This window comes from Bos grunniens, chromosome 7 (assembly GCF_055505025.1).
Source record: "Bos grunniens cultivar Pamir isolate PY7600 chromosome 7, Bosgru_T2T1.0, whole genome shotgun sequence".
NCBI lineage: Eukaryota > Metazoa > Chordata > Mammalia > Artiodactyla > Bovidae > Bos > Bos grunniens.
In genome coordinates, this window is record NC_141171.1 from 58,673,992 (window position 1) to 58,734,939 (window position 60,948).

At 40.8% G+C, this 60,948-nt stretch overlaps 1 long non-coding RNA gene across 5 annotated transcripts; it reads right to left on the reverse strand.

The window, feature by feature from the left end:
• Positions 1–22,326: 22,326 nt before the first annotated feature.
• Positions 22,327–59,596, reverse strand: LOC147369614 (uncharacterized). Of its 5 annotated transcripts, XR_015167645.1 has the most exons (6): positions 59,294–59,596; positions 58,760–58,815; positions 58,121–58,337; positions 54,623–54,789; positions 33,163–33,246; positions 22,327–23,305 (listed from the first exon to the last, which is right to left on the reverse strand). It is a non-coding gene; the product is annotated as an uncharacterized LOC147369614 (long non-coding RNA). The 5 variants fall into 5 exon arrangements; XR_015167646.1 differs by lacking the exon at positions 58,760–58,815; XR_015167648.1 differs by lacking the exons at positions 22,327–23,305; positions 33,163–33,246 and adding an exon at positions 34,845–35,219.
• Between the last annotated feature and the right edge of the window lie 1,352 nt (positions 59,597–60,948).

Here is a 60,948-nt window from a genome sequence, read left to right on the forward strand (position 1 = left end):
TGGTGTTGGAGAAGACCCTTGAGAAACCTTGGACAGCAAGGAGATCCAACCAGTCCATCCTAAACAAAATCAGTCCTGAATATTCATTGGAAGGATTTCAGCTGAAGCTGAAACTCCAATACTTTGGCCATCTGATGCAAAGAACTGACTCATTTGAAAAGACCCTAATGCTGGGAAAGATTGAAGGTGGGAGGAGAAGGGGATGACAGAGGATGAGATGGTTGGATAACATTACCGACTCAATGGACATGAGCTTGAAAAAACTCCGGGAGTTGGTTTTGGACAGGAAGGCCTGGCATGCTGCAGTCCATGGGGTCGCAAAGAGTCAGACACATCTGAGTGACTGAACTGAACAGCTTAAAGAGACAAAATACACAGCAGAAATTAACACAGTATTAAATCAACTTCAATAAAATTTTTAAAAAAACATAGAATGGGAAAGAATATATATGTATAATTGAGTCAATTTATTGTACAGCATAAATTAACACTGTAAATCAATAAAATTATTTTTTTTAAAAAAGCAAAAAATGCTATATATGAAGTCCAGGTAGTCAGGATGGAAAGGAATTTTGTTTTCAACTTGCAAAAAAGACAATAGAAGAAGGAAATCTACACTGATATCTCTCTGGAAGTCAAGGTGCCAAGACCATCTTACACATAATTGTGGTCAGTGGATATCGGGGAAGCACAGGAAAGATGTGAAAAGAACTGCTCTAGGAGTTAAGTGACCTAATTCTAGTTCCAGACTTGTCCTAAACTTGCCACGTGGCCTTAAATAAGTCAGCTTTCTGCTTCACTCTTAAATTAGCCCCTGTCTAAACTGTGGTGATTTAACAAAAGACAGCAAAGATCTCCTCATCTCTATTATTCTTACGGAATAAGGAGTCTTTTGCTAGTTTTAGAATCCTTGGGGCATCAGGGTTTTGTGATAAGAAGGTGTTACATTTTACAGAGCAACATACAACTTCGGTGAAGACTGCCAGTTGTCAATCAGCTATATAGCCTTCACCTTTTCTCTCCGTAAGAGAGAAATTATCACACTAAATAACCACGATTTTGTGGTCACATTCCTGGAGAATAAAAATGGTGTTGTAAGAGTTTGCTCTTAAATAAAATATTTAACCCAGATATTTGTAGTTTGAATCCATGTATTTAACTTAACCACTCCCTTGTCTGTAAAATGAAATGAATTACCACCATGCCTTAATATTGTCTCTGGCTTAAAGCAGAGGGGGGAAAACCTTTTTGGTCAGCAATACAGGAGAATTAGAGAATGTTTGCCTTATTTAGTCATGGTCTGGCCGAGTCATTCCCATTGACATTGTTTGGAATGAAAACTTTACCAGATGTTCACTTAAATGAGCTAGAGAGATTAATTATCAGTCCTACCACATTATCTTGAAGGGTGGGTATAATCATCTTCAAGGAATTTCCTGAAGCCAGACACAAAGGTTGCTGATTATAATTACAGCTAAAGCTTTATGAAGCACACACAATGTACCCAGCGCCACTCTAAGCACTTCGTGTGTATTAATTCATTGAGTCCCACGGTACTCCCTGGAGGAAGGTACTAACGTTATCCTTTTGCAGAAATGAAATCACTCAGTTAGTAAGCAGTAAAGGCAGGATTTGAATTAGGAACATTGGCCCAAAGGCCTATGCTTTTAAAACTACACTATACCCATTGACCTATACTACACCCTGTTTCTGACCCAAGGTGATGTTAAGACTTGAATGGATTAGGCTTGTTAATAATCTATAATTGGTGAAGAGGAATCTGAACGACTGTGAGTAGGAAAAAATATAATGCCTGACCTGAGGGAAGGAAGAACACTAAATTTTAGAGAAAACATTTATATACCTGGTCAGAATCTCTTAAACAACATATCTACTGTTCATTCATCTTTTAGAATAATTTGAGGAATGCAAGGAGAATATAAGGGGAATTGAAGGTTAGACCTCTAGCTTTTGCCTGCATAAGATATCTGGAATGTTTTGTTGGTATGATCAAAGCCGAGCAGATAATGTTGGTTGATGCTTCTTGGTTAACCTTAAGAAGAAGCAAAAAGCTGTCAGATTTTCCTCATTTCCAATGGAATCCCAACTATTTCTTTGTTCTTGGGGTTTGTTGGAAGTACTGTACTGGTTGACATTGACATTCTTCTGAGCTTAATGTCTGAGAGCTCCCTTATCTTTTGTTAGCATGTACTCTCCAACAATACAAGGATAGCATAACACGTAATCTATCCATTTAGGTTTTGAAATAACAGAGTGGTTTGAAAAGGGTGTTGGTTCTGGATGGGGAGATTTGTAGAGATCTGAGACTGAGAACTTGTAATGTATTTGAACAGCATATACTCATTTCAGATTCAATCCCCTATTTTTCCTCCTAAAGACTGTGTTAAAGATATTTTTATTACAGCATATTTTTTTCTTACTCCTCTCTGTGAAGGTTTTCAATCCATTTGCATGCAACACAAGCTTTCATCTATATAATTAGGATCCCAGAAACTTGCAGCAGTTGGCTGTGACATTCGCATATAACCAATTTTGTCAGTTCAAGCATCATGACATGACATTAAAAACATCGGTAATGGAATAAGAAAGATTGCAAGGGAGGTAGCTTTGACATGAGTTAAATATTGTGCTAATTACAAACAACTAGAGAAATTGAAACTCAGATTAAGACTTTAATTAGCTAAAATATAGCCTATCTTCAGAGTAAAAAAAATCATCTCTATTGTGTCTCCTTCTAAATACAGAATTTCTCCAATAAGAAATAATTTGTCTCCTATCACCTGAAATTTTTTTTCCTTTTAAAGAATGTATTTTTCTACTATTAAAAATTTATACATTATCAATGAAAACAGAGAAAAGTAGAAAGATTACCCAAGGTCTCACTACTTTCACACGTTGATAATACTTCTATTTAGTTATAATTATGCTCAGCATATAAATGCCACATCCTTCATTTTAAAAGCTGAGCATTAAATTGTATTTTTGTGTATAAAACTGTAACTTTTAATGGTTTTCATAGTAATCTTCTGAGTGGATGCTCTATAATTTAACTACATATTCCCAGATTCTTAAATTAACAATGTTTCCAACTTTTCAATTCTAATAAATATTAGCTCAGTATTCATCTTTATGCCTAAACATTTTCCTTTTTTAGGATTATTTCTTTGGATTAGCTTTCCTCAAATGGAATCACTACTCAAAAATGTTGTATTCTAAAGTTTATTGCAGATAAACACACTTTATCAGCTTACACTAACTTCCTGCAATAAATTCACTGACAATACACTGTTAATTGGTTTGTCCAGTTCCAAAGATAAGGTCTGGAAAGCAGAAAACCGCTGTTCCCTGAAAGAATTCTAAATTCTCCTAGTGCTTTAACCAGAGTTTCTGAAATTTCCACATGTGACTTTACCTTCTTGCTTTGGCATGTATTTCTGTCATGAACTTAAGTCTTGGAGTTTATTTACTGGAAAGTTCTGACTTTGATAGTGGGTTCTTTCCACAATGATGAATTTCCTCTTGTGGCTTTAGCTTTCTGCCTCCTCTCAGTGAGGGTGAAAAGTAGATACTGTGATTATTTCCTCACAACTATTCTATGTCTTTTCTGTATAAATCCTTTGGGGGACTGGACCTACTACCAAAGCGGCAGAGGTGGTCCCTGATTGAACATAAGTGACCTTTTTCTTGTCTACCACGCTGTTGAAACCACTCTGGTCATGTCACCATTGACCTCCATTTTGTTAAATCTAATAAGCAATTCTTGACCCTCATCTTGCTGACCTCTCAGCAGCATTTAGCATAGTTAATTACTCCTTCCATTTTGACATACTTTCTTCACTTGGCTTGTAGGATCAAATCAAGTCAGGATCTAATCAAGAAAACAGAAACTATTCTTACTATTTGACAAGAGGGAATTTAATTCAGGGCCTTGATAACATAGGTGACCAAAGAGCTGAAAAGGAGAAAGTGACAAAACCAGAGATGGGCAACAGAAGAAATACAGAACCAACCTTGGCTGGAGGAACAAAGAGTAGAGGAGGAGCTTGCAGGACCCTGGAGAAGGTAGCATCATGGAGGGTTTGTCTGGGAAAAAGCTGGAGCCAGGACACAGGTATGGCCACAACCAGAGACACCACCCCCGAGAAGGAGAGGAAGTCCCTGGTTTCTCCCTTCTCCTTCCCTCCAAGTTTCCATCAGTGCTCTTTATAAACTAATCTCTGCTAGAAACAAACTCCATGATTTGTTTTCCATGATTCCATCAGAATCATGGAAAAGAGGCTTGCAGCGGTCAATTCCACTGCCATACATATTGAAGAAGAAGGGGAGGAGAGATGAACGAGGGTCAGTGGGGCCAAGGCTGCCACCACAGATTGCTTTATCTCCTGCTTTCTGAGTAACTCCTTCTCTGTGTTTCTACTGGTTCCTCTTCTTCTTTCTGCCCTTTTAACAGTGAGGTTCTCCAAAGGTCAGTCCGTGTTCCACTTTCTCTTCTACCTATCCCTGAATGCTTAACAAACTCACTCCCAAATCCTAAATTGTTTGGAACAACAAATACGGTCACCTCTTGTGATTCTGTGGGTTGACTGGGCTCAGCTGGTTTGTGCTCTCTTGAGACCTTTCATGAAGTATGTGGTGAACCCTGTGATGTGTTGATCAGATCCTGCTTCAGAAATGAAGACCTTATTTTCAGGGAAAGCCTCAGTTTATGGGGGGGGGTCACCTTACCCAAGGTCTCACAGCCTTTCTTGAGTAGCCTGTACCCAAGGATTGGTTAATATAGGGACTATAAAGCACCACCCCTTCATCCCAACTTGGGAAAGATACAAGGGATCATCTCATCCTCAGAGCTCCCTAAAGCATCAGTTGAGGTCCTGAGGGAACTGCTTAACAGTTTGATTTCTCACTTTGTCAACCCTGCCTCCCACTCTTCCCTTCTAAACATTCCACAGCATATATCCCCAGGGCACTCCCTAATGGAAATTATCTGTCTCAGAATCTACTTTCTGGGGAACCCAACCTACAACATGGTTGCACTCAGATGGTGCTTGAGCCTGGAGTCATCTAACAGGTTGGCTGGGTCGGACATCTACAATGCCTTACTCACATAGCTGGCACTTGATCCTGATTATCAAATGGGACTATGAACTGGAATACCTAAACATAGCCTTTCCATATGACTTGGGTTTCCTCACTGTGGCCACTGGGTCCCAAGTGAGAACATTCCAAATTAAGTGTTGAATGAGCCTGGGTATATTGTTACTTCCCAGAACATTACTTCTATTGGTCAAAACAAGTCACAAAAATTCAGAGAGGAGTATTAGACTTTCCTCTTGATGTGAGAAACAGTATTCGTGTACAAGGAAGAAAGAAAGAGTAGAGGGTTTCTTTTAAACTGGCCATTACATCTTTTCCTCTAGATCACTCATTTAAAACTCCTCTTGTCATGATCTTTTAGGATTTGAAATAGCTCAACTGGAATTCCAAAACCTCCACTAGCTTTGTTCGTAGTGATGCTTCCTAAGGCCCACTTGACTTCACATTCCAGGATGTCTGGCTCTAGGAGAGTGATCATACTATCTTGATTACCTGGGTCATGAAGATCTGTTTTGTATTGTTCTGTGTATTCTTGCCATCTCTTCTTAATATCTTCTGCTTCTGTTAGGTCCATACCATTTCTGTCCTTTATTGTGCCCATCTTCGCAGGAAATGTTCCTTTGGTGTCTCTAATTTACTTGAAGAAATCTCTAGTCTTTCCCATTCTATTGTTTTCCTCTATTTCTTTGCACTGATCACTGAGGAAGGCTTTCTTATCTCTCCTTGCTATTTTTTGGAACTCTGCATTCAAATGGGTATTACTTTCCTTTTCTCCTTTGTTTTTTGCTTCTCTTCTTTTCACAGCTATTTGTAAGGCCTCCTCAGACAGCCATTTTGCTTTTTTGCATTTCTTTTTCTTGTGGAAGGTCTTGATCCCTGTCTCCTGTACAATGTCATGAACCTCCATCCATAGTTCTTCAGGCACTCTGTCTATCAGATCTAATCCCTTGAATCTATTTCTCACTTCCACTGTATAATCGTAAGGGATTTGATTTAGGTCATACCTGAATGGTCTAGTGGTTTTCCCTACTTTCTACAATTTAAGTCTGAATTTTGCAATAAGGAATTCATGATCTGAACCACACTCAGCTCACAGTCTTGTTTTTGCTGACTGTATAGAGCTTCTCCATCTTTGGCTGCAAAGAATATAATCAATCTGATTTCAGTTTTGACCATCTAGTGATGTCCATGTGTAGAGTCTTCTCTTGTGTTGTTGGAAGAGGGCATTTGCTATGACCAGTGTGTTCTCTTGGTAAAATTCTATTAGCCTTTGCCCTGCTTCATTCTGTATTCCAAGGCCAAATTTGCCTATTAGTCCAGGTGTTTCTTGACTTTCTACTTTTGCATTCCAGTCTCCGATAATGAAAAGAACCTTTCTTGGGTGTTAGTTCTAGAAGGTCTTACAGGTCTTCATAGAACCATTCAACTTCAGCTTCTTCAGCATTACTGGTCAGGGCATAGACTTGAATTACTATGATATTGAATGGTTTGCCTTGTAAATGAACAGAGATCATTCTGTTGTTTTTGAGATTGCATCCAAGTACTGCATTTCAGACTCTTTTGTTGCCTATGATGGGTACTCCATTTCTTCTAAGGGATGAAATGATCCATTTCTACTACTTGCCCACAGTAGTAGATATAATGGTCATCTGAGTTAAATTCACCCATTCCAGTCCATTTTAGTTCGTTGATTCCTAAAATGTCGATGTTCACTCTTGCCATCTCCTGTTTGAAAACTTCCAATTTGCCTTGATTTGTGGACCTAACATTCCAGGTTCCTATGCAATATTGGTCTTTACAGCATTGGACTTTGCTCTATCACCAGTCACATCCATAACTGGGCATTGTTTTTGCTTTGGCTCTGCCTCTTCATTCTTTCTGGAGTTATTTCTCCACTGATCTCCAGTAGCATACTGGGCATCTACCAACCTGGGGAGTTCATCTTTCAGTGTCCTATCTTTTTGCCTTTTCATAGTGTTCATGGAGTGCTCAAGGCAAGAATACTGAAATGATTTGCCATTCCCTTCTCCAGTGGACCACATTTTGTCAGAACTCTCCATTATCACCCATCCATCTTGGGTGGCCCTATGGATGACATGAAACTATGAAACTATGCCATGGCTCATAGTTTCATTGAGTTATACAAGGCTGTGGTCCATATGATCAGATTGGTTAGTTTTCTGTGATTATGGTTTTCAGTCTGTCTGCCCTCTGATGGAGAAGGATTTCAAATCCTAAAAGATGATGCTGTGAAAGTGCTCAATATGCCAGCAAATTTGGAAAACTCAGCAGTGGCCACAGAACTGGAAAAGGTCAGTTTTCATTTCAATTGCAAAGAAAGGAAATACCAAAGAATGCTCAAACTACTGCACAATTGCACTCATGTCACACACTAGTAAAGTAATGCTCAAAATTCTCCAAGCCAGCTTCAACAGTACGTGAATCATGAACTTCCAGATGTTCAAGCTGGATTTAGAAAAGGCAGAAGAACCAGAGGTCAAATTGTCAACATCTGTTGGATCATCAAAAAAGCAAGAGAGTTCCAGAAAAACATCTACTTTTGCTTTATTGACTATGCCAAAGCCTTTGACTGTGGGGATCACAACAAACTCTGGAAAATTGTTAAAGACATGGAAATACCAGACCACTTGACCTGTCTCTTAAGAAATCTGTATGCAGGCCAGGAAGCAACAGTTAGAACTGGACGTGGAACAACAGACTGGTTACAAATCAGGAAAGGAGTACATCAAGGCTGTATACTGTCACCCTGCTTATTTAACTTATATGCAGAGTACATCATGGGAAACGCTGGACTGGAAGAAGCACAAGCACAAGCTGGAGTCAAGATTCCCAGGAGAAATATCAATAACCTCAGAGATGCTGATGACACAACCCTTATGGCAGAAAGTGAAGAAGAATTAAAGAGCCTCTTGATGAAAGTGAAAGAGGAGAGTGAAAATGTTGGCTTTAAACTCAACATTCAGAAAACTAAGATCATGGCATCTGGTCCCATCACTTCATGGCAAGCAGATGGGGAAACAGTGTCAGACTTAATTTTGGGGGGCTTTAAAGTCACTGTAGATGGTGATTGCAGCCATGAAATTAAAAGACCCTTACTCCTTGGAAGAAAAGTTATGACCAACCTAGACAGCTTATTAAAAAGCAGAGACATTACTTTGCCAACAAAGGTCCATCTAGTCAAAGCTATGTTTTTTCAGTAGTCATGTATGGATATGAGAGGTGGACTATGAAGAAAGCTGAGCGCCAAAGAATTGATGCTTTTGAACTGTGGTGTTGGAGAAGACTTTTGAGAGTCCCTTGGACTGCAAGGAGATTCAACTAGTCCATCCTAAATGAAATCAGTCCTGAGTATTCATTAGAAGGACTGATACTGAAGCTGAAACTCCAATACTTTGGCCACCTGATGCGAAGAGCTGACTCATTTGAAAAGACCCTCTGATGCTGTAAAAGATTGAAGGTGGAGGAGAAGGGGACGACAGAGGATGAGATGGTTGGATGACATCACTGACTCAATGGACATACATTTGAGTAGACTCCGGGAGTTAGTGATGGACAGGGAGGCCTGGCGTGCTGCAGTCTATGGAGTCGCAAAGAGTCAGACACGACTGAGTGATTGAACTGAACTGTCATGATCACCATTAATCTCCATAATGCTAAATCTAATGCTGTATTTTCAGTTGTAATCTTACTTGACCTCCCAGCCGGATCTCTCACTTTTTTGACAGGCTCATGACTCCTAAATTTTTAATCCTCTTCAGTCCACTCTTACAATCTATAGATTCCTACAAGCAACTATATGCCAATAAAATGGACAACCTAGAAAAAATAGTCAAATTCTTAAAAAAACTACAATCTCCCAATGCTGAACCAGGAAGAAATAGAAAATATGATCAGACCAATTGCTGCTGCTGCTAAGTCGCTTCAGTTGTTTCCGACTCTGTGCAACTCCATAGACAGCAGCCCACCAGGCTCCGCCGTCCCTGGGATTCTCCACGCAAGAACACTGGAGTGGGTTGCCATTTCTTGGCACTGCAGTGGGTTGCCATTTCTTGGGTTGCCCTTCTCCAATGCATGAAAGTGAAAAGTGAAAGTGAAGTCGCTCAGTAGTGTCCGACTCTTCATGACCCCATGAACTGTAGCCTACCAGGCTCCTCTGTCCATGGGATTTTCCAGGCAAGAGTACTGGAGTGGGTTGCCATTGCCTTCTCCAGATCAAACTAATTACAAGTACTGAAATGGAATCTGTAATTTAAAAATTCCCAGCAAACAAAAGTTCAGGACTAGATGGTTTCACTGGCCAATTCTATCAAACATTTAGAGAAGAGTTAATGCCTATCCTTCTGAAACTATTTCAAAAATTGCAGAAGAAAGAATATTCCCAAACTCATTCAATGAGGGCACCATCACCCTGGTACTAAAACCAGACAAATATACCACACACACACACACATGCACAAAGAAAATTACAGGCCAATATCACTGATGAACATACATGCAACAATCCTCAACAAAATACTAACAATTCGAATTCAGCTATTCATTAAAAGGATTATACACCATGATTAAGTAGGATTTATCCCAGGGATGCAAAATTCTTCAACATATGTATACCAATCAGTGTGATATACCACATCAACAGACTGAAGAATGAAAACAGTATGATCATCTCAGTAGATGTAGAAAAAGATTTTGACAAAATTCAATACCCATTAATGATTTAAAAAAATAAGAAACTCTCCAGAAAGTGGACATAGAGGGAAATGATGTCACATAATCAAGCCCATATATGACAAACCTACAGTTAACATCAAAGTCAATGGCAAAAACTTGAAACTATTTCCTCTAAGATCAGGAACAAGAGAAGGATAGTCACTCCCACCACTCTTACTCAACTTAGCTTTGGAAGCCCTAGCCATGGCAATCAGAGAAGAAAAAGAAATAAAAGGAATCCACTCTTATCTACTCAGTCTATTTTCCTGTATGCCGGGTATGACCCAGACATACCTTCAACAGATTTTCCTTGATTGTCTCAAAATATCCTGATACAAGGAAATGTACTATATTAGCCAAAGAGAGTTATGTCATATAACAAAGCTAATGATATAAAATTGAATACAGAGACTTCCCTGATGGCCTAGTGTCTAAGACTCTGCACTCCCAGTCCAGGGGGCCTGGGTTCAATTCCTGGGTGGGGAACAAGAGCCCATATGCCACAAGTCTCCCATGCCACAGTGAAGACCTAAGATCCTGTGCGCCACAACTAGGACCGGTGCAGCCAAATAAATAAATAAGTAAATATTTAAAGATTAATGTAAGATTTTCATGTTCTTAAAATCCTATTGCCGGTCAGGCCACTAGCAATGATCACCAGCCAATTTCTCTGCAGGTCCTCACACTGCCACCATTTTGTTACTCCGTTTTATCCTCTCTTTAGTATATTCTTTTCATCTCTTCAATCTATATAGTCAAACCCCATATGTGCATTTCTGAGCTTTTTCTCCATTACTTTACTTTTTCAGATTGCTCTAGAAAACTTCTAAAAATTCTTCTTTTGGATGGAGAATTATTTAGTTCTTTTGATCTGATTTCTTGGCCTTTTAGTCTATCTCTTGGGGTCTCTATTTTCCCAGACCAAATGGATAATTATGGTGTTTTGTTAACATTGCAGTCTATTAACCTGATCAAACTCTTAGCCATTGCTTCTTCATACCAGTCTTTCTTTAAGTGGACAAAGGCATGTATTAAGTGACAAGAGCTGCTATAACAAAGAAATCACAAAATGCATAATGGCTCAAATAAAAAAGACGTTAATTTCTTGCCCATATAAAACTCTCAATAGGTGTCTCTTCTTCAGGGTGATACAAATTCTTTCCATTCCATAGCTCTGTTACCTTCAACACATGGCTTCTCAGATTGCTGTCCTTTTTTAGCATCAAGTCAGGAGAAGGAGAAGAGCAAAGAAGATGAGAGCTGGGAGATTTTTATGAGCTAATCACACATAACCACAAGGCAGCCTGGAAAACATTTTCTAGCTGCAGACCCTAAAGAAGAGAATACGATTCTGGAGACTGACTTGCAGTCTCTGCCCCTGGGCAAGATGGAACTCTGTTCTCTTTTGCTATGAATTGGGTCATCTCTCTTATATCAAAATAAGGGAAACAAAAAGTAGCTTAAATGATGGAAGCAGACGCAGTTTCTGTGATTTTGAGATGTTAGGAAACCTGTCCTCTGATTAAACATACAAGAGGAAATGTGGCATGAAATAGGTTTTGAGTGACTTCAGATGCAATGGGACCAGGGAAGGGGCAGAAGCAGGAGATCAAGGTTCATATGGACCAGTAAGAGGAAAAAGGGGAAAGGAAGAGCTGTCTACCTGCATCAGTGGCCCCAGGGTATTACTTTGCCTTTATCTTGCCTTCTATTTATAAATCCTTTGAGTTCAAAGCACTCAACTTTGCAATTGTTCCCTGTAAGAGATAAAGTAGGAAGGATGTGATTTCACAAGCTGGGGAAATGGGAATTTCAAACAGGTTGATGTCATGCAATAAGGGACTCTGGACAAGAGTCTAAGCTTCCTTGTTCATTTTATGTATGACTAAATACTCTGTGTGTGTGTGTGTGTACGCAGCAGGGGTTTATGCTTGAGCCCCAAGTCCCTCTTTCTTTTCTGTGGCTAACTCCATGTTCTTTGCTGAGAAAGTTGATGGGATTTGACCCAAAGGGAGTTGACATTTTCTTATCATCTTTTAAAATTCTTTCTTTTTGGAGCATGCTGGATAACTGACAAATTGTATTCCACTTAAGCTACTTTTTTTGTCTTCAAGCAGTTAAAAACGTTTTCTGTCTTCTGCATTCCCATTTTTACTCTTCAACACCAAGTTCACTGGCTCATGGCTGTATTTACAGAGGACTTCCCTGGTGGCAGATGGTAAAGTGTCTGCCTACAATGTGGGAGACCCGGGTTCAATCCCTGGGTCGGGAAAATCTCCCGGAGAAGGAAATGGCAACCCACTCCAGTATTCCTGCCTGGAAAATCCTATGGACGGAGGAGCCTGGTAGGCCTACAGTCCATGGGGTCACAAAGAGTCGGACATGACTGAGTGACTTCACTTTCACTTTCTATCTACAGATATGGCTCTCGCTCAGATTATCAGAGGGCAGGAGAGATAAGAAGCAGGTGGCGAGCAACACTTTCCTGACTTTCAAATACGCGACCTCCCCCTCACTAAATTTCAGGTATGGAAAACAAAGGGATAGCTTGAAGATTTTAAACTACATGTTGGTAAGGACAAATATTAATGATGGGTATTAAAATAATATGAACAGGTGTTCATGCGCCTACATACAGTCCTACATTGGCTGCTCCTTCCGTCCCTGATGTGGGAGCTAGGATTTCACATGCCTTGTGGCCAAAAAACCAAAACACAAAACAGAAACAATATTGTAACAAATTCAGCAAAGATTCCAAAAATGATCCACATCCAAAAAAAAAAAAAAATCTTAAAAATAAGATGAACAACATGCTAACATTGTTTCTACAAGCTCAAGGTTTCACCCTTAGGATGACCCTAGCCCCTTTAAAGTGACTGCCTGAGAAAACGTAAGCCTGTCAAAAGAATTTACTGTTTGTTTCATCAACACCTGAAGACCGGGCCCCTGTCCCCAGCCTCTGTGGGAGGGGAGGAGCCCCACTTCTACACACAGTGTCATTAACAAACCAGGTGGGTTTCATCTGGACCAACCCCGCCTTCCTGGTTTTTGTAATTTTCCATTTCCCTGGCTGTACTGGGCCCCCGCTCACTACCTGCCCTATTCCCTCAACCTCCCTTTAGAACCCTCAGTCTCCTCTGTACAAACCAAAGCTGAATTTTGTCCACACTTTGTGTGTGATAGTCGCTCTGTCATGTCGGACTCTTTGTGACCCCATGGACTGTAGCCCGCCAGATTTCTCTGTCCATGGGATTTTCCAGGCAAGGATACCAGAATGGATTGCCATGCCTTCCTTCTGACACTGGAGTCTTCCTACTGCAGTAGGCTATTACTGACTAAAATCTGTCCTTACCACTTTAACTAGTGTCGGGCTTATCTGTGACAAAGAACAGAGCTGCCCTAGAACCCACATTGCCCTTTCTAATCCTGAGCCCTTCAGTGAACCCCAGGATGTTATCTTTGGGGACCAGCGTTAACCCAGAGCACTATGGTCATGTTGAGTCCAGTGACTCAGGCTGCTGGCACTTTCTACTCTCTTTGTCCTTTCTGGAAAGTGAAAGCTTAGTGCTGTGACGATAGTTTCTACCCCTCTTGGCAGCAACAAGAGAAGGGCTCATGGGCAGCTTTCAAAGTGCTTGCTGGGACACCTCTCTAAATATATCCTCCGAGGCCTGCCAGGTTTCCCGGGCTTGCCACATGAATTCAGCCTTTTAAGTCTCAGTTCAGTTCAGTCACTCAGTCGTGTCCGACTCTTTGCGACCCCATGAATCGCAGCACGCCAGGCCTCCCTGTCCATCACCAACTCCCAGAGTTCACTCAGACTCACATCCATTGAGTCAGTGATGCCATCCAGCCATCTCATCCTCTGTCGTCCCCTTCTCCTCCTGCCCCCAATCCCTCCCAGCATCAGAGTCTTTTCCAATGAGTCAACTCTTCACATGAGGTGGCCAAAGTACTGGAGTTTCAGCTTTAGCATCATTCCTTCCAAAGAAATCCCAGGTCTGATCTCCTTTAGAATGGACTGGTTGGATCTCCTTGCAGTCCAAGGGACTCTCAAGAGTCTTCTCCAACACCACAGTTCAAAAGCATCAATTCTTCAGCGCTGAGCCTTCTTCATAGTCAAACTCTCACATCCATACAGAGGCTCTTTATCAAAGGTATTTATTCATAGGAACTCATTAGGCCTTTTAAAAAACATAGAAATATATCATATTAGTTGTTAGACAACAGGATGAAAAGGAAATGGGGTATAGTTAATTTTGATGGAGAAGAAGAAAGAAACATGATTTTTTGGATATAATGAGGAGGAAGGTGATGGACAGCCAAGATCATTATTAGATGCCTAAGTAAAGGGGGCTGTCAATCGGCAAAGGAGATTTCTTTTTTAAAAAATATAAACAGCCTTATTTATATAATTCATATATATCACATAGTTCACCCATTTCAAGTATATAACCCTATAGCTTTTAGCACTTCACACAATTGTGCAACCGTCACCCCAATAAATTTTAGAACATTTTCATCACCCCCCCAAGAAGGCTTTTATTCATTAATATTTGCTTCCTATTTTCCCCAACCCCCTGCAGTGTTAGACAACCAATAATCTACTGTCTGTCTCTGTAATTTGCAGCAAAGGAGTTTGGGTTTCATTTGGTTTTTTAAATTTTATCTTATTATTTTAACCATGTTTATGTATACAGTTGAGTTGCACTAAGTACATTCACATTGTTGTTCAATCATGACCATTCAATTCCAGGATTTTTCATCTTCCCAAACTAACACTCTGTACCTCTTAAACAGTAACTCCCATCCCTTCTCTAGCCTTTGGCCTTGGCAACCACCATTCTATTTTCAGTCTCTATGGATTTGACTACTTTAGGTGCATCATAAAATTGGAATCAGACAGCACTTGTTCTTTTGTGATTGGCTTATTTCACTGAGCATAACATCTTCAGAATTCGTCTGTGTTGTAGCATGTGCCAGAATTTCTCTCCTTTTCAAGGTTTGATAATGTCCCATCGCATAGATACACCACATTTTGCTTATTCAGTCATCTGCCAATAGACACTTGGGTTGTTTTCATCTTTTGGCTATTATGAATAATGGTGCTATGAACACGGGCATACAAATACTTGTTTGAGATTCGGCTTTCAGTTCTTTCTGGTAGATACTCATAAATGAAATGGCTGGATTACATGTTAATTCTACATTTAGTTTTTTGAGGAACTTCTGTACTGATTTCCATAAGGCCACATCATTTTTCATTCTAGCAGCAATGAACAAAGGTTCCAATTTTCCAACATCCTTGATAACACTTGTCATATTCTGTTTGATTTTTTTTCTTTTTTTAGTAATAGCCATCCTCATGGGTCTTAGAGGGGTATGTCATTATGGCTTTAATTTTATTTACATTTCCCTAACATGCAGGTCAGGAAGCAACAGTTAGAACTGGACACGGAACAACAGACTGGTTCCAAATAGGAAAAGGAGTACATCAAGGCTGTATATTGTCACCCTGCTTTTTTAACTTATATGCAGAGTACATTATGAGAAATGCTGGGCTGGAAGAAGCACAAGCTGGAATCAAGATTGCCGGGAGAAATATCAATAACCTCAGATATGCAGATGACACCACCCTTATGGCAGAAAGTGAAGACGAACTAAAAAGCCTCTTGATGAAAGTGAAAGAGGAGAGTGAAAAAGTTGGCTTAAAGCTCAGCATTCAGAAAATGAAGATTATGGCATCTGGTCCCGGCACTTCATGGGAAATAGCTGGGGAAACAGTGTCAGACTTTATTTTTTTGGGCTCCAAAATCACTGCAGATGATGATTGTAGCCATGAAATTAAAAGATGCTTATTCCTTGGAAGGAAAGTTATGATAGCATATTGAAAAGCAGAGACATTACTTTGCCAACAAAGGTTCATCTAGTCAAGGCTATGGTTTTTCCAGTAGTCATGTATGCATGTGAGAGTTAGACTGTGAAGAAAGATGAGCACTGAAGAATTGATGCTTTTGAACTGTGGTGTTGGAGAAGACTCTTGAGAGTCCCTTGGACTGTAAGGAGATCCAACCAGTCCATTCTGAAGGAGATCAGCCCTGGGTGTTCTTTGGAAGGAGTGATGCTAAAGCTGAAACTCCAGTACTTTGGCCACCTGATGCAAAGAGTTGACTCATTGGAAAAGACTCTGATGCTGGGAGGGACTGAGGGCAGGAGGAGAAGGGGACGACATAGGATGAGATGGCTGGATGCCATCACCAACTTGATGGACGTGAGTTTGAGTGAACTCCTGGAGTTGGTGATGGACAGGGAGGCCTGGCATGCTGCAATTCATGGGGTCGCAAAGAGTCGGACACGACTGAGTGACTGAACTGAACTGAACGATTAGTGATGTTGATCATATTTTCATACACTTACTGGCTATTTGTATATCTTTTCTGGACAAATGGTTATTCAAGTCCTTTGCCCATTTTTGAATCACATTGTTTAGTTTTTGTTGTTGCTGAGTTGTAGGAATTATTGACATATTCTGGATATTAATACCATATCAGATATATGATTTGCAAATATTTCCTCCTATTTCATAGGTTGCCTTTTTACTATGATGGACTCCTACAAGTCATGAAAGTTTAAAATTTTTCTGCAGTCCAATTTATCTGTTTTTTCTTCCATTGCTTCTGCTTTCGGTGTTATTTCTAAGAAATCCTTGGCCGCTGCAATGGTGCAGAGCGCAGCAGAGAGGAGCTACCCCGTGCCCGAGGGCAGGGGCAGCGGCCGAGAAGAGCTACAAATTCTGACTGAAATTGAAGAAAGTGGTGAAAACCACTAGACCATTCAGATATGACATAAGTCAAATCCCTTATGACTATAAAGTGGAAGTGAGAAATAGATTTAAGGGACTAGATCTGATAGACAGAGTGCCTGATGAACTATGGATGGAGGTTGGTGACATTGTACAGGAAACAGGAATCAAGACCATCCCCAAGAAAAAGAAATGCAAACAAGCAAAATGGCTGTCTGAGGAGGACTTACAAATAGCTGTGAAAAGAAGAGTAGCAAAAAGCAAAGGGAGAAAAGGAAAGTAATACCCATTTGAATGCAGAGTTCCAAAGAATAGCAAGGAGAGATAAGAAAGACTTCCTCAGTGATCAATGCAAAGCAATAGAGGAAAACAATAGAATGAGAAAAGCTAGAGATCTCTTGAAGAAAATTAGAGATACCAAGGGAACATTTAATCCAAAGATGGGCACAATAAAGGACAGAAATGGTAGGGACCTAACAGAAGCAGAAGATATTAAGAAGAGGTGGCAAGAATACACAGAAGAACCGTACAAAAAAGATCTACATGACCCAGATAATCATGATGGTGTGATCACTCACCTAGAGCCAGACATCCTGGAATGTGAAGTCAAGTGGGCCTTAGGAAGCATCACTATGAACAAAGCTAGTGGAGGTGATAGAACACCAGTTGAGCTATTTCAAATCCTGAAAGAGGATATTGTGAAAGTGCTGCACTCAATATGCCAGCAAATTGGGAAAACTCAGCAGTGGCCACAGGACTGGAAAAGGTCAGTTTTCATTCCAATCCCAAAGAAAGACAATGCCAAAGAATGCTCAAACTACCGCACAATTGCACTCAGCTCACACACTAGTAAAGTAATGCTTAAAATTCTCCAAGCCAGGCTTCAAGAATACGTGAACTGTGAACTTCCAGATGTTCAAGCTGGTTTTAGAAAAGGCAGAGGAACCAGAGATCAAATTGCCAACATCCGCTGGATCATCGAAAAATTTCTGCTTTATTGACTATGCCAAAGCCTTTGACTGTGTGGATCACATTAAACTGTGGACAATTCTGAAAGAGATAGGAATACCAGACCACCTGATCTGCCTCTTGAGAAACCTGTATGCAGGTCAGGAAGCAACAGTTCGAACTGGACATGGAACAACAGACTGGTTCCAAATAGGAAAAGGAGTTCGTCAAGGCTGTATATTGTCACCCTGCTTATTTAACTTATATGCAAAATACATAGTGAGAACACTGGGCTGGAAGAAGCACAAGCTGGAATCAAGATTGCCGGGAGAAATATCAATAACCTCAGATATGCAGATGACACCACCCTTATGGCAGAAAGTGAAGACGAACTAAAAAGCCTCTTGATGAAAGTGAAAGAGGAGAGTGAAAAAGTTGGCTTAAAGCTCAACATTCAGAAAACGAAGATCATGGCATCTGGTCCCGTCACTTCATGGGAAATAGCTGGGGAAACAGTGGAAACAGTGTCAGACTTTATTTTTTGGGGCTCCAAAATCACTGCAGATGCTGACTGCAGCCATGAAATTAAAAGATGCTTACTCCTTGGAAGGAAAGTTATGACCAACCTAGATAGCATATTGAAAAGCAGAGACATTACTTTGCCAACAAAGGTCCGTCTAGTCAAGGCTACGATTTTTCCTGTGGTCATGTATGGATGTGCGAGTGGACTATAAGGAAAGATGAGCACTGAAGAATTGATGCTTTTGAGCTGTGGTGTTGGAGAAGACTCTTGAGAGTCCCTTGGACTGCAAGGAGATCCAACCAGTCCATTCTAAAGGAGTTCAGTCCTGGGTGTTCATTGGAAGGACTGATGTTGAAGCTGAAACTCCAGTACTTTGGCCACCTGATGCAAAGAGCTGACTCATTTGAAAAGACCCTGATGCTGGGAAAGATTGAGGGCAGGAGGAGAAGGGGATGACAGAGGATGAAATGATTGGATGGCATCCCCGACTCGATGGATTTGGGTATGTGTGGACTCCTGGAGTTGATGATGGACAGGGAGGCCTGGCATGCTGCGATTCATGGGGTTGCAAAGAGTCAGACACGACTTAGTGACTAAACTGAACTGAACTGAACTAAGAAATTGTTACCAGAAGCAATGTCATAAAGTTTCCCTCTGTGTTTTTTTCTAAGGGCGTTATAGTTTTAGCTCTTATGTTCAGGATTTTGATCCATTTTGAGTTAATTTCTGTGTGATATAAGGTAAGGGTCCAACTTCACATTTTGCCTGTGTGTATCCAGTTTTTTCAACACTAATGTTGAAAGAAAAGGAAATTCTTAAGGGAAAAGTTAATTTTTTTTTTTTTAGGTCCTTTGAAGCAGAGCCTGTAGCAAGAACTTATTTATAGATAGCTTATTTGCAAATGATCTGAGGAAGCAGGAGTTAGGAAAAAGGAACACTGATGCAACGGAGGATAAAAATCCAGAATAAAGGTATGTTATGGAGGTTGCTGCCATAAATGACAGAGGCTTGGTTCATAGCAGCACTATTTACAGTAGGCAAGACATGGACACAGCCTAAGGGTCCATTAACAGATAAATGGACAAAGAACATATGGTGTATATATAAAATGGAACATTAAATATTACTCAGCCATAAAAAGAATGAAAAAGTGCTCTTTGTAGCAGCATGGACAGATCTAGAGATTATCAAACTAAGGCAAGTAAGTCAGACAAAGACAACCATCATGGTATCATTTATATGTGGGATCTAAATAATAGTACAAATGAACTTACTTCCAAAACAGAAACAAACTCACAAATACAGAAAATAAACTCACTTTTACCAAAGGGGAAGAGGTGGAGGAGGGATAAATTGGGAGTATGGGATTAACCGATACTTACCCCTACGTATAAAATAGAGAAACAAGCATTTACTATATGCACAGGAACTTTGTTCAATGTCTTATAATAAACTATAATGGAAAATAACTGAATAATATATATAAATATAAGTTTTAAAAAAGAAAGCAAGTGATCAATGTCATGTAGGAGATAGGTACAGAAGGAAGAGGTTTCTGGTAATGAGTAATAAGTGTTTCACAAGAAAGGTCATAGGCAGGCTGGGTCTTGAAAATGACGTTTATTTGTTGATTCATTCAAAAAATACTTATTGATAGCCTTTTGTGCACCAGACACTTTTCTAGGAGCTTGGGATTCTGTGGTGAGCAAACAGAAATAGTCCCTGCCCTTCTTATACTCTAAAAGAAAGACACAATGATATATAAATTCATTTATCAAATTAATAAGCAAGATAACATGAGAGTGGTAAGCATTACCAAGGAAACGAAAGATAACAATAGAGTGTCTAGGTGGGACTGGGGATATGGCTGTGGACAGAGTGATCATTAAATTCCCTAAAGAGAACACATTTAAGTGAAAATCTGAATTGTAATAAGAATGTGTCTACCCCTTAACAATCAGAGACTAAGAGAAAATGCGAAGCCCACAAGTAGAGGAAGGGCTTGCAGCTTTAATGATGGAAATAAGCCAGTGATTCTGCAGAGTAAGAGCCAGAGATGGAAGAAGGCTATGCAATGAAGTCAGATGCATGGGCTCGGGCCAGGTCACACAAGACCCAGAGGACCGCCCACCCAGTAAGGCCTTTGGACTTAATCTTTGTACCAGGAAAGTCACTGGAAGGTTTTAAGCAGGAGAGTGAACTAATATAATTTATGTGTTAAAAGCTCATTCTGACTGCTGTAACAAAAATAGTTCAGGCAGGATGGGAGCAGGAGGTCTGAGCCAGTGCTGAAGCTCCTGCAGATGTCACTCAGGTTAGACCTGGGGATGACTTGGTCCAGGCTGGTGGCAGTAGAAATAGAGAGGAGGGAAAGTTTAGGATTTAATGTTGCAGGTGGGCTTGAAGACGGCCTTGGAGGCATGGACTGAAGTGCCAAGTCAGGCAAGAGGCTTTAAGGAAATGAGGCTTTGTTCTCCTTGAATGGTTTAAGAGGGCCATTGACAAGCACATGATGGAGCTGTGGCTTTGAAAGAGATCAAAATGGTGAACACTCGCTGCAAAGAAATAAGACTTAATTCTGTAGGCAATGGGGAGTGATTGAAGCTTTTTTTAAACAAAAGGGTGATAGAAACCAAGCTGCATTCTTGGTCTTGTCACCATTGGGTCAAAAAGCTCATAAATTTAACCAGAAAAACAACAATAGTGTATGTGTGTATGCATGTGCGTGTGCGTGTGCGTGTGCGTGTGCGTGTGTGTGTGTGTGTGTGTACTTAAGCAGGGAAGTAAAAGCAACTTGGACAGTAAAGCCAGTGAACTTCTTCAGAGGTTAATTTACTTCTCTGTTTATTGATGTTGCTATGGTGATGCTAAAAGCCTAGCCAGGAGGACAGAGAACAGTTGACTGTCTCTGCACTTAATAATCTGATTTTATGTAAGACATCGAGAAAGAATGCAATAACTCAGGGCCTTTGCTGTGAGCATTAAAAGAAACCAGATGAGGCTGAGCTCATATCCTTCCCAGCCACAACAGTGCCCCTCCTTGGGTGCTGGGTTTCAGGCCCAGCTGTTTGGCACTACCCAGCCTGACATTTGGAGGAACTCACCCTGAATTTTGCCCCTCTCTCCCTTTTGCTCCCTCAAACTGGAATATTGCTAACAGCCCACAAAGTGAAATAAAACCACAAGGAAATAGAAAAGGAATTCTGCCTATAAAAGGGGATTTGCAAAGGGAAGCTGGTTTCATTGGTAGATGAAAAAGACTCCCTCCCAGAGTACTAGTTGATATGGCCCTGAGCGTGGGTCTTGGAGAAGCTGCAGATTTTTATTTAGATTTGGATTTTTCTACTTTCTTTCAGGAAGCTGATGTTTGGAAGCTGGTGGTCAAGGTATTTTTTCTCCTTAATTAGAAACACATTCTTTCTGTTGTTGTTTATGATAAAACCACTGAATTTTTCCCTTTTCCTCAGAATCATAGTAAGGTTGTGTTCTCTAACTAGATTTTTGGATGTGAGCAGTAAAAATCAAAAAGGGACCTTCTATCATTCTAAATTCTAAACTCTGAACATCACAGATTTTAAAATTATATCTCACTTAAACCTCTTAGCAATCACAGAAAATATTAGTATTATCCTAATTTCATAGATTAGCAAGCTAGGGCTTCACTGGTGTGGGGGCTTCATTGTTACGTGTGATGTGATTTGAGCAATAACAAGAAAGGATACTGCCATTCTAAAATAGCAGGGACTAGACAGTTTTATATGCAAAAGTTTTCTTTTGCTCAAACATTAGAGGATTTCAAGAATGTTTCAAAGTCCAGTGCAAAATTAAGTTCCAACCTCATAGCTTTGACTACCTGTATTTAACAGAGTGAGCACTCCCTTTCTCCCAGTCTGTGATGACTTCATAGAATCACAATATCCATAGCCTGTGCCAGAACCAGATTCTGAATCAAAATGATGTATACACACTTAAAATCTGATGAAACTATCCTGATTTTCAAAGGCTAACATATTCAACATAAGCCAGAACTATTTTTAAGATAAACATCTCCTCCAGGTTAATTTTCCATTAGTAAAGAAAAAATGTTGTAAAGCACAACAATAAGAACTTCTATATGATCATCTTCTTTTATAGTCTATCAGGAGGGGATCTTAAAATGAGCATATTCAAAGTATATGCAAGGCAAGAAGTAGAATGCCCATCTATAATGAGTACAAAGTGATATATTGATCATTTTAAAGTGCTCACTTTATCAACAGAGGAATAGATAAATAAGACATGGCATACATATGAAATGGAATATTACTCAACCATAATAATGAAATTTTGCCGTCTCTAACAATATAAATGGACTTAGAGGGTATTATGTTAGGTGAAATAAGACAGAGAAATAGAAACAGAAATGAATCTATGACATCATTTCCATGGAGAATCTAAAATATAAAACAAATGAAATAATATAACAAAACACAAACAGACAGACCCACAGATACACAGAACAAACTAGAGATTACCAGTAGAGAGGAGGAAGGGGGAGGGGCATATAAGGATGGAGGATTAAGAGGTACAAACTACTATGAATAAAATAAATAAGCTAAAAGGATATAAATATGTACAACACAGGGAATATAGCCAATATTATATAATAACTATAAATGGAGTATAACCTTTAAAATTTGTGAATCAATATATTGTACACCTGAAACGTAGAATACTGTACATCAACTATACCTCAATAATAATAATAATAATAAATACTCATTGAGGAGCTATTACACAGTTTGCATAGTCAGATACACTTGGTGAAGATATCCCACGGGGTGATCACTGGCTTGGTGAAGGGCAAAGTGGGGCAAAGTGGGTTTTTCCAAGAGTATGAAGAAGTGTCAACTTAAACGTCTCTTCTTTAGGGAGGATACCCCTGATACTCTGAGCACTGTCCCTTGATATGTTAATATCACACTCTCACCCTCAAAGTTTCATTCACAGCATTTGTCACAAATTTAAATGATTATTTAGGTGAAAATTCATTAATGAATATCTCTGCACTGCAACATAAGGTCCATGAGATGATGCTTGTCCTTTCACTTTCTGAAGGAATCCAGATGTTTATTTCAATGTTGAACATATGTGAAGATGTCAGTTAGGTTTTATTGAATGATTTGACAGAAGGGAAAATAATTTACCTAAAATAATAAAAAAACAAAACAATAAAAAGAGTGAATTCACTGAAAGTGAGTCTAGATAAAATCATTTCCAAATTTTTGATATTAAAGAAAATGGTCCTTTATGATAGAAGCTAAAATTTTAATTACTCTGGGAAAGTGTGTGATGATTTCAAGCCCCTATGAATTCAGTCATACCTTTATAAGGTTTTGTATTTTGTTGTGGTTCTGAAACAGGAGGGAAAGTGGTAGGAACAACCTTTAAAAGAATGACATGACCATCATCAGTTCAGTTCAGTTCAGTAGCTCAGTCGTGTCCGACTCTTTGCGACCCCATGAATCGCAGCATGCCAGGCCTCCCTGTCCATCACCAACTCCCAGAGTTCACTCAGACTCATGTCCATCGAGTCGGTGATGCCATCCAGCCATCTCATCCTCTGCCGTCCCCTTCTCCTCCTGCCCCCAATCCCTCCCAGCATCAGAGTCTTTTCCAATGAGTCAACTCTTCACATGAGGTGGCCAAAGTATTGGAGTTTCAGCTTTAGCATCAGTCCTTCCAAAGAACACCCAGGGCTGATCTCCTTTGGAATGGACTGGTTGGATCTCCTTGCGGTCCAAGGGACTCTCAAGAGTCTTCTCCAACACCACAGTTCAAAAGGACATGACAAAAACTGGTCAGGACCAACTATGTCCAAGATGGCTGAATATTCTGCTTTCAGTGTGTCTTGAGCCTCACGGTAATATGCTCATTATAATAAATTAGCATCTAAATGACATATACCAAGAGAGTTCTCAGGCTAACCATAAAAGGCCAAAAAGTGAGCAGTGGTCCAATTCCAGGGAATCTCCACCCCTTCACCCAAATAATTTGAATAATTCTCACATTCATTAGCCTATGAGGTTATATCCCCCATAAAAACTAATGACTCCATATTCTGGGGCCTCTCACTCCTGAGATGACTCATACTCTGTCTATGGAGTATGTTTTCTTCTAAATAAACCCATTTAGCTATCACTTTGCCTCTCACTGAATTCTTTCTATGATAAGACAGCAATAACCTGAGCTTCATTAGGTCCTGAAACCAGGTGTGTGATCTCAACTAAAAGACCATGGGTTCAAGCCCCAATCTGAGTTCCACGGTTTTAGTTTCAGTTCTATTTACACACATTTGGAAAATAACAAAGTTTCTGTACGTGACATGTGATTTATCCTATCTGCAGACAAGCATACACATTTGGTGTTCTTTTCCATAGCTGCTTGGATACCAAGCACTGTCACTCACAGTCTGGGAACTAGACTTATGCCAACTGCTCCCTAAAGTTCTGAGGTTTATATGTTCAGTGTTTGGCAGCAAGTGAATAAGAAGACTTACTACTCAATGATTAGTACAACCAAAATCTTGAGGATGCCTTCTAGCCTTCAGCACTGCACAGTAGATAATGGCCCTGTGCTCCTGGCCACATGATGTGAAGAGCCGACTCATTGGAAAAGACCCCAATGCTGGGAAAGATTGAAGGCAGAAGGAGAAAGGGATAACAGAGGACAAGATGGCTGGATGGCCTCACCGACTCAATGGATATGAGTTTAAGCAATCTCCAGGAGTTGGTGAAGGACAGGGAAGTCTGGCATGCTGGAGTCCATGAGGTCGCAAAGAGTCGGACATGACTAAGCGACTGAACAACATGCTCTTGAGGATTCTTAACAGTAACACAGGTATCTGATAAGAAGGGAGTGGGAGTGAAGGAGCAAATACCCTCACCTCTACCTTTATCACATCCTATTGCTGCTTCCCATGGGCCAAACCCAACAGAAGCCAGTTGGTGAGGGAGTCTGGACAATACAACCTAAAGACATCAGCATCTCAAGGCACAGACTAGCTCAGAGAAGGGCATAGAATGGATCTAGTGATGCTGTGAAAGTGCTGCACTCAATATGCCAGCAAATTTGGAAAACTCAGCAGTGGCCACAGGACTGGAAAAGGTCAGTTTTCATTCCAATCCCAAAGAAAGGCAATGCCAAAGAATGCTCAAACTACCACATAATTGCACTCATCTCACACACTAGTAAAGTAATGCTCAAAATTCTCCAAGCCAGGCTTCAGCAATATGTAAACCGTGAACTTCCTGATGTTCAAGCTGGTTTTAGAACAGGCAGAGGAACCAGAGATCAAATTGCCAACATCTGCTGGATCATGGAAAAAGCAAGAGAGTTCCAGAAAAACATCTATTTCTGCTTTATTGACTATGCCAAAGCCTTTGACTGTGTGGATCACAATAAACTGTGGAAAATTCTGAAAGAGATGGGAATACCAGACCACCTGATCTGCCTCTTGAGAAACCTGTATGCAGGTCAGGAAGCAACAGTTCGAACTGGACATGGAACAACAGACTGGTTCCAAATAGGAAAAGGAGTTCGTCAAGGCTGTATATTGTCACCCTGCTTATTTAACTTATATGCAGAGTACATCATGAGAAATGCTGGACTGGAAGAAACACAAGCTGGAATCAAGATTGCCGGGAGAAATATCAATAACCTCAGATATGCAGATGACACCACCCTGATGGCAGAAAGTGAAGAGGAACTCAAAAGCCTCTTGATGAAAGTGAAAAGGAGAGTGAAAAACTTGGCTTAAAGCTCAACATTCAGAAAACGAAGATCATGGCATCCAGTCCCACCACTTCATGGGAAATAGATGGAGAAACAGTGGAAACAGTGTCAGACTTTATTTTTTGGGCTTCAAAATCACTGCAGATGGTGACTGCAGCCATGAAATTAAAAGACGCTTACTCCTTGGAAGGAAAGTTATGACCAACCTAGATAGCACATTCAAAAGCAGAGACATTACTCTGCCAGCAAAGGTCCATCTAGTCAAGGCTATGGTTTTTCCTGTGGTCATGTATGGATGTGAGAGTTGGACTGTGAAGAAGGCTGAGCGCCGAAGAATTGATGGTTTTGAACTGTGGTGTTGGAGAAGACTCTTGAGAGTCCCTTGGACTGCAAGGAGATCCAACCAGTCCATTCTGAAGGAGATCAGCCCTGGGATTTCTTTGGAAGGAATGATGCTAAAGCTGAAACTCCAGTAGTTTGGCCACCTCATGCAAAGAGTTGACTCATTGGAAAAGACCCTGATGCTGGGAGGGATTGGGGGCAGGAGGAGAAGGGGACGACAGAGGATGAGATGGCTGGATGGCATCACTGACTCGATGGACGTGAGTCTGAGTGAACTCCGGGAGTTGGTGATGGATAGGGAGGCCTGGCGTGCTGCGATTCATGGGGTCGCAGAGTCGGACATGACTGAGCGACTGATCTGATCTGAGTGGGGCAAATGTGTGGTATAATCAGAAATATATCTAATCTTTGTCCTGGGTTCTTGGCACAAAGCTCCCCAAATCCTTGTAATTTCCTAAGTGATAAGATTATTCTTTGTTATTCATGACAAGCCTTTTCAATCACACCTGAGTTTATGTTAATGAGGTGATACAGTGAGGTCCCAGCAAAACCTCAGGATGGGGCTGGTCACCAAAAAGATCAAGTAATTGGAACTTTTAGTCCTAACCATTGACTTCTGGGAAGGGGAGGCGTGCTGGAGAGTAAAAGATGTACAAAAATTCAAGAACAGCAAGATCTGATGAGGTCATGGGTTGATGAACACTTGGAGATGGTGGGAGAGTGGTATGTCTAGAAAATGCATGAATACTCCATAGACCTGTCCATACAACTTTCCTTGTGCATTTATCCCTTCCATCTGGCTGCTCCTGAGCTATATCCTTTTATAATAAACTGGCAGTCTAGTGAGCAAATGTTTTCCTGAGTTCCGAGAACTGCTCTACCAAATATTAATAAATTGAAAGCAAGGTAGGCATCATAAGAACCTCAGATTCAAAGCCCCTAGGTTAGAAGGTGGAAACCTGGAACATGAGATTTCCATTGGCAGGAGGGGGGGAACTGTCTTGTATGACTGAGCCCTTAATCTGTGGGATCTGATGCTCTCTCCAGGTAGACAGTGTCAGAATAGAGTTAAATTGTAGGACACCCAGGGGCATTGCAGAATTGCTTGATGTGTGAAAAAGCCACAGGTCTGGTATCAGAAAGGAAATGGTGTTGTAGAAGGCAACTGAGGGGAGAGGAGACTCCCTGGAATGTGGTTTTCCTTAGACCAAAACAGCAGGGAAACTCTCACATTCGTAAACTTGACAATTAGCAAAGCACTCCTTCAGTTCTCAAAGCTGGGGATTGGAAAACTGGCAAGGGCATGAAATAGAGGAAAAGGAATGAAGGGACTTGCCCAAGGTTAAAAAGTAGGAAGCAGAACTCGGCCTTTCCTTAAGCAATGTGACCTGCATCTAGTGTCTTTGCTGTATTTACGCTTTCCATCTCTACTTTCCCATCCTTCCACAAAAAGGATACCATTATAGCTAGAGATTCTTTGGTGCTAGGGTGAGCAGTGTTGAGTGGTTCCTGTTCTGTTTCTTCTCTGTTTGTTTGGGGTTTTGGCCTCTATTTGTAAAATATTATCTTGCTGTCTCTATAGTATTTGTTGTTAATGTGCCCAGAATCTTTCATATCCTGCTTTTAGATGAGTTTTGGCTAACATGACGCCTGATTATTCACACTGGAGAGGGATGGGGGGTGGGGGGTGAGGAGGGGGTTGGGTTTGGAGAAACCTACACAGGGCTGCCCCCTGGGGGCCAGAAGAATGAGCCCCTTCTGGCAGGGAGTGGAGGGGTTGCAGGAGGCTAAAAGGTGAGAATGCTTGAGAGGCTCTGTGCTTGGTGGCTTTATCCCAGAAAACTTCAGTAGTGACAGTCTATTGGGCTCTTTTTTGCCTGTTTATGGTTTTTCTATGTCTTACTTTAATCTTCCCTTAGCTGTCTAGATTCAGTGAAGATTACCATAAACTAACTTTTAAAACTTAACAGGTATTTCTTAAAGAAAACTTAAAAAAAAGAAAAACATTGCCCATAATCCATCACCAGAGAGAATATTTTCATCTAAATCTTTCCAGTCATTATTCTCTGCATAGATATACATGCTTATTTATATAAAGTTGATTTTAAAATGCAATTATTCTATACACGCTGCTTTGTAGCTTACTCTTTCATCCCATATGGTGTCTTAAACGGCATAGATTTTTTTCAAATTTCATACAGAACTTTTCTCAACTATTTCATATCCAGAGTAGTGCCATACCTAGAAATGAATGCCCTCTAGTTGAAGTAGGTGACATGGTGGAATGCCAGCTTCTCAAATGGAAGTGCGTTTGGAGGTCATCTGGGGGTCTTGTTAAAATATAGATTCTGATTTAGGAGACCTGGGGGTAGGACTTGAGAGTCTGCATTTCTAACACACGCCCTGGTGGTGATGCTGATGTCTGGTCTGAGGCCCACACTTCGAGGCCCACACAGTTGTGGTGGGAAGAACTTCAATCTAGGAGCCAAAAACACGCCTTCAAAGCTTGGTTATGGATTGTGGGTAAGTTTCTAAGCTTCTTTAATTCTTTTATATAAACAAAAGTTCATAAAAATCTGAATACACTTAGCATAAAATATGTGTTTACACTTATGTCGAATAGTTACATATGTCTGGTTATATGGCCTCCCCAATGGCTTAGCAGGTAAAGAATCTGCCTGCAATGCAGGAGACACAGGAGATGCAGGTTTGATCCCTGGGTTGGGAAGATCCCCTGGAGAAGGAAGGGGCAACCATAGTTATGTTTCCTTTGTGGAAACATATTCTGTCCACTGTAGTGTATGGGGCTTCCCTGGTGGCTCAAAAGGTAAAGAATCTGCCTGCAGTGTAGGAGACCTGGATTCCGTCCCTGGGTCAGGAAGATCTCCTGGAGAAGGGTATGGCTACCCGCTCCAGTATTCCTGCCTGGAGAATTCCAAGGACAGAGTAGCCTGGTGGGCTGTAGTCCATGGGGTTGCAAAGAGTCAGACATGACCGAGCAACGAACATGCACACCCATATGTACATGTATTGTGTATCCAAAGTTCCTTTGTGGGCACATAGTATGTCTGCAGTTGTATATATGCATTGTTTACCAATCCCCACCCTCAACCTGGGTCCTGCCAGGGAAGGAGGCCATTTCCACTTCAAGGGATACACATTACAATATCTTTGAGCTCAATACAGAACTAAAGCCCCAACAAATGGAAGATGTTAGCATTCTTCAATCTAGATAACCTCGAGAAGCTCAGCAGGAGACCAGATTAAAGGAGTATAGGCGCTGCAGAACCCCTGATCCTTACCAACAACCCCATCCTGGAACCATTTCTATAAAACTCCTTACCAAACTCTCCCAGTTGGGACACACAGTTTTGGGGTGGGGGGCATGAGCCCACTGTATCCCTGTCTGCCTGGCAAAGCAATAAAGCTATTCTTTTCTACTTCACCCAAAACTCTGTCTCTGAGATTCGATTTGGCACTGGTACACAGAGGATGAGTTTTCAGCATCACCTAATCTGCTGGCTTTATCTTCTTTTCCCCTCAAGACGTTCCTTCTGGACCCCTTCAGATACCTTTTCTTAGGAAGTTCTTGGCTTCTTTAGTTTGTATCTTCATATTCATTTCTAGGAGTCTGGTAGGACCTTGTGTTTTTCTTGCATAATCATTATAATTTGAATTTTTCTAAACTGGCATACAAACACAGAGTATAGAATTAGACTTCTCTGCTTCTCTTTTCAGCTGAGGAACTTGCCAGCTATATCATTGCCAGCTAATCCTTGATAATAACTTTTTAAACAAGGACAGACCCTTAATCACTCATTGTGGCTTCCCTTACCAGTTTAGGGGCAGAGGGAGTCATGACTGTCCTGGGGAAAATGACTTGCTCTGCCTTTACTGGGAGCTGTTTGAAGGCTTGGTGGTCTAGTTTCTTGAGGGTGGGGGCGATAGTGGGTGAAGACAGCAGGCTGAGTCAGTCGGGTGCTTGCCTTTGCCCCAGGAAGTTCTTTGTATGAAAACTAAAAGAGCGGATTCTTACGTGCTGTTTCATTCTGGACCCCAGTGATTAAATTCTGAAGGGCCTCATGCTGAGATCAAAATTGGGGAATTATATTCTCTTGAAATACCACCCTGGGTGGGCCTAGTTTGGGGACAGATAGTTATAGTTAGGCAAACAAAAATGAGTGAACTGAAATAGCTTAATTGATCAAATCGGGCCAAGATAAAATTTCCAGTGCTTACATGTTCAAATACTCAATGAGCAAATGCTATCCTTTACTTGAATTATTTAGGTACTTAAGTCTAATTCCCTTGGTTGCTATTTTCTTGTTTATTCTCATGGAGCCTAGCATGCTCTCCAGCTTCTTAGTGTGAGGACTGCAAATCCTTCTCTGTAAACCCACAGCAGTGGGGGAGGGCAGAAAATGGCTGGTTTCTTTGTTGTGACCTGGTCATTGTTCACCTCTGACTCATGATTTTTCACAATAATTTTTTTTGTATGTGTTTGTGTGTCTGTTGGTGGAGGCATCATGGTTCACTTAAATAATATGAGATGACTCAAATCTTTTTGAGGATAATTTGGGTATACTTTCGATATAGAATCCACATATATAGAAGGGAGGTAATGCAACAGTGGAAAGAAAATGGAGTGAAGGCAAGGAAGACATGCCACCTCAAAATGTTGCAGGGAGGAAGCCAAGGCTGACTCCATGTTGGAAACCATTTCTTTGACTTGCTTTTATTATTATAATGATACTCAAAGGCTTGCCTGGAGGACTCTGCCCCTCTGCTTAACTGTAAACTAAAGTGCCTTTGTTCAGCTCATGGAAAGGTAGTTTGTCTCTGCCCACCTGTGAATAGAAGCTTTCCTTGGAAGAAAAGCTATAACAAACCTAGACAGCATATTAAAAAGCAGAGACATTACTTTGCCAACAAAGGTCCATCTAGTCAAGGCTATGTTTTTTCCAGTAGTCATGTATGGATATGAGAGTTGGACTATAAAAGAGCTGAGTGCTGAAGAATTGATGCTTTTGAACTGTGGTGTTGGAGAAGACTCTTGAGAGTCCCTTGGACTGCAAGGAGATCCAACCTGTCCATCCTAAAGGAAATAAGTCCTGAATATTCATTGGAAGGACTGATGCTAAAGTTGGATCTCCAATACTTTGGCCACCTGATGTGAACAGTTAACTCATTTGAAGAGACCCTGATGCTAGAAAAGATTGAAGGCAGGAAGAGAAGTGGGTAACAGAGGATGAGATGGTTGGATGGCATCACCAACTCGATGGACATGAGTTCGAGCAAGCTCCAGGAGTTGGTATGGATAGGGAAGCCTGGCGTGCTGTGGTCCATGGGGTTGCAAACAGTCAGACATGACTGAGCAACTGAACTGAACACACACCCCTTCTGAAGACAGGACATTCCCTTGGAGATGTTTTGCAAGACTGAATGAAGACCCTTTCACTTTACTTCCTCACTGCATCTCCCTCTCGATTCTGCCTTTTGACTTTAGTTTCTCATGGCTTCTTTCTCTCTAATCTGTAAAAGACCCTGGCATCCAGACCCCAATAAGATGGTTATTTTGAGATGCTAGTCAGCCATCTTCTCAGTCTGCCAGATCCCCAATTAAAGTTTCTTCCTTGCCTCAACACCTCATCGCTCGGATTCATCAGTCTATTGTTTGGTGAGCAGAGTGAGCTTGGACTTGGTAACAAAAATACTCCTCTTTGGCATATAGATTATTTGGGGTTGATTATATTTGAAAAGTTGAAGACACAGGAGAATCTCTGCAAATCAAACAGAGGTTATCCTTTATATTAACAAGGGAAATCTCTATTTGTAAGATGTCTCTGTACCAGAAGAGGAGGATGGTCAAATCTGCAGAAATTCTTATTAGTGGAGAAGACATCAACTTATATCTGCATAACAACCATAGCCTTGTTTACTGTGCTTTGCCTGTAAACCTTCCATAAGTGCCCTCCTCCCACCCAACACAGCATCTTTCTTTCATGGATGTGTATATGTGTGCAATCAGTCATGTCTGACTCTGTGACCCCGAGGACTAGAGCCTGCCAGGCTCTTCTGTCCATGGGATTCTCTAGGCAAGGATACGGGAGCAGGTTACCATTTCCTTCTCCAGGGAATCTTCCCAACCCAGGGATCAAACCTGCGTCTCCTGTGTTTCCTGCATTGGCAGGTAGATTCTTTACCACTGAGCCACCTGGGAAACCGTACATACTATCAAACTTTTTTTGTTTTTCTGCTGCCAGTTTGCCTCAATTACAGGAATTCTCAGCCAAGAATCTAAAAGAGTAGAGGGAAAATTACTTTTCCTCCCCTAGGGGAACAATGAGGAAGTTGACAAAGAAGATATTTTGAAGAGTAACAAGTTAATTAGGAATCAGCTTAAGGAGATTGAGTTTAAAGAAAATTAAAGTCTGGACAAAGCTGACAGAGATTAGATGATATTTCTGAGCATTGTTAGGATAGTATCCTGGCCTTGCCTTGATGATAATCTATACATGGTTATAAGTTTTTCCTATTTTGGAAAGAAGTTTCTCACCCCACTGGTGTTGTCTTACCTTATAAAGGTGGTTCCATTTATTGAGTACATTTGTAAGCAAGTCTTTGCAGGAAATCACTCTCAGCAGGAAAACCCTTTTCTTGTCAATTTAAGCAAAGCTACATTGGAGCTAACTTTTAAATCAGGGGCCGCAATATTCTATGCATTCCTGACCCTAGCATACCTTTCAAATTTTTTGACCATACAATATCTTGCCCCACTTATTGGTTCTTTCAACAGATCAAAGAAGTAGAAATTAAGAATGAGTGATTAACAGATGGCCAGATCTCTTCTCTAGCTTCCCCTTCAGTGATCTTGCAAACAAACTGTGTGAAAAAGAGGGCATCTAAAGAAAGATCACAAGGGACTTACCTGGCAGTTCAGCAGCTAAGATACATGCTTCCACTGATAGGAGTGTGAGTTCGATCCCTGGTCAGGGAACGAAGGTCCTGCATGCTGCACGGTGCAGTCAAAAACAGGAAAAAAAATAAAAGTGGAAAAAAATAAAGATCACAAGAAGTCAACAAGCCTGTACCCAGTGGGGAAGAGTGAGAATTCTGACCCCCATCTCAATGATTAATTAGGATTACTTCTCTTTTTCCCTTAAAAACTTTCATGGCCAAGCAGAATCTTGGGAAACAGTTTTTGGGAGACATTGAGTCCATCTCCCCAGATTAGTGGCATTCTGATTAAAAGCAACATTCCTTTCTACCAACTGGTTCTTGGGTATTGATATTCCAGTAGCTGGAGGTTTGGTAACACTCACCATGTAGATAGTGAGTGTAGTTTTTGAGGTGTGTAGGATTCCAATCAATGGGAAAATTTAATACCACCATCTGGTGCCTCCTGTTGGTTACACAGAGAATTGGCTGAAGGGAAATGAAACTGGCAACACTATGAGATAGAAGTTTTGCTAGCTGGGCTGCAGCATTCCTGCCCTGAGAAGTCTGGGTCGCAACAGTCTCCACCTGCAAGAACAGTATTCAGTGGCCATTCCTCAATGGGCAGTTCTGAGTTCCTGTGCTGGAGGCCAGGGAGGTGTGCTGATGCCTCTGTAAGTTAGGATGTCAGGCTTCAGGGTACAATGGGGATAGCTGTGAACTTCGGTGCATGATGAGTTGTAACAATATCCCCCTTTCTTCCCTGGATGACTAATCCTCATGGATAGCTCGAAACATAATGGCTTCACCAGCATCTCTATTTCTTTATAATCTGCTGTTCTGGATTTTAAGCACTACATGCTCCTTTTTAAAATTTTATGTGGCATGTGGCTAAAATAGGGAGGAGAGTTTAGGGCTCTTGGGTGAAAGGAGAAGTGGGAAGAGATTAATGCATCATGCATAGTTTCAATGGTGGGCATTCTGCTTTCCATGAGGAGCAAACGTTTTCCATTTCCACTCTAGGTATACAATTACTGAATTTTCATAAAACTTGTTGGCTATTTCTTCTCTACTTCTTCCAGTGATGGAAATGAAGTCTTAAAGAAGTACTATTAACCTGATCAAGAGCACATAATCTGGACTTCCCTAGTGGTGCAGTGGATGGGAATCCACCCACCAGTGCAGGGGACTCAGGTTTGATCCCTGGTCTGGGAAGATCCCACATGCCGCAGAGCAACTAAGCCGGTGCACCACAGCTGCTGAGCCCACACTGTGTAGCCTGTGAGCCGCAACTATGGAGCCAGCGTGCTGCAACTGAAGCCTGCATGCCTAGAGCCTGTCCTCCACAGCAAGAGCAGCCATCACAATAAGCCCCCACTCCTGCTCACTGCAACTAGAGAAAGCCCACGTGCAGCAACAAAGACCCAGCACAACCATAAAGGGGGAAAAAAAAGAGAGAGAGCACATTATCTGAGCAAGAAAGAGCTAGGCCTCCAACCTCTATCCAGAGACACCATAGGTCAGTATCTTACCCTTGTTCTGCCATCCAAAACCCTTCACCTATTACCCACCCCACCCCCAACTGAGGCAGTAACAGGAAGGGAGTATCACCGAGGTCTGCTGCTCTGACAGTTATTCCTAAGTAGTCACCAGCTGTCTCCTCCAACTTTCGTTTTGGAGGAGGCAGGTCCTGTTCATCTGCCAACTTCTTTATTCCTTAGAACTGATGGATCCTGGGATTCCAGTTCAAACTTCAGTTTGGAGAACTCTGAGCTCAATGAACCATGTCATAACCACATCAGGTTTTCTTCTTTCTTTTTCTTTTGTTTTTCCCTTAGCCAAATAGAGGCTGAATGGATGGGCTCTTGGCAACCTCATCACTTCTACTGTGTTCTCATCATTATTTAAACACATGGTATTCACTGGGGTCCAAGTCAGAAGACAGGACACAGAGAAGGCTTTTTATCAGTCAGCTGGACTGCTCTTTGCTTTTCCCAAGTCTTTTGTGTTCCCCGAGGGTCCTCAAGTGTGGAGAAGCTCACAAAGGAACTAAAATGGACACAGCCTTTGTCTGAGAAGGGACAGCCAGTCAGTCCCCTCTGCCCCTCCGCAGATGTTTTGATCCTTTTGATAAAACAGCACTTTTTTACTTAAGGCACTTACACATGCTGTTAAGGCACTAGGGGCGGCAGAAATGGAAAGAGTCATGTGCAGGTTTTTTACAAGAATCAATTTAGGCACTAGGACATACACAGCACAGAAAGGTGTTGAAAGATGCTGGCTCTGCAGAGAGTATGCCTCCGTTCCAATAATTATAAAAGTGATCTCGAAAATGCTTTCACCTAGCGAGACTTAGATCCCTCATATGTAAATGGGAACAATTATTACAGGTATTTCACAGCATTAACCAGAGAATTAAGTGAAATACTGCATGCAGCATGTTTATTGGAACATTTTGTGCTTTTTTTATACTCTCACTTTTATAACTATAGCTAAGGATAGATTTATGGAGGGAGGTGGCCTTGGGTCCCGGAAAGGGGAAAAATTATACAATGTTTCAGGCCCAAGTCCAGGGAGTCATGACATTTGGAGAATAAAGGCATCTGCAATTTATCTTTTCACTCTAGGGTATACAGTTAGTGAAATATTTTACAAATCTGAAAAGTTTCAAGTAAACTATACTAGTTTAACACATTGATGCTTGAACTTATTTCCCATACCACATTTCCCATAAATAATAGTCCAGGAATTTTTTTCTTTGTTACCTCTTTGAATCCTATAAAAATGGGTCAGTTCAGTTCAGTTCAGTTCAGTCGCTCAGTCGTGTCCGACTCTTTGCGACCCCATGAATCGCAGCACGCCAGGCCTCCCTGTCCATCACCAACTCCCGGATATTTGAAAAAAATCAGTGTATTTGAAAATTCATAATGAATGTTAGGATACAGTCTCTGACCAGGCCTGTATGAAAATAACATAATTCAGCACTGGCCAAATTAATTTGAATATGAAGTACTGCTGTCTCTACTGCTGCTACTGTTCTTGGGAGTGAGGGAGCAGAAGGGTGCATATAACCACACCTTGGAGAGTGGCGGTCCATGGGACTTGGTTTGGAAGCTCTCCAGATTATTCCCAGGAGTGGATATGATGTTAACCTGTCTCACTCAAATGTGTGCTGTCAGTTCAAGTGTTTGCATGCAGAGTGTCTAGTCCATCAAAAAGTGTTCTTTGCAACAATGATAGTGACACTAGGCGTTGTTCAAAAATAGTGGCTCTTAGAGGGGGAGAATGAGGGGAAGGCAGAGTTAGGGAGTTTGGGGTGGACATGTACACACTGCTGCTGCTGCTGCTGCTAAGTCGCTTCAGTCGTGTCCGACTCTGTGCGACCCCATAGACGGCAGCCCACCAGGCTCCACCGTCCCTGGGATTCTCCAGGCAAGAACACTGGAGTGGGTTGCCATTGCCTTCTCCGATGTACACACTATTACATTTAAAATGGATAACCAACAAGGTCCTACTGTATAGCACAGGGAACTCTGCTTACTGTTATGTGACAGCCCGGATGGGAGGGAAGTTTAGGGGAGAATGGATACATGTATACATATGGCTGAGTCCCTTTGCTGTCGACCTGAAATTATCACAGCATTCTTAACTGGTTATTGCTGTTGTTTAGTCACTCAGTCATCTTCGACTCTTTTGCAACCCCATGGACTATATAGCCCTCCAGGCTACTCTGTCCATGGGATTTCCCAGGCAAGAATACCAGAGTGGGTTGCCATTTCTTTTTCCAGGGGATTGCCTTGACTGAGGGACTGAATCCATATTTCCTGCATTGGCAGGTGAATTCTTTACCACTGAGCCACCAGGGAAGCCCATAATCAGCTAAACTCCAATATAAAATAAAAAGTTAAAAAAATTTTTTTGAAACCCACCTACTGACTTTTGAACCTATTCCTTTCCTATGTTTTCCCAATTGAAGCAGCAATTAATCAAGCTGAAGTATTATTTTAGATACTGAGCAAGTGTATATCTTCTAAATAGATTTTTGAGCAAATTTAAAAATGGATTGTTACATGTCAGAAAGCCAAGGCTCTACAAACTATAATGAGAATTTATATGCATTTTACTATAAATTTGATAATTTAGGAGATAAACCACAGGCTTGCATGCTGGTTTAGAGAAAGAATGCCAAGACAGGCTGAGTGCATTGAGAACTAAATTGTGCAATTTTAGGGAACAATATCAGAGAAGGCAATGGCACCCCACTCCAGTATTCTTGCCTGGAAAATCCCATGGACAGAGGAGCCTGGTGGGCTGCAGTCCATGGGGTCGCTAAGAGTTGGAGACGACTGAGAGACTTCGCTTTCACTTTTCACTTTCATGCACTGGAGAAGGAAATGGCAACCCACTCCAGCGTTCTTGCCTGGAGAATCCCAGGGACCGGGGACCCTGGTGGGCTGCCGTCTATGGGGTCGCACAGAGTCGGACACGACTGAAGAGACTAAGCAGCAGCAGCAGCAACAGGGAACAATATGATAAGGTCTATGGTAGGAAGGCTGCATAATTTAAAAACCTAAGTATTTTGCTCTTTACTAAATTGGCAAAAGTCAAATCAATAAAATATATATCAAAATGAAAAGTAAAATAAAACAGTGGCTCTAAAGGGCAGTAAATCTGAAGACATGAGCTGAGAAGTCTTAGCAGGTTGAACCAGGCAATCTTATCTCAGGAGGAAATACCTTATCATGATGTTGGGACCTGGTAGCAAAGTTTGTGAAGTGAAGTGAAGTGAAATGAAGTCGCTCAGTCCTGTCTGACTCTTTGCAACCCCATGGACTGTAGCCTACCAGGCTCCTCCCTCTATGGGATTCTCCAGGCAACAGTACTGGAGTGGGTTGTCATTTCCTTCTCCAGGGTAGCCTACCAGGCTCCTCCCTCTATGGGATTCTCCAGCCAAGAGTACTGGAGTGGGTTGCCATTTCTTTCTCCAGGGGATCTTCCCAACCCAGGGATTGAACCCAGGTCTCCAGCATTCCAGGCAGACGCTTTAACCTCTGAGCCACCTTTGAGTGGCTCTTAATTAGCTGAGTTTCCAAGATGTTTTATTATCAAATTGTTTCTAAAACCATTTACAAACTTATAAAAACTTTACTTACCCCAACACTTTCCTACTGTAGTATGCAGAGTATATGAAAGGTCAAGGCATTAGGTAGCACTGATAATGTAGGGGAGTATGTGTTAGATGCTGGAAAAGACGAGAGGCAGGGGAGGAAGACATAAAGAAAGCATGACGAAGCTATGTTCTCTCAATTTGCATATATGTATACCAAAGGAACATTTCATGCAAAGATGGGCTCGATAAAGGACAGAAATGGTATGGACCTAACAGAAACAGAAGATATTAAGAAGAGATGGCAAGAATACACAAAAGAACTGTACAAAAAAGATCTTCACGACCCAGATGATCACGATGGTGTGATCACTGACCTAGAGCCAGACATCCTGGAATGGGAAGTCAAGAGGCCTTAGAAAGCATCACTACAAACAAAGCTAGTGAAGGTGATAGAATTCCAGTTGAGCTATTCCAAATCCTGAAAGATGATGCTGTGAAAGTGCTGCACTCAATATGCCAGCAAATTTGGAAAACTCAGCAGTGGCCACAGGACTGGAAAAAGTCAGTTTTCATTCCAATCCCAAAGAAAGACAATGCCAAAGAATGCTCAAACTACCGCACAATTGCACTCATCTCACACACTAGTAAAATAATGCTCAAAATTCTCCAAGCCAGGCTTCAGCAATATGTGAACCGTGAACTTCCTGATGTTCAAGCTGGTTTTAGAACAGGCAGAGGAACCAGAGATCAAATTGCCAACATCCACTGGATCATGGAGGAAGCAAGAGAGTTCCAGAAAAACATCTATTTCTGCTTTATTGACTATGCCAAAGCCTTTGACTGTGTGGATCACAAGAAACTGTGGAAAATTCTGAAAGAGATGGGAATACCAGACCACCTGATCTGCCTCTTGAGAAATGTGTATGCAGGTCAGGAAGCAACAGTTAGAACTGGATATGGAACAACAGACTGGTTCCAAATAGGAAAAGGAGTACATCAAGGCTGTATATTGTCACCCTGCTTATTTAACTTATATGCCAAGTACATCATGAGAAACGCTGGACTGGAAGAAACACAAGCTGGAATCAAGATTGCCAGGAGAAATATCAATAACTTCAGATATGCAAATGACACCACCCTGATGGCAGAAAGTGAAGAACTAAAGAGCCTCTTGATGAAAGTGAAAGAGGAGAGTGAAAAACTTGGCTTAAAGCTCAACATTCAGAAAACGAAGATCATGGCATCCGGTCCCATCACGTCATGGGAAATAGATGGAGAAACAGTGGAAACAGTGTCAGACTTTATTTTTCTGGGCTCCAAAATCACTGCAGATGGTGACTGCAGCCATGAAATTAAAAGATGCTTACTCCTTGGAAGTAAAGTTATGACCAACCTAGATAGCATATTCAAAAGCAAAGACATTACTTTGCCAACAAAGGTTCGTCTAGTCAAGGTTATGGTTTTTCCAGTGGTCATGTATGGATGTGAGAGTTGGACTGTGAAGAAGGCTGAGCCCCGAAGAATTGATGTTTTTGAACTGTGGTGTTGGAGAAGACTCTTGAGAGTCCCTTGGACTGCAAGGAGATCCAACCAGTCCATTCTGAAGGAGATCAGCCCTGCGATTTCTTTGGAAGGAATGATGCTCAAGCTGAAACTCCAGTACTTTGGCCACCTCATGCAAAGAGTTGACTCATTGGAAAACACTCTGAAGATGGGAGGGATTGGGGGCAGGAGGAGAAGGAGACAACAGAGGATGAGATGGCTGGATGGCATCACTGACTCGATGGACGTGAGTCTCAGTGAACTCCGGGAGTTGGTGATGGACAGAGAGGCCTGGCATGCTGTGATTCATGGGGTCACAGAGTCTGACATGACTGAGCGACTGATCTGATCTGATCTGATGCAATATAGAGATTAATATTGTTTTATAATCAATTGGTAGCCATATTTTTAGATTATCTATATATATGATTTGTTTTTGGGGGGAGTAGAAAAACTAAATATAACTGATGAAAATTTCAGTTTTCTTTTATGTATTTACAGCTACATAACTGTAGCCTAAAATTTACTGTGACTAAGATTTTGTGAATTACTTAGCATTTCATAGGTTGCTGGCACTACATCATGAGAACGTCCTAATTCTGAGCTTTTTGGTTCTGAGTCCACCCACTGAGTCTAATACACTGTGTCTTTGGCAAATCTCTTTACCCTAAGTAGTCTTTAGTTTCTTCTTATGTAAACTGAAAATAGTAACAGTGCTTCTGGATGTTTATGAAGTATATTTTTAACAATATACTGAAGTCATCCCTAAAAACCTCTCCATATATTGACATTGATTCAACAACAGTATTTTCATGGGTATACAGTAGAATAAGAAAAAAAGATCACTGTGGTGAATGCTATTAAAATTTTGTATATTTTAAAAAAAATGAAGATGAATTCTTTCTATACTTTGGTTTAAAATTTTCTTTATTTTACAAAATACCTTTTTGAGGTTTCTCCAGTCCCCTGCTCACTCCCCTCCCCCATACCATTTCACTAGTAGGTAAAATCTCAAAGTTCCGGGATTGGTGAGCTGACGATATAGAAACACTGGTTACAACTGACACCTATGAGTCAGTGTACAAATGAATTGTGCTATTGTATGAAGTTATCCCTGTACCTAGCAGTAGAGAGAGAGATCTTCAGATACAACATTTTTGGGTGAGTCTTTCTGAAACACAGTGCTTTTGTCAATGGGAAAAAGCTGAAAGCCTTCCCACTAAAATCTGTAATAAGACAAGGATGCCCACTCTTACCACTTGCATTCAACATAATATTAAAAGTCCTAGCCACAGCAATCAAACAAGTAAAAGAAATAACAGGTATCTAATTTGGAAGAGAAGAGTTAAAATTTTCCGTGTATGCAGATGACATGATACTATACATAGAAAACTTTAGAGACTCCACACAAAAATTATGTGAGGGACTTCCCTGGTGGTTCAGTGGTTAAGACTCCACGCTCCCCAAGCAGGGAGGCTGGGTTTGATCTCTGGTCAGGGAACTAGACTTCCACATGCGAGAACTAAGAGTTAGCATGCTGCAACTAAAGCTCCTGTGTGCTGCAATGAAGATCAAAGATTCATGTACCGAGACTAAGACCTGGTGCGGCCAAGTAAATAAATAATCAATGTTTTAGTTAAAAATCTACCAGAGCTGATAAATTCAGCAAGGTAGCAGGATACAAGATTAACATACAGAAATCGGTTTTATTTTTTACTCTGACAATGAAATATCAGAAAAGGGAAGTTTAAAAAGCAATTTTAAAATAAGTTTTAAAATCACATAAAAAATACTAAGGAATAAATTTGACCAAAGAGGTGAAAGACTTATAAGCTGAGAACTATTAAATATTGATAAAGGAAACTGAAGGTGATTCAAATAGATGGAAAAATATCCGGTGCTCTTGGACTGGAAGAATTAATATTGTTAAAATTGCCATACTACCCAAAGCAATCTACAGATTTGATGCAGTCATTATCAAATTACCCATGACACTGTCCACAGAACTAGAACAAAGAATCATAAAATTTATATGGAAGCATAAGTGACCAGAATTGCCAAAGCAATCCTGAGGAAAAAGAACAGACAATACTTCAAGCTGCAGTAATCAAAACAGTATCATATTGGCATAAAAACAGATATATAGATCAGCTGAACAGAATAGAGAGCCTAGCAATAAACCTACACGCTTAGAGTCAATAAATCTTCAACAAAGAAGGGAAGACTATACAATAGAGAAAGGACAGTCTGTTCAGCAAGAGGTACTGTAAAAGCTGGATAGCCACATATAAATCAAGGAAGTTAGAACACACCCTCTCGCCATACACAAAAATAAGTTCAAAATGGCTTAAAGACTTAAATATAAGACAAGACATCATGAAACTCCTAAAAGAGAATATTGGCAAAACATTCTCTGACATAAACTGTACCAATGTTTTGTTAGGTCATCTCCTAAGGCAATAGAAAGAAAAACAAAAATAAACAAATGGGACCTAATCAAAACAAGTTTTTGCATAGCAAAGGAAACCATAAACAAAACAAAAAGAGAACGTACGGCCTGGGAGAAAATATTTGCAAATGATGCCACTGACAAGAGCTTTATTTCCAAAATAATCAAACAACTCATATAACTCAACAACAAAAAAACAAACAAACCAATCAAAAAATGGGCAGAAGATCTAAGTAGATGTTTCTCCAAAGAAGACATAGAGCAGGCCAACAGGCATAAAAAGAGATGCTCAATATTGCTAATCATCGCTGCATGCTAAATCACTTCAGTCATGTCCAACTCTTTGTGACCCTATGGACTGTAGCCCACCAGGCTCCTCTGTACATGGGATTCTCCAGGCAAGAATACTGGAATGGGTTGCCATGCCCTCCTCCAGGGAAACTTCCCCACCCAGGGATCAAACCTGCATCTCTTATATCTCCTGCACTGATTGGTAGGTGGGTTCTGTACCACTAGCATTAAAGAAGTGCAAATCAGAATTACAATGAGATCATGGCATTCGGTCCCATCACTTCATGGGAAATAGATGGGGAAACAGTGGAAACAGTGTCAGACTTTATTTTTCTGGGCTCCAAAATCACTGCAGATGCTGACTGCAGCCATGAAATTAAAAAACGCTTACTCCTTGGAAGGAAAGTTATGACCAACCTAGATAGCACATTCAAAAGCAGAGACATTACTTTGCCAACAAAGGTCCGTCTAGTCAAGGCTATGGTTTTTCCTGTGGTCATGTATGGATGTGAGAGTTGGACTGTGAAGAAGGCTGAGCGCCAAAGAATCGATGCTTTTGAACTGTGGTGTTGGAGAAGACTCTTGAGAGTCCCTTGGACTGCAAGGAGATCCAACCAGTCCATTCTGAAGGAGATCAGCCCTGCGATTTCTTTGGAAGGAATGATGCTAAAGCTGAAACTCCAGTACTTTGGCCACCTCATGTGAAGAATTGACTCATTGGAAAAGACTCTGATGCTGGGAGGGATTGGGGCAGGAGGAGAAGGGGACAACAGAGGATGAGATGGCTGGATGGCATCACTGACTCGATGGATGTGAGTCTCAGTGAACTCCGGGAGTTGGTGATGGGCAGGGAGGCCTGGCATGCTGTGATTCATGGGGTGGCAAAGAGTTGGACATGACTGAGTGGCTGAACTGACTGACTGACTGACCACCTCATACTGGTCAGAATGTCGAGAGATAAAAAGTATACAAATAAAAAACTGCTGGAGAGAGTGTGGAGAAAAGGGAACCCTCCTACACTGTTGGTGGGAATGTAAGTTGGTGTAGACACTATGGAAAAGAGTATGGAAGCTCCTCAGAAAACTAAAAATAGAGTTTTGATATGATCCAACAATCCCACTCCTGGGCAAAACTGTAATTCTAAAAGATATATGAACTCACATGTTCATAGCAGCATTATTCACAATAGCCAAGACATGAAAACAACCTAAACGTCCACTGACAGATGAATAGATAAAAAAGATGTGGTGCACATATAATGAAATACTGTTGCTGCTGCTGCTGCTAAGTTGCTTCAGTCATGTCTGACTCTGTGCGACCCCATAGACGGCAGCCCACCAGGCTCCCCCGTCCCTGGGATTCTCCAGGCAAGAACACTGGAGTGGCTTGCCATTTCCTTCTCCAATGAATGAAAGTGAAAAGTGAAAGTGAAGTAGCTCAGTCGTGTCTGACTCTTAGCGACCCCATGGACTATAGTCCACCAGGCTCCTCATCCATAAAAAGAATCAAATAATGCCATTTATAGCAACATGGATGTACCTAGAGATTATTATATTAAGTGAAATAAATTAGAAAGAGAAAGAAAAATCACTTATATATGGAGTCTAAAGTATGACACAAGTGAACTTACCCACAAAACAGGCTCCTCACATAGAAAACAGACTAGTGGTTGCCAAAGAGGGTGGGGAGACAGATGGATTGGATTTGGGGATTAGTAGATGAAAACGATTTTAAATAGAATGAATAAACAACAAGGTCCTACTGTATAGAACAGGGAACTATATTAAATATGCTGTGATAATCATAATGGAAAAGAAAAAGAATATCTATATCTAGATAGCTGAAGCATTTTGCTGTATACCAGAAACTAATACAACATTCAGTTCAGTCGCTCAGTCGTGTCCAACTCTTTGCGACCCCATGAACCACAGCATGCCAGGCCTCCCTGCCCATCACCAACTCCCGGAGTTCACTCAGACTCACGTCCATTGAGTCAGTGATGCCATCCAGCCATCTCATCCTCTGTCATCCCCTTCTCCTCCTGCCCCCAATCCCTCCCAGCATCAGAGTCTTTTCCAATGAGTCAACTCTTCCCATCAGGTGGCCAAATTACTGGAGTTTCAGCTTCAACATCAGTCCTTCCAATGAACACCCAGGACTGATCTCCTTTAGGATGAACTGGTTGGATCTCCTTGCAGTTCAAGGGACTCCCAAGAGTCTTCTCCAACACCACAGTTCAAAAGCATCAATTCTTTGGTGCTCAGCTTTCTTTATAGTCCAACTCTCACATCCATACATGACCACTGGAAAAACCATAGCCTTGACTAGATGGTCCTTTGTTGGCAAAGTAATGTCTCTGCTTTTGAATATGCTGTCTAGGTTGGTTATACCTTTCCTTCCAAGGAATAAGTGTCTTTTCATGGCTGCAGTCAGCATCTGCAGTGATTTTGGAGCCCAGAAAAATAAAGTCTGACACTGTTTCCACTGTTTCCCCATCTATTTGCCATGAAGTGATGGGACTGGATGCCATGATCTTCGTTTTCTGAATGTTGAGCTTTAAGCCAACCTTTTCACTCTCCACTTTCACTTTCATCAAGAGGCTCTTTAGTTCTTCACTTTCTTCCATAAGGGTGGTGTCATCTGCATATCTGAGATTATTGATATTTCTCGCGGCAATCTTGATTCCAGCTTGTGCTTCTTCCAGTCCTGCATTTCTCATGATGCACTCTGCATATAAGTTAAAAAAGCAGGGTGACAATATACAGCCTTGATGGACTCCTTTTCCTATTTGGAACCAGTCTGTTGTTCCATGTCCAGTTCTAACTGTTGCTTCCTGACCTGCATACAGGTTTCTCAAGAGGCAGATCAGGTGGTCTGGTATTCCCATCTCTTTCAGAATTTTCCACAGTTTATTGTGATTGACACAGTCAAAGGCTTTGGCATAGTCAATAAAGCAGAAATAGATGTTTTTCTGGAACTCTCTTGCTTTTGATGATCCAGCAGATGTTGGCAATTTGATTTCTGGTTCATCTGCCTTTTCTAAAGCCAGCTTGAACATCTGGAAGTTCACGGTTCACATATTGCTGAAGCCTGGCTTGGAGAATTTTGAGCATTACTTTACTAGTGTGTGAGATGAGTGCAGTTGTGTGGTTGTTTGAGCTTTCTTTGGCATTGCCTTTCTTTGGGATTGGAATGAAAACTGACCTTTTCCAGTCCTGTGGCCACTGCTGAGTTTTCCAAATTTGCTGGCATATTGAGTGCAGCAGTTTCGCAGCGTCATCTTTCAGGATTTGAAACAGCTCAACTGGTATTCCATCACCTCCATTAGCTTTGTTCATAGTGATGCTTCCTAAGGCCCACTTGACTTCACATCCCAGGATGTCTGGCTCTAGGTGAATGATCACACCATTGTGACAACATTATAAGTCATTATATAATTCACTTAAAAAGAAACAGTGCTTTTGAATAGCTGCCTTAGAGATGTCACTGGTGCTTACAGAACCAAAGTAAATTGCTCCCAAGGGCTTGGTACAGCCTGAATAGCACTAACTGTCCACAGAAAGCAACAGACAATAGAATTGAGAGAGAGCCATGGGGCTTCTTTAGTTAAATGTGTCTGACCAGTGTCACAAGGCAAATATGACTTTGAGTCCTGTTAGTCATAGGCACTTTGAGTCTCTGTTTTCCCCTATTCATGCTAATTACTATAGGCTCATTCCTTAATTCACCTGAGAGACAGTCACGGGGTCCATATTTTGTCAGGTATTACACCGATAGTTTATGAACACTATTATCTCATTTTAATTCACACAACAGTCTAGTGAGGCAGGCATTATTTTCATCTTCAATTTTCATGAATGAGGAAATGGGCTCAGAAGCCTGTGTGCTGTACGACAGCCACTGATCAAGAGTCACCTACCAGCATTCAGGGTCAACTGTCTAATTTTCCGAGCTTCATAGCATGGACCATGGAAAGACAGGTTCTTCCATATCACAAGGAGACCTATGGTGGCAACACGATAAGCAAAGACTTTGGAAATATGCAGCCCTCAATTGTTGCTGATGTTGTTTTAAGTTTGTTCAGAAAATTGAGAAAATAATTGTCTATCATGGATGGTTGTTGTTATAACTAAATTAAATAGTGTATATAAGGTCCTAGAACATAATAAGCTTTTTGAAACAGTGACTGTCAGTAATAATGTTAACAATAGAATATAATTGAACTGTGATGTGAGTGGTATGAGACTTTGTAGTAGATGAGAAAACATACATAACAACGCAAAGTATAGCAGGAAGTTTGAGAATTGGGTAGAAGGCTTGAGGGATTGTAATTAGAGATAAAAAGATAATTGGAGATGGCTTCCTGTGTAGTGACGGCATCCTTGTTGGGTCCATTCTGGCCTGGTGGGCCTTGGCAGCCTAAGAGATGGAGCACATGTTTGTGTGTGGCCACCAAGTTCACAGAGCTTTGTTCCACTCCTGCTGGGGAGGGATGTGAGCAGTGAGAGATGAGGTTCATGCAGCTGAGACCTTGGGAAAGAAGTATGTATGGATAAGAAGCTGAGCCTGGCTCCCAAGGGGAAGCCCTCCACCCTGGCTGTCTGGTTTGTGTTGAGAAGTGGAATCAGTCTCTGATTACCTTGGCCAACAAGCCTTTCTCACAATGGCCAAGGAACTAAAAAACTAGGATCCTTCTGGCAGCTGCTGGCATGTTCTGAACCACAACATTTGAACTTACTCCAAGCCTGGAAACCAGCTGCCCCATGGAGTGAAAGATGAGGGAATTTCACATGTCCAAGAACCTAAAAGCGGGGAACTTGCTCTGGAAGGAAATGAAGTCATAGCTCTTATAAGCATAGCATTTCCTCCAGATTGGGGGAACAGAGCCATGACTTAGACAGCTTTACTATTATAATGTATATTTAGAAGCTGGCAAAATTTAGGGAATGTGGCATGTTGATCATTTATTTGCACACATTTTCAATGTAGACAAGGAACATAAGGTATTATAAGTTCTCCAGAGGATGACTCATTTCTCCTGTTTTTTATCTTGGGCATTGTCTGAAAGTAGTGAGGAATACTGTGCTTAATTTTAATAAATTTTCTTCCATTTCCTGTACACTTATACACATCTCCTCAAGAAATAGCTTAGTTAATAGTTACTGTCTGTCAAGTGCATTGTAATAGATAAATATATATATATATATATGTTTATGGCAATGTATATATGTATATTGTGATAGGTAGATAGAAACATACATACATGTATTTAACTTATTTTGAAATAATTACAGATCTACAGGACTATATGCAGGTCAAGAAGAAACAGTTAAAACTGGACATGGAACAACTGACTGGTTCCAAATTGGGAAAGGAGTATGTCAAGGCTGTATATTGTTACCCTGCTTATTTAATTTATATGCAGAGTACATCATGAGAAATGCTGGGCTGGAAGAAGCACAAGCTGGAATCAAGATTGCTGGGAGAAATATCAATAACCTCAGATATGCAGATGACACCACCCTTATGGCAGAAAGTGAAGAGGAACTAAAGAGCCTCTTAATGAAAGTGAAAGAGGAGAGTGAAAAAGTTGGCTTAAAATTCAACATTCAGAAAACTAAGATCATGGCATCTGGTCCCATCACTTAATGGCAAATAGATGGGGAAACAATGGAAACAGTGACAGACTTTATTTTTGGGGGCTTCAAAATCACTGCAGATGGTGATTGCAGCCATGAAATTAAAAGACGCTTACTCCTTGGAAGGAAAGTTATGACCAACCTAGATAGCATATTAAAAAGCAGAGACATTACTTTGTCAATAAAGGTTCATCTAGTCAAGTCTATGGTTTTTCCAGTGGTCAGGTATGGATGTGAGAGTTGGACTATAAAAAAGCTGAGCGCTGAAGAATTGATGCTTTTGAACTGTGGTGTTGGAGAAGACTCTTGGGAGTCCCTTGAACTGCAAGGAGATCCAACCAGTCCTGAAGTAAATCAGTCCTGAATATTCATTGGAAGGACTGATGCTGAGGCTGAAACTCTAATACTTTGGCCACCTGATGCGAAGAACTGACTCATTTGAAAAGACCCTGATGCTGGGAATGATTGGAGGTGGGAGGAGAAGGGGATGACAGAGAATGAGATGGTTGGATGGCATCACCGACTCAATGGACATGAGTTTGAGTAAGCTCTGGGAGTTTGTGATGGACAGGGAAGCCTGGCATACTGCAGTCCATGGGGTTGCAAGGAATTGGACACGACTGAGCGACTGAACTGAAGACATGTCAAAGATAGTATAGGGAGGTTTCTGTGTATACTTCACCCAATTTTCTCCAATGATTATATCTTCCCTAATGATAATGTGATATCAAAACCAGGAAACTAATATTGGTACATGGTATGCATAATTCTATGTCATTTTGTTACATTTATAACTACTCCCTGACTCAAGATACAGAACTATTCTATCACCACAAAGATTTTCCCCATGCTATCCCTTTACAGCCACATCCATTCCCTTCCCTCCATCATTTCTAACCCCTGGGAACCCAGTAATCTGTTCTCTATAATTTTGACATTTTGAAAATGTTGTATAAATGGAATCACATAGGTAACCTCATGAGACTAGCTCTTTTCATTCAGTGCAATGCCCTTGAGATACACCCAAGTTGCACGTATCAATAGTCCATCACTTTTTATTCTGAGTAATATTCTATGATATGGTTGTGCCATAATCTTTTAAAGTAAATTGTCTTTTTGTAAGGACATTTTGATTATTTCAGTTTTTTTAAGTTACAAACAGAACTGCTATGAACAATCATGTATGGGATTCATTTGAACATAAGTTTTCATTGCTCTGGGGTTAACACTGAGAAGCATTGTTGCTAGGTTGTATGGTAAGTGCATGTATAGTTTTAAGAAAGCACCAAATTATTTTCCAGATTGACTATACTACTTTACACTTCTACCAGCAAGAGCTGAGAGATGCAGTTTCTCTACATCTTTGCTAGTATTTGGTATTGTCACAATTTTTTATTCTATCAATTCCAATAGGTTAGCAGTGACATTATAGTCTTGATTTGTATTTCTACAGTTGCATTGCTATATTTAAACACCCTTATTGGAATATAATTCACATACCATGTAATTCACACTTTTAAAGTGTACAATTCAGTGGCTCTTAGTTTACTCACAGAGTACTATATCCAGTACAGTACTGGATATTTTAGAATGTTTTTATTACCCTCAAGAGAGACTCCTTATTCCTTAGCCATTACCTTCAGATGTTCCACCTCTTCCCAGTCCTAGGACACTAATTTATTTATCACCTCAATAGATTTATCTATTTTGGACTTTTTATATAAATGGAATAATACAATGTATTATAATTACAATGTAATATAATATAACACATGGTCCTTTGTGACTTGCATCTTTCACTTAGCACAGTGTTTTCAAGCTCCATCCAAGTTGTAGCATGCATTATCACTTCATTACTGCCAAACAATGCTCCAATGTATGGTTATACATTGTTTTGTTTTGTTTATCCATTTATCAGTTGATAGGTGTTTGGGATTTTCCATTTTGGGGATACTATTAACAATGCTACTAAGAACATTTGTGTGCAGGTTTCTGTGTGGATATGTTATAAATTCTCTTGGGTATACACCAAAGGCAAGAATCACTAGGTCACATGGTAACTGTATGTTTAACCATTTGACGTTAAATGGCTGCACTATTTTATGTTCTCACTAGCAGCTTATAACGGTTCCAGTTTCTCTCACATCCTTGCCTAAAGTTATTATTATCTTTCTTTTTGATGAGTGTCAACCTACTTGGTATCTCATTGTGGTTTGCATTTCCTTGATTTCTAATGATGATGAGCATCTTTTCATAGCTTCATTGGCCATTTACATATCTGCTTGGGTCAGGAGGATCCCCTGGAGAAGGAAATGGCAACCTACTCCAGTGTTCTTGCCTGGGAAATCCCATGGATGGAAGAGCCTGGCGGGCTACAGTCCATGGGGTCAAAGAAGAGCCAGACACAACTTAGAGACTAAACAACAGCAACACAGGTCATTCAGTGAGTGACTTTGATACTTTGCTCACTTGTTAATTGGCTATATGCTGTTTACTACTGGGTTTGAAGACATGTTTAAATATTTCAGATACATGTCCTTTATCAGATACATGCTTTTATGAGTATTCTCTTATTCTGTGGATCATCTTTTCACTTGAGTCTGTTTTTTGAAGCATGGTTTTTAATTCTGATCATGTCCAGTGAAGAAAGCTGAGCGCCAAAGAATTGATGCATTTGAACTGTGGTGTTGGAGAAGACTCTTGAGAGTCCCTTGGATTGTAAAGAGATCCAACCAGTCCATTCTGAAGGAGATCAGCCCTGGGATTTCTTTGGAAGGAATGATGCTAAAGCTGAAACTCCAGTACTTTGGCCACCTCATGCGAAGAGTTGACTCATTGGAAAAGACTCTGATGCTGGGAGGGATTGTGGGGCAGGAGGAGAAGGGGATGACAGAGGATGAGATGGCTGGATGGCATCACTGACTCGATGGACGTGAGTCTCAGTGAACTCCGGGAGTTGGTGATGGACAGGGAGGCCTGGCGTGCTGCAATTCGTGGGGTCGCAGAGTCGGATGCAACTGAGAGACTGAACTGAACTGAACTGATGTCCAGTTTCACTCTTTTTTTCTTTTGTTGCTTATGCTTTTGGTATCGTATCTAAGAAAATATTGCCTAATCCAAGAATATGAAGATTTACATCTTTCTTTTAAGAGTTGACACTTTCAGCTCTTACACTTAAGACTATGAAAGATTTGAGTTGATTTTTATATATGGTGCGAGATAGAAATCCAAATTCATTCTTTTACATGTAGATATCCAGTTGTCCCCACACCATTTTTTAAAAAGGCTATTTCCTCTCTGTTTAATTGTCTTGGCATTCTTCCTTTCTTTCTTTCTTTCTTTTTGCTGTGCTGTTGTGGGATCTTAGTTCCCTTAGACCAGGTATTGAACCCAGTCCCTTGGCAGTGAAAGTGCAAAGTCCTAACCACTGGAGCGCCAGGGAATTCTGTCTTGGCATTCTTATCAAATCAACTGACTGCGTGCCATACATTTTAGAATTGCAGTTTTTTTTTTTTTTTCCTATCCCCAAACTCCAGTTCCTAAAAATTAAGCAATTTAAGCTTCCAAAGGATTAACTGAAGCTTGATCTAAAGCTTCAGGAGCAAGGACTTTTAAAACCGTGAAGAGTCACTTGTCCTTTATGCGAAATGAGATCCAGGCACTTTTTAGAGAGTAACTTTAGATCTGGAGAGGAAATATCCAGTGGCTTCTTTGGAGAATTATGGGGAGAAGCGAATAGGAGAAACAGGCCAAGAATATATACACAACAATCTCAAAGATCAACATTATTTTTTCAGTTGTATCTTTAATTGGTCTTGGGTTTTGTTTGTTCTTCTGGCCTCCCTCTATTCTCTAGAGTATAATATGGCCTCACTCCAGCTAAAAAAGCAGGGTTTTGCATGAGATAAACAGGGGATCCAATCCCAAATCTTTTGTTGCTTTCTACCTGTTTGATCTCTTCAATCTTCAGTTTCTTCTTTTGCTAAATCAGAATGAAAATTTTGTCTACCCCAATGGATTGTTTGAGCATTAGGTAATACAAATAATACATAGCACTGCCATGGTATGTTAAAATATTATCCATTATTATTTTCTCTATCCAAAACAAAACCTTATCTGTTCTGTGTTGTATTCCCTTGAATTCTGCTCTGTAAGATGGGATAATCTGCTAATGTGATTGAAAAAAAAAATCCCACTCACCTCTTCATAGGTTTGACATATTTTTCTTTGAGGGAGTAGTGAATATTTCAGTTTTCTGGTATGCCTTAATTTTCTGTGTGTATTATAAACTGTACTAAGTTACATTTACTATTTGGGGGTTTTAAGGTTCTAAAGTAATACTAAGCTTCTATTACCAAATGATAGAAAGGGAGAAAGTCCAGGAATCTGTGAGCCCTGTGGCCCTTCCACCTACTCCCTATGACCTTAGGCAAGCTGCTCACCTCTGTGAGCTTCGCTGTCACCACTTGTAAAATGGGAGTAATATATCAGCCCGGACTGTTGTACAGAGTTGCTATGACATTGGAAGGAGGTAAAAACTGTGCAGAACTTAACTGTGAAGTTTGCCATATATGAGATGACCTGTATTATTTTATTGAAGTTCACAGTGAACTCTGACAAAATATCTTTTTTTTTGTTATTTTTCATTTATACTGTACTACTCTTAAGAGATATAAAGAGGACAGTAAGGTCACATCACTGTGGATGGCATCACCAACTCGATGGTCATGAGTCTGAGCAAACTCCGGGAGTTGGTGATGGACAGGGAAGCCTGGCGTGCTGCAGTCCATGGGGTCACAAGGAGTCAGACACGACTGAGCGACTGTACTGAAGGTCACAAGCTCTAGGTGTGAAATGAAGCAGGGAGTCAAATTCAGAATGCACAGCTGTGGTTCAAGGCTTTAAGCTGTTTTGAAAGGTTAATGCTCAGTGTTTTTATATTATGTTCTAAAATCTTAGTGGGCTGGCTCTCTCAACCGTTGGCTTTCTTTCTTAGTTGCTTGATCTTCAGTAACAGGAAATAGATGAACTCATAATTTTAAGGGCCTTAATTTTAGGGCCAAAGAAATGGCCCCACAGGCTTCGGCCTGGTCATTTAAGAAGTCTGATACTCCATTGTGTGTGTGTGTGATGCACATGTGCATAATCACAGCAAATGTATTTGAAATTCACTAATCCTTACAGTTTAACATCAGGTTCTTTTGTTACATTCAAATACAATTGAATTATTCAAATGTGTTTAAAAACAGGATCTATCATAGGATGCTTTTGGACTTCCCTGGTGGCTCAGATGGTAAAGAATCGTCTGCAATCCAGGAGACATAGGAGACATGAATTTGATCCCTGGGTTGGGAAGATCCCTTGGAGAAGCGAATGGCTACCTACTGTAGTCTGCCAGGTTCCTCTGTCCATGGAATTCTCCAGGCAAAAATACTGGAGTAGGTATTTTGGGGTTGCAAAGAGTCGGACATGACTGAGTGACTGACACACACAAAGGACTCTATTTTCCTAAAAATAGCCTCGACCCTTCTCCTTCCACCTGAATATTTACAAAGAAAAATGTCTAAGATGATGGTCACCTAATGAGATGATAATTCTGTGTGGTATAATTTTGGGGGAAATTTTACTCTCATCTATATATTTTCCCATATTTTTGAGGATTCCCCTCAAACTTTTTATTTTAAAATAATTATAGAGACTTCCCTGGTGGCCCAGTGACTAAGATTCCATGCTTCCAATGCAGGGGGCTTGGGTGTGATTCCTGGTCACAGAACTAGATCCCACATGCTACAACTAAGAGTTTGTAACCCCAGCTAAAGATGCAGCATGCTGCAATGAAGATTGAAAATTCCACGTGCTGCAAGTAAAATCTAGCATAGCCAATAAATAAATATAAATAGTTTAAAATAATTATAAACACAAAGTTGGGAAAATAGGAACCCCATATAACTTCTCCCTATGGCAACAACTCATGACTATAGTATAATAGCAAAGCCAGGAAACTGACTTTGGTACGATAAAAACTACACACTCGATTCCACTTTCACCAGTTTTGACAGGCACTGATTTGTGGTGACTCCCCATATTAATTCTGTTTAGTCTTCAGTGAGCACTGCTATTATAGGGGTGGAGTTAGGGTACAGAGCATACTGCACTTCATAGGGATGACCACGTACCTACTTTGGAAAGGCACATCATCACTCATATGGTAACAAATTGACAGGAAGTGACCTCATCTTTCCAAAATGACTGGGTAGGATGTGCTTGAGCTGGCTCGTACCACCCCTGAAGGCCAACTGTTAAATATTCAGGCATTTCATCATCGGTAGCTTGAAATTAGCCATGGTGGAAGCATTTGCCTCAGAGACATCTGCAAAGAGTGTAAGCCAAGGCTCACTCTCTCTTCCTTTAGCCTGCTTACCGCATATCGCTGCTTGCCTGGCATTGACAGCTTGTCTCAGACGATCCAAGTTCCCCACATATGTCTCCTCAACTGGGTCTCGGTAAAATCTTACTCCCCAGCAGGACGTCTCCTTGTCACTGATGATGCTTTTGTCCTCAGGGCTGTAGACTAGGCAGCCAGATAGTCTTAAAAAAAAAAAAAAGAATTTTCTGTTAATGGATTCTAATACCTTAATTATGAACATTCTCGGTAACTCACTTTCATTTTGCCCAGGGGCTTTCTGGAATATGTATTTATTTTTAACTCCAAGAGAGCATTTAGGGGAGTGAGAGAGACAGGCAGTGGAAGGGGTAGTGGAGATAGAAAAAGGGTCTGGAGTGCCCTGTCCATTCTCACCCAGCAGGCAGTGGGGAGTCCCAGGCAGGTCAGCACTGCCTTGACTCCCCCAGTCCCATTTTTTCTCTATAGGCAGTGGGAGTTCAGTAATTCTTTCTCTTGAGGCAGATGATGGGAACTGGGAAGAGAACTTTGCTTTCCACTTGAAAATGGGTCAAAAGGCAAAACGATTCTTTGCAGATTTCACAGTGGCTTCATAAGCTTTTATGTATATAATGAAGGGCCATATCATTTCATCATTAGTCAACAAGTAGGCTATGTTTCCTGGTACCCTTAGTATATTTGCTTGTAGACAGAAAAAGAGTAGAATCAAAAACGAAACTTTGCTAATCTGTCCTCTTCCCTTGTCTAAGTATGTTGCTCACCTAGCAGACTTGTGTGGACTGTTAACATGTATAGCCTAACGCAGGCACCGTGCTGCTGCTAAGTCACTTCAGTCGTGTCTGACTCTGTGCGACCCCATAGATGGCAGCCCACCAGGCTCCCCCGTCCCTGGGGTTCTCCAGGCAAGAACACTGGAGTGGGTTGCCATTTCCTTCTCCAGTGCATGAAAGTAGAAAGTGAAAGTGAAGTCACTCAGTCGTGTCTGACTCTTAGCGACCCCATGGACTGCAGCCTACCAGACTCCTCCATCCATGGGATTTTCCGGGCAACAGTACTGGAGTGGGGTGCCATTGCCTTCTCCCATAATACATTATAGAATGCACTAATTACATGAATTAATTATACATATTTTAAGTGGAAGGTTGACTAAACTTGGAGCTGGATGATCTGGCCCACAGTTTGCTCTGCTCTTTATTAGTTCTGGCAAAGGCAAGTCACTCACATACAATTCTCCTACACAGGCATGAGTGAGACATGGTAACTGTTCAATAAATATTTGTTGAAAAATGAAGAAATAAACAAATGAATAAACAAATGAAAGAGTAAATGTTTATCTCTTCTGGGCCTTAAAAAATGACTCTCATTGTGGTGAAGAATTAGTTAATGCTCAAATGAAAACTTCATTGTCAGTAGTCCGAGTCAGAGGCATCCCAGAACACAGTGGTTCCTTATAGCGACCCACTGTGGTCATTAGTGGATACTGCAAGGGTTACTGCACAGGCTTCCTAGTAACGTCCAGGATTTGCCTTGCCGGGTCTTTGCTCCTCCTCTGCAGCCTATTAACCCTAGACTTATGGCAGAAAATGAAGAGGAACTAAAATGCCTCTTGATGAAGGTGAAAGAGGAGAGTGAAAAAGTTGGCTTAAAACTCAACATTCAGAAAACGAAGATCATGGCATCCGGTCCCATCATTTCATGGGAAATAGATGGGGAAACAGTGTCAGACTTTATTTTTTGGGGCTCCAAAATCACTGCAGATGCTGACTGCAGCCATGAAATTAAAAGACGCTTACTCCTTGGAAGAAAAGTTATGACCAACCTAGACAGCATATTGAAAAGCAGAGACATTACTTTGCCAACAAAGGTCCGTCTAGTCAAGGCTATGGTTTTTCTAGTGGTCATGTATGGGTGTGAGAGTTGGACTGTGAAGAAGGCTGAGCGCCGAAGAACTGATGCATTGGAACTGTGGTGTTGGAGAAGACTCTTGAGAGTCCCTTGGACTGCAAGGAGATCCAACCAGTACATTCTGAAAGAGATCAGCCCTGGGATTTCTTTGGAAGGAATGATGCTCAAGCTGAAACTCCAGTACTTTGGCCACCTCATGCGAAGAGCTGACTCACTGGAAAAGACTCTGATGCTGGGAGGGATTGGGGGCAGGAGGAAAAGGGGACGGCAGAGGATGAGATGGCTGGATGGCATCACTGACTCGATGGATGTGAGTCTGAGTGAACTCCCGGAGTTGGTGATGGACAGGGAGGCCTGGCGTGCTGCGATTCATGGGGTCACAAATAGTTGGACACAACTGAGCGACTGAATTGAACTCAACTGAGGAGTAAGATTTTGGCATAGTACTCTACCTGAATGCCTGCTTACCCATATAATATTGCAATGCTCTGGCAGAATACTTTTTGCTTGGCTTTGTTAGAGAGTGCCAGGAGTCAGGAAAGATTTTGAAGGCAGGGATGTCTGAGGGTAAGATGCATATACTGTTCTTTCACGGTTTATGGTCTTATATTGACCTTTTGAACTATATCCTTTTATAAATGAACTGAAAACATTACAAATAATTAAAATGTCACCTATGAAGCCTGCTGTTGATCCAGTCCTTTTATCTCAAGCCACACATTGAAACTTTTGGTACTAATCCTGCTACATATATCATTTAGTTCTAACAACAGCCCCAACAAGAGAAATTATCTTATTTATACCATTTTACAAAAAGGAAAGGAAGGCTTCAAATGTTTCAGTAACTCAGTGACACATACTGACTGGCAGAGCTAGGACTGGGACTCAGGCTGCCTTCTAAACACAGGCGTGTATGCTTAGCGGCTCAGTCATGTCTGACTCTGTGACCCCATCGACTGTAACCCGCCAGACTCCTCTGTCCATGGAATTCTCCAGGCAAGAATACTGGAGTGGGTAGCCATTTCGTCCTCCAGGGGATCTTCTCAACTCAGACATCGAACCTGTGTCTCCTATGTCTCCTGGATTGTAGGCAGATTCTTTACCCACTGAGCCATTAGGGAAGCCCATTGTCTTCTAAACACATATTATCTCTCATAACAGAGTAGAAAGAAAAGCAGGCCAGAAAGAGAAAAGACCAACATAACTGGGATTCTGCTTTACTTCCCTCGGTAAATAAAATGGAAGTACCTGGCTTGTCTCGAACTATCCTTTCCAACAGCAGCCCGGGCAGAATTGGGGAGATGCCAGCACTAATCAGGGATCTTTTGTCAATTGTAGAGTGACGTATAAAATGCCATATATAGTTAAGAATGGCAGACCAAAGGAATAAAAGCTTATCTAGCCAATGTTTTGTACAAACAATCAGAAATTATTGCTTTTTTCCATTCTTGTGCTTTTTGGGTGGTAAATGTTTTTGAAGGATAAATACCTATTTTTTCTTTAAAAATTCCTTTAGGAGACATGTTGTAGCAAAGACATTTAAATATAACACTGTTATGTAAAAAAATTCAAGTGCATTCACATACAGCAACTCTAGACACAATAACACACCTTCCTTTGTCTGTGCTCTGGGAAGAACTTGCTTTGGAAGTTGAGAATTAGGAAGGGAATCTGATGAACTGCCTTGACCCTTTTCGACTGGAGTCTTAGCAAGTCTGGAATATTTGGAGACTGTGTAATAGGGCGCAAATTTCCCTGAGCCTTTGTGTTTGCAAATGAATTTGCTGCCTCAGGGAAATACAACAACTCAGCTTCTCTGAAGTAAAGACTGAAAAAAAGCCAAGATAGTAAAAAATCACGTCAGAAGAGCGGACAAGACAGTATTTATATTTAGATTATTGCTTTCACATGGACATGTGGAAGAGAAACACACAACCAAGGGTTAAAATGCCCCATAAAATCAACTTCAGATTTTCTTTGCGCTGACACTTTTCCCCTGGACTTCTAGACAAATGCTTCCCTCCTGTGGGCAGAGAGTAGAATACAGAGGAATAGAGAACTTCAGCAGGAGGCTAAGGGAAGCGAGTAGGGAATGTTTTTGTCTTTTGCCTGTTTTCTGAAGAGTGTTTGGTTTATGGGCCAGAATTACTGTTCAAAAAATAAGGTAACAAAAGGAAGAAATAACAAAACCAACCAACAAAAACCCAGCAGCAACAATAAAAAAACTTTCCAAAAAATGGCCCAGTTTACCTATTTCCATGCTCATGGAGCCCTCTTTTACAGTCCAAATGGGAAGTGATACTCTTCTAAAAAATAAAACAAATGAATATAACAAAACAGAAACAGGCTCCCAGAGAACAAGTTAGTGGTTGCAAGTGGGGAAAGAGATGGGGGAGGGGCAACATAGAGGAAGAGGATTAGAGGAATAGACTACTGGGTATAAAATAAATAAGACCCAGGGATGTAATGTACAGCACAGGGAATGTAGCAAATATTTCCTAGTAACTTTAAGTGGACTATAATCTATGAAGTATTAAGTCTCTTATATGCCTGAAACATAATGTAAATCAACTCCACTTCAATAAAGAAAATGGAAAAAGAACTCCCTCCACCACCTAATATATACGCAATAGAATTAAGATAATTTAGTGAGATTCGGTTAGGTATTAGGAAATGTATTAGACGCCGAAGATTGAAAACTGGGAAATGCATATTCTCTTTCAAATAACTCAGATTTCATTGGGTGTATAAGTGGGAATGAACAGAACAAATAATTATAATTACCTGGTAAAATGACAGGATGAGTACATGCAGAATGCTTTGGGAAAACAAAGGATATTGTGCCCAACTAATGAGGAGAATAATACCTAAGCTGAAACTTCAAGGGTTAGAAGAAAAAATATCCAGGACATAAGTGGCCATGCTGAGAGTTTGAGTCTTATTTCCTACAGCTGGGTTAGCAAAATAAGAGCCTTGTATTGGCTGCAGGGTCTTATCCAAGTCCCAAATCCCATGTTTATGTTATGAGTTTAGTTCCGTAGGCATTTGAGAGTTAACCCAGGTTAGGCAAGAGAAAGCAAGGAGTAATTTCAAAGATGAGAACAAGCAGCTATGATTGCCACATAAAATCAAGCTGGAAGCAAGTTGGGTGTGTGTACACAAAGAGGATACAACTAGAAGCGGTTAATGTAGCTAAGAAGTTGCTGCAAGGGTTCATTCAGATGAGAAGCTCTTAATAGAAGTGATGGGGAATAGAAGGTAGGTGGGAGAGCTAAAATCAATAGAACCTGCGAAGGATTGGATATGGAGGGTGAGGGAAAAGCAGGAGAGAGTTAAGCCCACGAATCTATCATAACTCCATCTAACATCTCTCCCTGATTGGGAGAACTAGGAGAGGGAGCGGATCTGGAATGAAAGATTAATTCAGGATACTTAGTGGATGGTGGTACCCCTAAGGCTTTTAACCCTCCTATGTTGGTTGCTATTTCGTTATTTCTGGACTTAATTGTTTTATTTTACCAGAAGGCCACTGAGAACAAGGAACATATCTTGTCTCATATTCCTTAGGATGGCTTTTGAAAAACATTCCTTTCAAATTGTTAAAAATGTCATTCTCATAAAAATTAATGAGCACGTCCAAGTTTTATGAACTTCATTATATAAAGAAACCAATAGAATGACCTGATTCAAAAAGATTTGAAGAATGGGGCAAAGTATGGAGAAATGAAGATAAGATGCTAGAAACCAAAGTAGTCAATTTGCATGTAAGGCAGATCCCTAATCTTTGAGTTTTTTAATCAAGAGAAAAGAAAACAAGTCTTACCTTATCAATTTTCTGCAAGTTAGCTTCTAACTTTACACGGCTGTAAAACATCTGGGCTGCCATCAACTGATGCATTTCCCCAGAGTCAAAAGACTTTTTCTCAACTGACAGAAACCATCCTGAAATGAAATTATAAAGACAAATACTCATCATTTTGCTTTATTTCCAAGTTCTGAATATTTTCTACATATTTCCCTATAGTGGCTCTAAGAATATTTAATGTGCATTTAAGAAATATTGCATTTATATCCTGTGTCTGTACAAAAATACATTTGAGGTAGTGTAAATTAAAGGCAAAAGAGTAAAAATCAATAAAGTAAAAAGAAAATAGAAATAATTGATGATTCCATAATTGAATATTAGATTTGTTCATTCATTTCTAGTCAGTCAGGGCAAAGTAATTTACATAGTAAATTATTTAAAGGAAGAAGAATCCAGTTCCTGAAGTGGCTGTTGTTTATGTTTCCTCCTTCTCCTTCTAAATTCTAAAAAAAGAGTGTCATGTGGAGCTTTATGAAGATGATAAAGATGCAGTGGCCCTTGTTCTCAATATTTTTACAGTAATTACAGGTACAGATTCCCAATACCTCTTTGTTATAGAGCCTATTGATCAAAG